General features: G+C 48.1%; 1 protein-coding gene across 1 annotated transcript; it reads left to right on the top strand.

The window, feature by feature from the left end:
- Window positions 1-15,215: 15,215 nt before the first annotated feature.
- Window positions 15,216-31,263, top strand: SUSD2 (sushi domain containing 2). The gene is made up of 14 exons (XM_072599594.1): window positions 15,216-15,390; window positions 16,791-17,004; window positions 18,098-18,249; window positions 20,811-20,978; window positions 21,249-21,423; window positions 22,169-22,370; window positions 22,716-22,801; window positions 23,139-23,407; window positions 23,796-23,939; window positions 24,379-24,540; window positions 26,879-27,133; window positions 28,812-29,069; window positions 30,088-30,264; window positions 30,544-31,263. The coding sequence occupies exons 1-14, from the start codon at window positions 15,336-15,338 to the stop codon at window positions 30,642-30,644; spliced, it is 2,418 nt and encodes an 805-aa protein (XP_072455695.1). The 5' UTR covers window positions 15,216-15,335; the 3' UTR covers window positions 30,645-31,263.
- The last annotated feature ends 30,468 nt before the right edge of the window (window positions 31,264-61,731 follow it).

Raw genomic sequence — 61,731 nt, 5'->3', positions numbered from 1 at the left:
CCTGCCCTTTGTCCCTGATCTGCCTTTGACCTTGGCCTCCTCTGTGGGTTCTCATTGAATGGGGAGTGGGAGGAGGAGAAACATTCCTACATCACCTACGTGCCATGCACTGTGCTGAGCACCTTTAAAATATGATCTCCCAACAACCCTGGGAAGCAGATGCCTTTATTATCCCTATTTTACAGATGAGAAAATGAAGACAAGCAGAGGGTCAGGGACTGGCTAGAAAGTGTCTGGGGTCAGATTTACTCCTGTATCTTCCTGATTCTAGGCGCAGTGTTCTAACCACTGCACCATCAGCTGGATGACTGAATCAGGCATTGTTTGCAGACCCATTGTGTGCCAAGCACTGGGGATACAACTGGAACCATCCTAGTGCCTACTCCCTGGGAGCTCCCATTCTTTGGGGAGTGGACAGCTCCTTTCTTTGGAATGGCACCAGTGACATCACGGTGGCATCCTGACATGTGCATGAATTGGATTGAAGGAAGGTGAGGATGTGCAGAGTCATCAGCCTCCCTCTGCTCCAGAGGCACTGGAGTACAGTGGCAGGACAGAAGTCAGGGTGACTGGCCATTGCCCAGGATGCATTGGGTGACCTTGGCATCTTCCACATCTGACCAAGCTCCCAGCACTCCACAGTGCCTGCTTCAGCCTCCTTCACGGACATTAGACAAATTGTTCTCACTCAGCCTCTCCACCAGAGGAAGGCTTCACATGCTCAGAGTAGACATCCCTCTAATTCATTGACTGGTTGAAAGTGCATTGGTCACCCTCAATCTATTGGAGCCCATCTGCTGAGATGGCATGTGGTCACCGTCCAGGCTCTAGCCTCTGAGAGCCACAGGTGAGAATTGTGTGAGTCAGGTGGGCACCAAAGTGGATGGGCGACCCTGAGTAGGACTTGGCAGTCTCTCTTCTGCTCTCAGGCAGAGGGAAAGGTCCCCTGATCCTTGGGGGTGACAGCAAAGCAGATGTTCACGCCTCTCTTTTAATGCCATTTCCACGAAGATAATGAGATCAGGTTGGTGGGGTTTTTAATGCTGAATCATTGGACAGGGCTCAGGATGTTGGTGACCAGGACTACCCCTTCTGAGTCCTCAGTAGCTGTGACTGCAGCCCCTGAAGGAGCAGTCAGTCCCCAGACTTAGCTCCAGAAGGCCTGCCTCCCAGGAGGTTGGCTCAGGACGCTGGCTGGGAGCCTAGCCCTTCCCCAGGCTCTTGGGCTCAGGGTCTGGCCTGTCTCCATCAGGGTCTGAGGGGAGATGGTAGTTGAGGTGATATGGTGGCTTGATGTGCCTGGTGAGTGCCTGACTGCTTTAAGGCTGGCTTGCCTGGCCAGGGGCTGGCAGTGGGGAGGGGGGGGCATGGCTGGCTCCCTCTCCATGCCGGTTGCTTGCTTGGCTGGTAGTGGTGGCAGTGGGGAAAGGACTGGAAACAGGGCCAGTAGCCTGGGGCTCGTCCTTTCGGAGGTGACAGTCAGTAATAAACTCTCTTTTGAGCCAGGATTTCCTCAATTTCCCTCCTCCCCTCTAGCCCCACCCCTTCTTTTCCCTCACTGTTAAAACTAACCAGCAGAGGGAGCTCCAGGTGAAGCCTCAGATGCCCACCTGCAGCTTCGGGCTGGGTGCATGCGCTGGGGCTCACCCACCTGCCACCAATAGAGCTAGGGCTTTGTGAAGGGAGACTCTCTGATCACCAAAGGGAGCCAAGTACCCAAAGTATGTAAGACTAAATAGAGCTGCCTTTTTCTCTGCTTCTCTGGCTTTTTGGCTGCTAGAGTCTTGGAGGGGGCCTGTATTAGCCCTTCTTTGTAACCCCCACGCTGGCTCACTCTTGAAGTCCTGCTGATTCCCATGGACCATGGCTGCTGATCCCTTCGTTCTCTGGGGGATTCTGAAGGGTTAGGAGCCATTACCTTTGCCCACAAGCACCCCGCAGTGGGCCGCCCCACCCTGATGAGTGAACTTTTACAAAGGGCAGCTAGGTGGTGCAGTGGATACAGCAGCTACTACTACTAGTACGATTTTTATAAGAGACAATCACTGAGGTGTGATCAAAATACTAGGCACAAAGCACCCCCTCAAACCAGAAGAGATGCCTTGCCCTTAAACAGACACCTCCCCTGGGGAGAGTGGGCTCAAGGGACAAAGGCAGAGGCTATTTCCTGACTCCTGGACTTGGAAGGCCTTTTTTCCCTTCCCAAAGTCCCAAAGAAGTTTGCCTAGGAGCAAGTCTTGGGCAGTGAATGACCTGCCCCCTTTTCTCCTCTGAGCTGGCTCCTTCTGAGTCCTGACCTCCTGGCTGATGGGGCATTCCATGCTAGGTGGGGTCAAGAAGGGCCCTTGGCTGCTTCTGTTGTTGGCTCCAAGGGCCCATGGGACACTGACACCTTTGCTTGATTTCCTCACCCTCCCCTCTCTGCCTTCCCCTCACCTAAGAGCCAGCAGGACCTGAAGCAACCCTATCCCATGCCTAAGCTGATGTGAAACATGTGGCTAGGGAGCTGCCTGGCAATATGTGGGACAGAGGGGGGCTGAGGAGCTCAGCTACACTTCCTGCCCTGGCTCTGGTCAGTTGGCTGGGTGCTGGTGAGAAGGTTCTGCAGAGGGATTCCCAGCCCCCACCTCTTCTGCCTCCCAGAATGGCCCCAAGAAGCCAGCCTTAGTCCTTGCCTTTCCATTCCAGAAGGAAGTAGAGTCTCCAACTCTGGGAATTCCCAAGGTCAGGAGAGAAAGTCCTAGGAAGCCAGAACAATGCAGGGAGAGGAATGGAGATCCCCCAGCCCAGCGGGAGGACCCCCCCAGCACACATGCTACATTTGGGCATGAACTTGGTGGCCCCAGTGTTATGTAGGAACTGAACTCTAGTTTTTGCCAGTTTCCACAGAGACCAAAGTGGTGTAGGGGTGACTGTGGGCTCAGGCTAAATGTGCTTATTCTCACTTTAAATTTCATTTAAGACCTCTTTATAAAAACCAATTGATAGGAAGTGGATAAATGGAACTTTGGATCTAGTCATAGGCCCCTAACAATGGAGGGGCCTGTGGGTGCTTAAGTCTATAGCAATGGAGAAGAGACAGCCTTCAGCGTTACTCCCTGGAACCTAGAGGGGAGGGTGAGCCAGAGCTCACAGTTACACACAAAAGAACAGAGGTGCCATGCTTTCATGAGCACATGGTACCCAGGGAGGAGACAGGAATCTGCTGCCCCATGCACAGCCTCCAGCACACCAGAAAGGTCCTGCCTTGGGGAATGTTCTTTTACTGTTGAAGGAAACTCTACTCAAAGTGGTAGCGCTGACCCTTGAATTATCTCAGCCTCTGAGATCCAGTCAGAGGGCAGGGCTCATGGGAGCCTGCCCTGAGGCCTGCCCCACCCCCTGGCCTTTCTACTTTGATACCATCTGCTTGGCTGGCTCCTACCAAGGCTTACCCAAGAAGCTCAGCCAGCAGCTCAGCTTCACCCAGTTTTCTCTCTCTTTCAAATCACTTTTACCTGCACCAAGCAGAATTTTGTTAAAGTATAAGTGAGGCTTTAAGGTAAAAAGGTGAGAAAATGAAATCCTTGGAGAAATAACAATAAAGCCCATATTCCTTCAAAGTGTAGGGAAGCGATGCATTTTATCATCACAGCTGGCCTGCAGGGAGATAAGATTTGGGGATTTTCTCCAGAAGGGTGGCATCCTGTGTGATCTCTCTGGATATGGTCACATTTTATCCTCACAACTATCCCTGAGGGAGACAAGATTATTTGGACTTTATGATCAAAAGGATAGTAAGTGCCAGAGGCCAGACTGGACCTTCAGCCTGGGCGGCTCCAGGGTCAGCTCAAGGTTCTATTTCTTTTTCTGTGCAATATGCTGATGGGACAGTGAGGGACAGGACTCTGGACTTGGAGCTACAGTGCAGTGGACTCTGAAAATTCGGCATCAGATACCTGAAGAGAACAGAAACTTGGTCTCATCTGCTGGATCCTTGTCTAGCCTCAGAGGGCAAGAGGAAGAAAACGAGGTCTTAAGGGCTGTACGAGTCTGCTTCTCCTGGTGTGGACCAAGGTGGGGCAGGAAGGAGTATTTAACTGGGCTGAGATTCTCCACTGCCTTGGAAGCTATTACTTTCCTTCCTCCTTCTCCCTTCTCTGCTCTCCTTCCCTCTGTTTTTCCCTCTTCCCTTCCCTCCCTTCCCAATTTCAACCAAATCAACAATGACAGGGCTCAAGAGCACATCAGCCCCACCACAGCCCATGCAGCCCCGCGAAGCCTCAACCTCTCCTCCTTTAGCCTGGCCCCCACAGTATCTCTGTTCTCAAGTTCAACGTTGCCCAAGGATCGGCCCTGAGCTCACCCAGTTCTGGCCACTGCCTTCGATCATCTCTTGCCCTAGCTCAGCCTAAGCTGGAGATCCAGGGCCAGCACAGGGAGCTCCTCTTGGGCCAGCGGCCCTTAGGCTAAAGTCCCAGAGATCTCAGCTCAGAGGGCCTGAGGTTGCCTACTGAGGAGAAAGGACACAGCCCAGGAGGGTTCCCAGCCTCCCAGGGTCTGGTGCCCCTGCTGCCTATGTGCATCCTCAGCTCCCAGAACATCAGTTCCTGTGGGCAGAGTCTTTGTATCCAGTGCCAGGCTCAAAGTGAGGACTTAACTTCTTGAAGCCAGGTTGGTGGGGAAGTCTTTGGCCTGACTATCCACATGGGAAAAACCAGGTGTATGAAGAAGGCCAAGAGCAGATTGCCGCCCACCAGCACTTGTGCACATGTATCTCAGACAGACAGACGAACTGCCAAGGAGGGGGAGAAGGGGCTAGGGAGCAAGGGGAGCAGCAGGGAAAAGCAGGTCTGGGGTCTTCGGGGAGGGGCATAGGCTTATCCCCAAAATAAGGTCCACCGTTTTACTCCTGGCCAGTGTGGAGCCATAGACTGGGCCTGTGGTCTGGAAAGCCTTGAAGAGTGGGATGAATTGGCCAGAGGCCAGGAAGGAGGCACAGGTTAAAGCTCAGAATTCCAGGAGGGTGGGGCATGGGAGGCAGGAGAAGGGAGGCTTGGGGATTGTCTCCTTCTCCCCTGGGGGCCTCCCACACTTTTGTTCCCAAGGTTACAGAGACTCCCGTCTAGGCCTTCCTTTTTTACACAGGAGGAGACAGGCACAGAGGGCTGTGGTCTAGCCAGGAAATGTTTAAGGTAGCATTGGAACCCAGAGCTTCCTGATTCCAGACCTCCTCTAGAATGCTATTGATATTTTGCCTTTCTAGAAGGATCAGAAGGATTCACTGGCTTCCCAGTCTCTCTAGACCACCCCCCCCCCCCCAAACCGCCCCCAGCCCCCTAGCTATCGAGTCTCCTAGAGAACCTTCAGGAGCTCCCAAGCCATTGCACACACTCCTTGTGTTCATGGAGCCCCCTCCCACCTGCCCTTCCCAGCCTTGTGGCCATTCTTGTCCTTGCCCTGCCTCTTGGAGTTCAGATTGTGGGGACCAAAGAGGGCAGGTGTGTGAGGAGCTGAGTGTGGGTGTGGAGGAATGTAAGTGAGCCACATGACACGTCTTATTTGTTTGATTGTGCAGCCGGGGTGGGGTGCTCTCTCTGGTCCTCAGGACCTCCACCTAGACCGGGAAGGCCCACTCCTGGGACTCAGATCACCTTTCTTCTTTCCTCTCTGCTGGGGGATGGCATCTATTGAGAAGCTCTGGGGCCTTCTCCCTCGTGAATAGCAGGAAGTGTTTGGCCTTTGGGGGATCATGGCTCAGGCTTCCACTTTCCTGGTCTGGGGGCTCATTTTGGAGACAGCCTCTGTTGGTTTGCAGCTTGGGATTTCCCCTGACATTTCACAAACTCCACAGGTTGCAGCTTCTGCCCAGTGGATGTCTTCATCGGGGGCTACCAGCTGCACTGCTGGCCCCAGCCCTGACAGGCCCCCAGATCAGAGGGCCAGCACTCAGTGGCCCCCGAAAGGTAACCTCCCATGACTGCTCTCAGCAAGTTCCCAGGTGTTTGTCTCAGGGTGTATTTCTGCAGCTCTCCTGGTACAGTCTGTCTGCCCTGACATGATCATACATTTTCCAGCAACCCCCACGCCTGGCTCATCCTAGGTCACCTCCCTAGGTTACTCCCATCCTTCCTACCATGTGATTCCCAGACCTGTCTGTGGGACACTAGAGGCAGGCTGGTGGGGCCAGGGACAAAGAGCCTTCACCTTCCTCCTGGATGTTTGCGGTTCCTCTGTTAGGACCCAGGCAAGGTTCATCGGCAGTCACCTTTGCAGCACTGACTCGCTGAGCAGGTGCTTGAATTCCAGGGCAAGGCCCTCCAACCTTTCATTCAGTCAGACTTCGCTCTGACAAGCCCTCCCCCTTCCCCTTCACTCCCCTAGCACATTCTTTGCACCTCTCATTTCTCCCTATTAAATTTCAACCTTCTTGCATTCAGCCCAATGCTCCGCACATTTGGTGAGCATGCCTTCCCCATCTCTCTACAGGACGCGATCCAAATGTTAGTGAGCTCAGAGGGCAGTACAGATCCCCAGGGCCTCCCCTGAAGACACCTTCCCTAGCTGACATTCAGTCATTGGCTGGGGGGGGGGGGCTCTTCGGGCCTCTCTGGTGACTGACCATGTGATGAATCTATTTGGCTTTGGTGCTCCTGGCTAGAGCATCTCTCTCCCTCCAGAAAAGGAGAATTTCTTCAGTGCTCTCCTGAAAAAGTGTCCAGTGGGGCCTGAGTCCTTTTCCCAGAAGCCTAGTCTCCCTTCTCTTTGGAGGCTCTGGATCCACTCTGGACTTTCCCCAGGAATTGAAGTCAATCTCTCTGGTTTCTACATCCTGCAGATGTTGACCTCATCCTGTTTGTGAAATGTGGGCTCACTTTCAGCCCCTGCAAAGGCTCCCTCCCCCTCCCCATCAGCCAGTCCTTCCCAGGCCTGCGGGTGTCATGGGGGGTAGAGGGAAGGGGACACAATGTCATCAAGGACAGCCTGGTGCAAGCATGAGCCGTTCTCGTCCTGTCGTCTCTAGAGCAAAGGTTACTCATTCCTCTTAGTACCAGCTAAGCTGCTCCCCTTCTCCCTGGGTTGTCAGCCAGTTGTTACTGTCTCAGCTATCCCAAGTAGGCTCTGGTCTTTGAGCCTCCATCCTCCCCCCACCCCATTTAACTTCACAAGCTTCCACTGGTAGCCTCAGCTCCTTCTGATATGGCTCTGTCCCGTTGCCTGGCCAGGTTTCCTTCTCCTGTACATGTCTTTGAAACGTCTACACTGCTTGGTGCCTCCTAGGCAAGCAGATGCCCCGCCTCCCTCCTCAGAACTATTCTCCGTTGGCTCTTTGTCATCTCATTGAGGAGAGCACATCTTCCTCTCAAAATGTTAGTGGTCTTTTTCTATCTGTCCTCCCTCTACACTGTGCCAACCCCCTCCTTCCTGGAATTGAGTGTGCTTGCCTTTCCCCTCCTCCCGGGGTGGAGCTGGCCAGCTGGGACAGGTCCCTCCCAGACTTCTCCAGACATTTCCCACATGCAGAGCCCTTGTTTCCCTTCCTCTGGTGAACTGAGGGATTGGAAAGATTACATGGTGATCCCTGGGGAACATGAGGGCAGAGAAGGCTTTCTTTCTTTTCCCCTGAGTTTTAATCCTCATGAAATGCATGTGCTCATGGTCTGGTTGGCTTTGGCAAGAGCCATCAGAGTGCAGATAATTGCTGAGGTTCCCAGTCATACTGGGATGGAAGCTTAAGCCAGTGGAGTTACACACCTCCCAGGATTCCCTACAGTAAGGTCAGGAGCTCACATGAGTCCAGTGTTCAGTGACCCACAGGCTACACCTGTAATGTGTGCCCTGTGGTCTGTCTCACAGCCCAGTGAGCGGAAATAGGTCATGAGACTGGGAAAATAAATTTCTCCTTCGGATATCTGTGTGTGTTCATCCTTCGTTGCCAAAGAAGACCATGCCATCAGAGAATGGTGACATGACTTGTACTTGATTTTGTTTTGAGTGAGGGAGGGCTATGCAGGTCACCAGCCTCACTTCTCCTCCAGAGCCATCTGAATCCAGTGACCAGGTATTCTTCAGGATGACTGGAGATGACCCAGGATGAGGCAACTGGGGTTAAGTGACTTGCCCAAGGTCATACAGCTAGTGAGTGTCAAGTGTCTGAGGTGAGATTTGAACTCAGGTCCTCCTGACTCCTGTACTGGTGCTCTATCCACTGCACCACCTAGCTGCCCCTCTCCTTTGGATAGATAAGGCTCAGACATAGGTCCAACCCACCTCTCCTCTCCTATAGCCATAACCTGGATTCAGACCCTCATTACTTTCCTCCCAATCAATCAATCAACAAGGATCTATTAAACTCGAATTATGTGGGAAGTGTTGTGCTGGGTACAAAATCGCTGCCTTCAAGACACTTCCATTTGGTCAAGGAAGGTAATGATACAGAGTTATGTATAGGACATGTAACTCTGGGCCGAAGTGGGCATGCTCAGTCACCTTGAAGGGTCCATCCAAGGTGACCAGGACTCAGGGTGGGGCCAGCTGTGTATTGTCAATGGACCATTGGATATTTCCAATGAGGCATCTCAACATGGTCCAAACAGAACTCAAGCTCTTGGCCCCTCCATCTGCCCCTTGCAAACTTCCCCATTTCTTCTCCTCCTTTCCTTCATCTCCTCCCCCTTCTTTTTCTTCTTCTCATGAATCTTTGCTGAGAGCTGTTGGCTCTTATCCCACCCCAAAGAGCATCCTTTGTGACAAAGAATTAGAAAAGATCAAACTGACCGATGTGTAAAGAATTCTCACATCCTTGCTTTCCCTGTGTGTGGGTTCCTGGGGCTCCTGACTGCACCTTAGAGAAGTCTTCCCAGGCTTTTCTTTCTTCCTTATGCCCACTGTTTCTTCCAACACAGTCCTTGGACACACCACAATGTACTAAGTAACTCCCCCACTGATGGGCACTCTCTTTCTAGTTCTTTGCTCCCACAAAAAGTGCGGCTAGAAATATTTGGGGCATCTGGAGCCTTTCTATCATTAACCTCCTTGGTGAATGATGCCACTGCTGTTGAGATCATCATCCTTCTGGGCAGCCACACTGGCAACCTCGGAGTCACCACCTCCCCTCCCCCTGCTCTTTACTCATTCTCATTCAATATGGTGAATCCATTACGAAATCTTGGTTCTACCTTCACAAAATCTCTCATGTGGGTCCCCTTCTCTCCACTCTCAGGATCACCACCTTCCCATCCGCTTTTGCCTGGGAGAAAAAGAGAAAGGGCAGGCTCTTTCTCAAGGCTCTGGCTTCCTGCTGCCAATCAGCTCCAACTGAGGGAGTAACCCTCTCAAACTCACAAGGATCTTCCTCAGGCTGAAAACATATACTCAGGATTGGTCAGGGAAAGAAACACGAGGAAAGGCGGGCAGGGGTCCAAGCTCACAAAGGCAGCATGTATTGCCATGGTTGCCTGGATGAAAAGTCTCTTCTCCCCTCCCCTCCTTCCCCTGGCAGACCACCCTCCCACCCTCATCACCAGCACTACCATTAGATCATCACTGCCCCCCAACAGCAGCAGCACCCACGCCCCCACCCCCAGCAGTAACAGCACAACCCATCCCCACCCCCCCAGCAGTGCCACCAGCACCACCCACTACTGTTGTGGTTTTATGGTGTGTTGTGGCAAAGACTTCAGTCAGACCACCTCTAATCCAAGTATTGTCATTTCCTGAGGATCCCTGCCCCTCAGAGGTGGGCTAGGTTCCAAAAGGAAGTAGCAACTTAGTAAGACAAGACAGGCAATTTTATAGTGTAATGAGGCTGATTACACAACAGAAATGCTGACTATTAAAAAGGCAGGAGGGGTTTGTTAAAGGATTAGGTAATGGGGGAGGGGTCCCTTCTATGGTTCAGTGATCAAATATCCTGGTCCTGCTGCTTTCTGATTGGCTGGCTATTGTGGTACTGTCTTGGGCTAAATGGATGGTGCGATTTTGGTTGAGTACAAGAACATCTGCTCAAGTATGTGAATTGAATCTGGGGCAGCTTTATTAGGAATATATCACCACCTCCATCACTACCACCACCATCACCACCATCACCCCTCACTCCCACCTTCACCTCCATCATCACCATCAGCCCCACCACCACCACATCTCACATAGTCCCATGCCACCCATTGCAGAGAGGAAGAAGAGGGTAGGCAGCTTTTTCTTTCTTTTTTTTTCTTTTTTTTTGCTAATAAGGAAATTGCTGCATTGCCCCAAAGCACTGAGGGTGGCTTGGGGTCTTGCAGATCACAGGGTTCACCTGTTTAACCCCATTCCATTTCTAATTGGTTTCCTTGCCTCAAGCCTCTCTCCTACTCCAGCATCTCCACAGCTGCCAAAGTGACTTTCCAAAAGAGCCGATCTAACCAGGTTGCTCATCTCTTCAATAAACTCCAATGGCAAGCATAAACTCCTCTGTATGGTTGTAATGCCCTCACAAACTCACTTCAGTCTTTCCAAACTTTGTTGTATTTTTCTATTACTGTTTCCTGAACTTTTTCAACTATCCCACTTTCTATTCCTCGCACTTGATACTCCAACATCCTTTGTAACAGCTGTCCTCCATGTCCCAAATGAGCCCCATTCTCTCCTCGGCCGCTTAGAATCCCTTGACCCTGAGACATCTTTCAAAACTTCCTTCAAAGCTCTTCTCAAGGGACACCTTTCACATGAAGCCTTTCCTGATCCTCCCTTCCAAAAATTTAACAGTATAATGACAGGCCTGACCATGGAGTCCTTAAGGTATGCCTTGATTTGCCCTTCCTGGTGGATTTTGCAGAGCATATTGCCTGCCTGGCTCCAATATTTAGGATGTGGTAAGCCTGTTTCGAGCCATGTGTAGCTAAGCAGTTTATCCTGGGTGATAATGAAATGTTTTCTAATTTGCTTTGGAGCCAGGAGGGTCAGGAGGCACTGAGTGCACACTCTTTCTTTGTGAGGCAGAGGTTGCGGGGAGCTACTCTGGATGGGGTGTCAGTGGTCTGCATCTCCTCATCTAGGCACCGTAGCTATGTGAACAAGGGAGAAAAGTATCTCAGCCCCAAGTCTAGTGAGTTTGCCCTTTGACCACACTTGATCTTTGCACGTGGTTTTCACTACCACTGTGCTTTTAAATGTGAGCACTTTTTCCAGGAATCTTTTGTGAGAGGGAGAGGAGGGAGAGTATGAGCACGTCCCTAGTTTGGGAGGAGATGATACATCAATTTAGCATCAATGTTCTTACGATACCATTTTAGTAAATACTTTTTTTACAAGCCAATTGAGGCTACTGGTTGATTATTAATGGGAAGCACACCGGTAGGAGCTTGTGAGCCACAGAAGACAGGTTCAGGAGAGTGGTCAGTTGTCCTCCAGGGAGCAGGTCCAGCTATGTGAGCAGGAGTTGGGGAAGTCACCCTGAAGGTGGGGAGCAGGGGAGTACTAGAGCTTGTGTTCATTTTGTACGTGCTAAGATACATTCATGCCAAGCTCTTTGAGAGCAGGGACTATTTTCTTTCTTTTGTATACCCCTGGCACTTAGCCCTGAGTCTGACATATGGTAGAGACTTCATCAAAGCTTGTTGATTGATGGCTGGATTGTTGGCAGGAGCTCTGGGGAGCTGATCTGGGGGCCATCTGGCCCCAGACCTGAGGGAGACTCCCAAAGCTCCCCAGGGGGCTGGCACAGGTAAGCCACTGCCTGCAGGGCTTAGAGATCTGCTCCAGGCCAAACCTTCATGGCTGGAGGTTTTCTCCCATCCCTCTGGCTCATTCCTTTGATCATGGATGTTGGCATTTTGTCTCCTCCACTAGACTGGAAGCCCTTTGAGAACAGGGACTGGCTTTGGCCTTTCATTGTATCCCCAGGGCTTGGCACAATCCCTGGTACACAGCAGGCACTTCATACTAGCTGACTGACTCTGGCCTTGTTCAGTGGTCCAGTCGAGTCTGACTCTTTGTGACCCCCATGGATCACAGCAGGCCAGACCCTTCCATTGTCCACTGTCTCCAAGGCTCCATGACCCTGTCTCTCCATCTCATCCTCTGCTGTCCCCTTCTCCTTTTGCCTTCAGTCTTTCCCAACGTCAGCGTCATTCCCAAGGAGTCTCCTCTTCTCATTATGTGGCCAAAGTGTTTCAGCATTTGACCTGCTAGTGAACCCCCTGATTTGTTGAGTATTGCCTGACTCGACCTCTTTGCTGTCCAAGGTACTCTCTAAAGCCCTGTTCAGCACCCCCATCCCAAAGTATCAGTTCTGCGACTCAGCTTTCCTCCTAGTCCTACACTCACAGCCTCGCACTGCTCCCGGAAGCACCATAGCTCTGACTAGGGACCTTTGTCAGCCAGGTGATGTGATGCCTCTCCTCTTTAGGGCGTGTCCAGGTTTGCCTTGGTTTTCCTTCCAAGGAGAAGTCGAGCTTTTAGGTCTTTTAATTCATGGCTGCAGTCACCATCTGCAGTTATCTCTGAGCCCAAGAATCGAAAATCTGCCACTGCTCCCATTTCTTCTCCCTCTGTGGACCAGGAAGTGATAGGACCAGTGGCCAGAATCTTCATTTTCTTGATATTAAGCTTTGGGTCAGCTTTTCTGCCCTCCCCTTTTCTGCTCTCTCCTTTTCCCCTCTCCTCTTTTCTATTCTCCTCTCCTTCCCTCCTAATTCCTCTCCCCTTCCGGCCAGCAGGGTGGTAGCAAGTCCAGATCAATCAATGCTGAGGTTTCTCCTGGCCAATCTCACCTAGACTATTACCAAAGCCTCAGTCCGCTGTCTCCCAGTTCAGGTTTCTCCCCTGTCCAGTGCAGCTCTAACCTGCCAGTGATTTTCCTAAAGCCCCCATCTGACCACATCACATGGCCCGCAGGGAGCCCCAGACGTTCACTATGTCCTCCAGGGTCAAAGATGAGTTGCCCCCCTCCCAGCCCTATTATTCTGACGTGCCACATCATCTGCCGACGCTCTCATCTATTCTCCAGCAGCCTCAGTTGATGGTCAGGAGCCATCAGGTGACAGCAGCTAGGTGCTGTTAGGAGGTGGCTGCTGGTTCAGGGGACAGCTCCCTGGGTCTGGAATCTGGTAGGTTTGAGTTCAAATCTAGCTGCCTGTACTCATTATCTATGTGACCCTGGACAAATCACTTAGCCTCTGCCTTAATCCTCCCCTGAGACTCCCTTTAATCTACTGGAGAAGGAAATGGCAACCCACCCCAGTATCTTTGTCAAGAAAAACCCACACCCCATCCCGGACAGTAGGGTCCACAGGGGCATGACTGAACAATTGCTGTTCCCTCTAAGGGGGTTCATCCTCAGTCTCCATGCACACAGGGCTCATCCCTGGTCCAGGGAGGTCCCTTCTTCCCACTGACCCCTCTGAAACTCCAACGGCAGTCCTAGGCCAGCCCAGAACTTCAGCTTGACTTCCCCTGCCCCCCCACCCATGCCTTTCTTTGCCATCTCAGAGGTCTTCATTTTCTTTAAGGTGAAACTCAAGCCTCACTTTGGCAAGAAGCCATCTTTCCCCCCACCCCAACCTGCTCTGATCCCGGCTCCTTTTTTATCTCCCCCTCCCTTCTCCCCTCCTCCTCCCTTCCCCCTTCCCTCCTCCCTCCCCAGTCCTCCCTCCCTCTGGGTCTACCCTGGAACTGACCTTGGTATTTCCTCTCTAGATTCGGGTTTGTTTACACTCCTGGGAGCCCTGGCCATCTCACTCATCAGGCCAATTCTTTATTACAAGATAGCATGTAGAGAGCACTTTCAGGTGCAGCTTTGCTATGCATGTTATTTCATCCTCACAACAGGAGGGGCTGTTATTATCCCCACTTTACAGCTGGGGGAACTGAGGTTGAGAGGTTAAGTGACTTCGATGAGTAAATGTCTCAGGCAGAAGTTGAACTCAGGTCTTCCAGACTCTAGACCCACTTCTCTGACTGCCTTCTAGAGAGAGTCGGGTGGCACTTCAGTGGGTTCAATGGGTCTGCAGTCAGACCTAGAGCAAATCCTGCCTCAGACATGTGCTAGCCTGGGTAACTCTGGGCATGCAATTTAACTGCTGTTTGCCTCAGTTTCCTCATCTGTAAAAGGGGAGAATAACAGCATCTGCATCCCAGGCTCCTGAAGATCCAACGAGATATTGAAATAGCCCTTTGCAAACTCTAAAACTCTACAGCAATGGCAGGAGTACAGTGGCAGGCACCCAGTAGGGATGGCACCCATTTTTGCTGCTTGATCCATAGCTTCACTCGCTTCTCGATCGGGTGAGCTTGGGAGGTCTCCCTGGCCATGATAGGCCTCATGGGAGAGGGCAGAGCCAGTCCTGCTTTGGGCTTTGCCTCTCCCCATGCCTGGCCACCACCTGGCACACTGTGGGGACTTAACCTGAGACCAAGGAAGTCTCTCTGGCTCCAAGCTCAGTCAGCCCCCAGTTAGCCCCTCCACTCTTCTGATCATTCTTCAGGGCTCTTGGTTCAGATAGACACCTGAGACTTCATCTCCTAGTGATCTCAGACACCCCAGATCTTCCTGGAGCCCGATTTGGGGATCATGTACCCCAAGGAGTGGGCTCCTGGCAAGGAGGGAGGGAGATTTTCCCCTTTAGTCTTCAGGACAGTCATTGTAAGCGTGGGGAGCCAAGGCTCTCAGGGGGCTCCAGGATGGCCACTCAGCCTGTGAGCACTTGGGAAAGCCCTCCCGTGTGCCAAGGTACGGAGCCAGGTCCCGGGAATGCAGGCAAGGATAGGCTGCCTGCCCTCATGGACCTGACGGGGCTCGCCCAGCTCGCTGGAGGATCCTCTCAGAGAGCCATCCCGTCTTCTCCTAGCCAGGCTAACTCCCTCTTGACCTCAAGAGATGGATGAGCAAAGGCAACACCTCCAGCCCCCTCCCCCTACTCCAGGATGATCCCGACTGGGGTCACAACTTTCCCCGAGTGGAGGGGGTCGCGGGGCGGGGAGGAAGGACCCTCCCCTCTCTCCCCTCCCTCCCCTCCCTTTCTCTTTTCTTCTCGCAGCCCAGACCCTACCGGGACCTAAGGCTCTTAAGGGACCACAGCCCACCCCAGCCGGACCCATTCCTTCTCCCTCCTTCACACCTCCAGTCACACAGTGCCATGGACTTGGCGGGGTGGGGTTCTGGGGCGGAGCTTGGGGCTAGGGCTCGTCTGTTCGGACTTTGGGAGGGGAGGGGCTGGAGGAGGAGGGGCGGTGCTCCAACTTGGGACCCGTCTGGGGCCAGGCTTTATGAGCCTTCACTGCAGACCTACCAAGGCCCCGAGAACTGATTCCACCTCTCTTCCTTCACCAGTCCACTGGCCCATTGCTCGGGGAGGGAACACTGAGGCCGGCCAGCTATGTGGCTTTGGTGGTTCGCGCTCCTAGCTAGTGGGGCTCTCTGGCTGCCCGCAGGTACTCGAGGACCGCCCGGTCTGGTGTGGGGCAACTGTCCTGGACCAGGGGACTGGCGAGCTTCGGAGGGCTGGAGCTCAGCCCTCACCAGCCGGGGTGGGGTGGGAGGCTGGTGCCCGAGCGCCCTCGGGTCTTTGGGTTGGAGAAGCTCATAAGTAGTGTTTGGTTTCGAATCTCGAAATGGACACCGCGCCACTTGGGTGGAGGGCTGCGCCGCCCGCCCCCTCCTCTCCTGAGGTTCCCCAGAGGTCCCAGGCCTCTCCGTTCCAGAGGGACGGTGCGCCTTTTACGAAGCGGGACCTGGCTGCTAGACCCCTCCGCCGAATCCCCTCCACCCCCACCTCCCTCGGCCCCCGCTAGCCCCGAGGCCGCCGGGGGGTTGTTTGCCCTGAGGGTTGAATTATTTCTTTGGGACAGTTGCCTAGGCCTGGGGGAGAAAGAGGGGGGCGCCCTGGAGGAGCGACTGCTGGGGAAGCCAAGGTCCCAACCCCCGCCCCGCCCCCTCAAAGGACTAGTCCCTAGCCTGAAGACAGTCGGCTTCTCCTGGCGCTGAGCTCCTGGTTAAGCGGACTCCGAGAAAAGCTTCCCCTGCTCACCCCCATCCAATCCAAGGCTCCCAAACCCAGGGCAGGCGTAGGAACCCAGGGCAGGCACCCGATCCGAAGGCAGGCGCCCAATCCGAAAGCAGGCCCCTGAACCCAGGGCAGGCGTACGATCCGAGGGCAGGCCCCCGAACCCAGAGCAGGCTCCCGATCCGAGGGCAGGCCCCCGAACCCACGGCAAGCGCCGGATCTGAGAGCCGGCACAGAGAGCCCCGCCTCAGGAGGAAACTTGGAAGGAGCAGCCTAGGTGGGAAAAGGGCGCCCAGGACTCTCGTGCAGAGTTTGGGAAACACTATGATGTTTACTAGGGGTTCTGAGCGTGCCCCATAGTCAAGAAACCTGGGAGCAAATGTTCTCGTTGCCTTTGAGGGCTATGTGACTGACCGTGGCCGTGGCTTGTGTCTGGCTCTGGATTTCCTCCGGTGTGCTGGCTGAGATGCCTGGAGGGGGAGGGGGAGGGGCCCCCTACCTTCCTAGCAGGTGAATGCCAAAGAAGATGACTGACAGGCCGCCGGCCTTTGGCCCGAAGTCATCAATTGGGAACATTCCATGACCCGGACTGTCTTGGATGTTCAGAGGTCATTCACTCATGTGCTCATCTTCCTGGGCTTTACTGCCCCAAGGAACCTGGGCTGGCCTGGGCTGCTGGGCGCCTGTGTGCGCTTGGCTCTTTCCTTCCCTCTGGGTGTAAAGAGATGCGTCCACTCTTGGAGAAGACTCACTGGGGCCCCTTGGAGTCTCCCCTGTCCCTTGGCCTGGGGGAGCCTGGGCTCAGCTCCTTGGGGTCTCTCTCCACAGAGGCCCTGGAGTCTTGTGCTGGGCACTGTGGGGATTTCAGAGGAAATTGCTCTTGCCATGTGACCTGTCCATCCCTGAACACCTGCTGTTCTGATTATCATAAGTTCTGCCTGAAGATCTCGCCTTATTCTGGCTCTATAATGGGTGGTAAAGACTTTGTGGTGCTGAATGAGCCATGGGTCTCCCCAGCCTCAGAGACCTCCATCCTCTGCAGGTGAGTAAATCCTGGAGGGGAGTAAACATGGAGGCCTGAGAGGGAGAGGTGAGGGGAGAGGGCTGCCCAGACCCCAACATGCCTGCCCTCAAGGGGCAAGGGACAAACACGTGAGGTTGCCACCCTGTCCAGGCAAGGGAGGGAAGCGAGTTCTGAGGGGGCTAGAGGGGACCCTGCTCACAGCCCTTCCCCAGCTGCCCTGAGTCTTTTCTCTCTTTGCCCAAGAAAAGCCTGGAACCCTGTAGGATGAGGCTGGTTGGAGCCTGTGAAGGCCCATGTAGGAAAGAGGAGGAGGTATGGCTGGGGAGAGTCCCTGGCCAGGTTATTCCTGTTCTCCCTGTCAGACAGGTGCCAGGTCAACAAACATTTGTTTAACACACAGTAGGTGGGCAGAGAAGCCACTGAGTGAGCGGAGACTCCTGAAGTGTCCTTTATTGACCAGATCCAAACAGGGATCCCTGTGGAGTCTGGATCCCTGTGGAATCCAGATCCCTGTGGAGTGCTCTCTCTAGCACCTGAGAGCTGGGGTGGAGGGCTTCCAGTGTCAAAGACTGTTCAGAGCTGGAAGGGGTCATAGTCACCCTTATGTCTAGCTCAGAAACCAAAAGACTCCTCACTGGAGTAGACTCAGTCACTAGACCTCCAGCCTTTTTATGGGACTTCCAAGGAGGGAAAACCGATGGCTCTGGAGGCAGCTTTTTCCACACAGAGACAGCTGACTTGTCAGCATCTAAGCTGGAAGTGCCTCTTGGTAGCTATCCCTCCTCCACCTCACTTTGATCTGTTTGTAGAATAAAGCCCCTTTCCCCCTAGGATGACCCTGCAGACAGGAGCCCAGTTCCCATGTGGTCCCTGGGCCTTCTCTTGTTTAGGCTGGCACTGGCATGCCTACCTCCTCCAGATGCTCCTCTGTGGGGGCCCTTCCCTGCCTGGTGTTGGCTGTCCACCCTCCTCTTCCCCTAGTATTATCCTCCTTCAAGCACAGTTGGTTGAGAACTGACCGCAGGGGTTGTGCCCTCCTGCCAGCCTCCCTGGGCAAGGCCTGGCTTTCTCCTGAACTGCCTTCTACACACTCTTTCCTTTTGGCCATCAGGTTTCAAGAGACCATCCAAACTCAAGGCTACATGGATGATGAGGGCAGGATCCATTGTGTATCGCCCCTCCTGTACGAAAGTGGACGGATTCCATTCAGTGTGTCCCTGGATGGTGGCAAGATGTTCCCTAGCTCTGGGACCTGGCTGGCAGGTAATAGCACCCCACTCAATGGTGTGCCCCACAGGGACATCCCCTGGGCATTTCCTCTCCTCCATCCTCCTTGGTGAGTGACCAGCATTCTTGGGATGGGTGGGCATGCAGATGGCCTTACAGAGCAGGACACTGAGGCCCAGGCAAGGCCAGGCATGAACTCCAGCTATGCTAAAGCTGGGATGCCATCCATTCCCAGACTGGGTTCTGCCCCCTTCACTTATGAGAGGCAGGCCAAAGGACATTCCTCCCTCAGTCCTTGACTCCTGAGCCTGTTCTCTACATACTGGGACCATCTTGGATCCTAAGGAGTCTCCTAGAGACTCAGAGCCACTGGCAGGGTCCTGAAAGACCATTGAGGGAGCAGGTCATACCTGAAGGCACTCAAACATAGTGAGGAGGGCCCATCCTAGAACAGAGGTCTCTGGGGCACAGCCCAACTGCCTCACAACTTCTCCTGGGCCTAATCCCCTTCTCTTAAACCCCTTCCCTGCCCCCCTCTGACTCCTCCTGCTGTGGCTCCCTTTGCCCTGGGTGGGGCACAGAATGGTGGGAGGCTTCCAGCATGGCTTCAGCAAATGTGGCTAAGGGAGGTGGGGCAGGGGCCCCAGATGCTACCCAGCTGAGCCAGGCCTCTTCCTCAGATGCCTGTTGGTGCCAGGGTCTCTGAAGGGACTGTTTCAGAGCAGAGGGCAAGCCCTAGGTACTGAACCACAGCATGTTCTAATCCTTGATAATACCTTAGTACACCACACCTTCTCTTGTCAGACCCATCCCAGGGTGGGACCATACCCAAAACAGCTCTCTTCCTGGCACCAGCTTCCCATAATGGAGCCAGAGCTGGCAGGAATCTCACAGGGAGAGGGAGGGGGTCCGACCCAACCCTGCTCTACTTTGCAAGTCTATGTGACCATGGCGCATTCTTCTCCCCCCTTCCCCCCCATCCTGCCTTAGTTTCCTTAGGCTGGATGAGCTCCAAGATCCTTTTCTGTTCTAAGTCTATGATCCTCTTTACTAAATGAGCTTTTGGCCTCAGTTTCCTGAAAAGGAACCCAAGTCCTCTGGTCACAACTCTAGGGTTCCTTCCTCTAGTAATCTTGTATGGCCAGATGAGGGGGCCTTCAGTGTGAAGCAGACATCCTTCTCCCAGAAGCCTTTTCACTTTCTGTCTCCCCATTCTCCCCCATGTGAGGTGGGAAGACCTTGAGTAAATACCTTTATAGACCTCAGCTCTCTTTTCTTATCTCAACAGTTGAATTTCCATAGAGTTGTCTCTTTGTCAGAGGCTCAGGTGCCCAACCTCAGCTTCTGTTCCCCATTACAAGCTGTTTCCGATTCCCCAGACACATCTCAATCTCACTGGCTCCCAAACTGAACTTGTTCTCTTCCCCCAAGCCCTCCCCTCCTGTTTCCATTGGGGGCAACTTCCCAGTCTTACAACTTGGAGGCCTTGGTTCCTCCCTCTCCCACATCCCTCATATCCAGATTGTTGCCAAGGCTGTCCATTTCACCTCTGCACCATCTCTGATCCATTTTGCCACTGCAGTTGGTCCATTTCGCCTTTGCAGCATCTCTAGTCGATTTCACTTCTGCTACATCTTTGGTCCATTTCACCTCTGCAGCATCTCTGATCCATTTCACCTCTGCAGCATCTCTGATCCATTTCACCTCTGCAGCATCTCTTCAGTACCCCGCTTCGTCTCCTCTGACACTACCTCCACCCTTATCACCTCACACCTGGACTATTTTAATAGCTGTTGTGGGGTGGGTTCTGCCTTGAAGGCTCTTTCCACTTCAGCCCATTCCCCAATCCCCTACTCAATTAATTCCAGTAGTTCCATATCGTCTTCAGGAGCAAGTACAAAATGTACTCTTCAAATCCTTATCCCTTTACTCAGCACATGACATCCAAGGATGCTTGTCACATATCTGTTATGGGGAGGGGGAAGGCTCAGTAGTAGGAATACAAAGATAAGTATAATCCAGGTCCTGCTCAAGTCCTACTAGGCAGAGAAGGGCAGGGATTGGGAACTGAGGGCTGTATGAGAACAGGGGATGTAGAGTCTTGGTGAAGAACAGGTGCTGAGACTAAGGCTGGCCCCCTAGGGGGTGGGCCTTGGAGGCCAGGACTGCAGGCTTCCTTTTCAGACCAGTGTGGTCACATCCATCTTCTCTCAATGAAGCATTTCTGCCCAAGGGAGGGGAAAGGCCTAGGCTAAAGTCACACACACAGAGGTTGTAGTGTAGCATCATGATTCCAAATCCAGGGCCTTTGCCCAGGGGTTTTCCTTTCCTTTGGTTGGCCTTAGAGAAAGAGCTTCTGAAGTTTCCTGGGCAGAGCAGTCACCCAGAATAAAACTTGGGCTTTGAGAAGGGCCTGTGGAAAGGGGGTAGGAGAGAGGGAGAGTCCTTGGACCATCTGCCCTTCAGGCTTTGGCCCCTTTCTGAAGCACCTGAAGGGACTGGGTCACTGAGCCAGGTCCTTTGCACTCAGGTTCCTGGGCTGTTAGCCTTTTCTCTTGCCACCTTCCTCACTCACTGGCCTATCCACTTTCCCCAAGTCCATCCCAGCAAAGTATCAGACTCGGACAAGAGTGAGCTGATCAACGACACCATGTGGCAGAATTATGGGACCCCAGGGGTTGCTGGCAACCTCACGCTTTCCTGGAAGAGCTCCCAGCTGCCTGAGTCCAGAGTCAACATTGAGCTCTGGGGTTATCAAGAGACAGGTAAGGCTAGGCTGGAAAGGGTGAGGCCCAGCATGGGCAGCTGGATATAGATGGTGTGTGGGGCAGGGAGCATAGGACTCAGCTGGGAGGGACCTTAGAAGTCATCAAGGCTAACATTTTACAGAGGGGGAAACTGAGGCTGCGAGAAGGAATAGATTCAAGGGCACCTGGGTAGATAGGAAATGACAGACAGCTTTGGTCAGAATGGTCTTTGGTGGGGAGGGGACACTGGGGGGGCCAGTCCTGGAGCTGAAATCCTTTCTTTTTCAGGCAAGCCCTACTCTGATGAATGGAAGGCTGAATGGTCATACCTCTACACCCTAGCCAGGAACATCTCCAACAGAAATACCTTCACTTTCACCCCAATGCCAGCCAAAGCCCAGTACCAGAAATGGGAGGTGGGGGCCCTGCGCATCTCTGGGAGCAGCCACACTGATGGCAAGAGGTGAGCCCTGGAGGGGTCAGCAGGGGTAGGGAGGCAGGAGCTGGCTTCCTGGGGCCCATTCTCTGTCCCTCCTGGGATGAAGTGGACCATTCAGTCGACCTCAGTTCTGGTATTCAGTAACACTGGAGTTGATTTAGACAAGACCAGTGGTGGGAGGCCCTGGAGCTGGAGGATGGGAGGCCAGAGTCTGAGAGCAGGACAGAAGGACAGGGATGGAGTCTAGAATGAGGACAGTAGAGTCACCCTGACCAGCCTTAGGCTCAAGATTAAGCTGGAAGGGAAGCAAGGCCAGAGGACCAAGGAAGGCCTGGCAGAGGTGGGGGCTGGGGGCAGAGGACAGGGAAGGCTAGGCCTGGGGAGAAGGAGGCTGAGGGCAGGCTGGGAGGAGGGCTGGGGCTGGGGTCTGCAGATAAGCCAACCAGGAGAGCTATCTCAGCTTGGGTTGTGGGCTCAAGAGGGGTTGGCTCAACCTCAATGGAGGCCTCTACTCAGAGACTGGGTGCTCATGGCAGGGCACTGAGGTGGGGGGCTTTCATGGGGGAACCGCTGTAAGGCACAGCTCAGGGACCAGCCTTTACTTGGTGCATTCATTCCCAGCCTTGCATTGGGTACACAGTAGGTGTGTTAGCTATGCCCATTGAAGGAAGCCAAGGGTCTCTGGGGTCCTGGGTGAGGCCCATGGGGTGCAGACGTGTTCTGTGCCCAGTGCTAGGTTCACAGTTTCCACTGCCTACATCTCCCACAGGGATGTGCCTGCAATCTGGAGCAGTGAACATGCCTTATCCTGGCACTTTGGGGAGGATTTCCGCCGAGATTCTGCCGCCTGGGCCACCGCCAAGTGCCTGAAGTGGGTCGAGCTGGAGAATAAGCTGCCTAACTTCCTGGCAGAGCTGGTGGATTGCCCCTGCACCCTGGCCCAGGCTCGGGCTGACACTGGGCGGTACTTTGTGAGTGCTGGCTGAGGGAGGAGGGTGGGGGAGTCAAGCCCCATTGTGCATCATCTAGGGGAGGGAGAGAGCCAGCAGAGTGGGGGAAAGGGGGTCAGAGGCCAAGAATGGTGGGTGTCAAGGATGACTTGTTCCCAGGGTGACCCTAGCCAGGTCACTGAGCCCCAGAGTTAGGACGGTTCTCCAGGTTCCATCACCCAGACTGGCTGGTCTTTGGAGCTCTTCCTGCTCTGAGAGCCAGTGGCTGAGCTAGACCAGGCTGCATTGATGCTTCTGGGAGGGGGCAGCATAGGAGGGTCAAGCTGGGTTGGGGGGCTACTTGGCTGATGCCTGTCTGTCCTGCAGACTGATTATGGCTGTGATATTGAGAAGAAAAACTCATGCACGTATCACCCAGAGGCTGTGCACTGTGTGCGGAGCATACAGGGGAGGTAAGGGTCTCCACCTTGCATGTGGCCACCAGCTTGTCCTCAGCTTGTCCAGATTCTGGAAGAGCCCCAAACCAAGAGGTGTGGAATATCCAGGACATTTACCGCAAGGGAGCTTGCTGGTTGACCTTTAGCTAAGCCCTGGGCATTCTCTGCCAAGTCATCTCCAGGGGATGACCTTGGCCAGTCACGTCCCCTCAGTTTCCCTGTCTGTCTGTGGCCCACCTTGTCTAGTCTACCCAGATCCAGAATCATACAAGTTGGGGAAGGGAGCTGAGGTGAGGGTCACTCTCATCCTGGATGTCGTGCACTGACCCCCCCCCCCCCCAATCCGCTCTAGTCCCCTCTATGCCTCAGGTCAGCAGTGCTGCTACACGGCTTCAGGGACACAGTTGCTAACAAAGGACTCAACGAGTGGGAGCACCCCAGATCGTGGCCATGACTGGGGTGTGTACCCCTACGGACACCCGCCCCGGGTGCCTGGCCTTTCCCACTGGCTCTACGATGTCATCTCCTACTACTACTGCTGCTTGTGGTCCCAGAATTGCAAGTTCTATGTAGATCTCCGCCCCTCAAGTGACTGCCGGACATACAGTCCTCCTCACCTGGGTGAGGGATCTGGGACCAAGCCAGGGAGTTTCGGGGGTGGGGAGGTGGGAGACAGGCCAGGGAGCTACCTGGGCTGGGGGGGCAGGGGGGACAAGATGAGGTGAGGAAGGGTCATGCACAGGGGAGCAGCATTGCTTGAGCCTAACCACCCCAGTTTCATTGGAGGCAGCTGGAGACATCTTTTACTTGTATTTTAGCAGAACAAGATGGAGAAGTGGGGTCTTGGCACATTCTTGGTGGGACTTGGGACTAGTCAAAAAGCCAGCATACTGGCACCTTGGTGAGGGGTCTCTGGGGAGGTGCTTGGGCAGGTGGGATTCCTCCCCCCACTATGGAGCCCTCATGGTCCCTGAACCCTATCCCTGACTCGGGGTGTTCTGTGTCCCAGCCTCGGCCTTTGGGGACCCCCACTTCCTCACATTTGATGGCGTCCACTTTACATTCAACGGCCGTGGAGAGTATGTTCTGGTGCAGTCTGACCTCACAAAGCTGATGGTGCAGGGCAGGACCCAACCACCCTTGATGTCCAGCGGTGAGTAAGGGCTGCCGTTAGCCTGTGCTTTCTGGCACCCCACCCCTCCCCCTCCACTCTCTAGAGAGAATGGTGCTCACTGTTAAGGGTTCAGAGGCACCATCTCTGCAGAGGTAGGGTGAGTGTTACACTGAGAACACTGAGACATAGGCACTGAGGCATAGGGAGCTCAGGTCACCTGCTAGAAAGTTCAGGCAGGATTTGAATGCAGGTCTTCCTGTCCCACGTTGGCTGAGCAGCAGAGGACTTCGGGAAGGGACAGGAAGGTTTGGAAGGAGGTGGTAAGAGACAGTCACCTTCAGGGCACATTGTGTCTCTTCCAAAGAGAACCCCTGAAGTCATGGGTGGGGGCAGTCCCAGGGAGAGGGCCCAGGCTCGGGCTCCAGTGACCCCAGCTGGGGGGCCGGCTGGCCAACATCCTGGCTTCTTCACCCTGTAGGCACCCAGGTCCTTGCTACTGGCATCTCAGCCGTGGTGGTGAAGGAGAATACCTCTGATGTGCTGGAGGTCCGGCTTGGGGATCTGAATGGCAGGGCCTTTGAGGTGCTGCTGAACCAGGAGATGCTGAATTTCACTGAGCAGACATGGTTAGACCTGAAAGGTGAGACTTCTGGGAAGGAAAAGGCACCGCCAGGCCCCTGGGAGGGGATTCTGAACCTGCTCCACTTGCAAGACCCTACATCCTCAGAGGCAAGGAAAGATGGGATAGGAATCAGTGGGGCCGGAGCTGCAGGCACTCCTGAGCAAGGTGCCCAGATATCAGCAGATATATTGCCTTGGCCAAGGCTGCCCAGGTCTGGCCACTGGTCCTCTGAGCCGTGACCTGGGCCAGGCCACAGTTACAGAGAATGCTGTCGCAGTCACCTCAGGGGAGGCCAGTGTTCCTTAGGATACAATGGCACTGAGTTGGGGGAGGTGATGGGGCAGGGTGAGACAGCCCCAGGCACAGGGTCCATACATACCCAACACAGCCTAAGCAGCTGAAAGCTTGCTCCTAACTGTAGGCCAATTGTTCACTCATTCAACAATGTCCCCTAAACATGGACAGTGGTCTAGGGCCTGCTTCCCTGGTATATTCCCCTTCTTGCTAGCTCCCCCAGCCCCTGCTCTGCTAATCCAATCAGTACAGCTCCCTCCCAGCTCTCCAGCCTGAGGTGACCCTTGCAGGGCTGGGGGAGTTTTCTCTTGCTCAATGTAATGCCCAGGTACATGTCTACACGCACTGTGCCTTACCTCTCTCATGTAGGCATGTTTCTGTTCCATTCTTACTTGTAGATCTTGGTCTCACTTAAATTCTCCCGGGGTCCAAGGGATAACCTGGTCATGGAGGATTGCAACCACTTCCTCCCCTCTAACTCACTATTTTAGCCCATGAGACCCCACTAATGTATTCCCATTTACACAAACCTGCTGCTCAGGATGACTCTTTACATCTTAAACAATTAATATTGCAAAAGGAGTAATCACATTGCAAGTGCTCATATATTAAAGGAGACGTGTGAATGATCAAATCTGCCCACAATCCATGGATCAGCTTTGACTATGTTCTCCCACAAATGCACTCAGTATCTGTGGGAGTTAGTGGGCACATTCTTACAGAAACCCGGCAGATAAGGAGGTAGATGGGCAAGGAAAAGCCATGTGCTCAGGACAGCTCACAGCTCTGCAGCTGTCGACTTCAGGGCGCTTTCTCTGTCCCGGATTGCTCAGAAAAGTTCCTTGAATTTGGCTTCTGGTTGAAACAAATGCTTCCTTGCTTGATCGATGCCTCCCTGGCTATCACAGTCTGGGACCTCTTGGTTCAGCTGACTTGTTCCTTCTCCACAGCAGCTGTTGTATACATCACTTCCAGCTTTAGACTTAACTGATAGAGTTCTGGGGTTTTCCCTTTCACTTCTCTCTCTTCTCTTTCTGGTTTCAGATTCTCGGTGCTTATTGCCCGTGACCCATCCTTAGCTCAAGGACAGTAATCAAGTTATAATTTTTATCTACACAGAGGTCATTTACCTCTGGGATAGCTGGGGTTATCTCAGAACTCTTGAGTCAAAGTCACTTGAGAGCTGTCTTGGAAGCCTTACACCACACAGGACAAGTGAACTATCAAGGTAGCCATAACTCAGCTACAAACAGCCCTACATGAAAGAGCCAGTGACTTACACAGACGTCCTGGAGGAATGGTCATCCAGCCTCTGCTTTGGGCTCTCTAGGAAGGAGGAGTCCGAGGGGGATCTGGGTTCAGTGCCTCTGACATTTACTTTCTGTGTGTCCTTGGGCTAGATGGTTCTAGGATCCTGGGCCTGCCAAGGCAGCCCAGTCTCCTCTGGAACAACAGCTTCCATTGGGGGATGCTCTTTGCGACCCCTAACCTCCCTTGCATTGTTTCTGGGTCTGTTCTCTGTGGCTGATCTCTCCTCCCCAGAGCAGACCTTCAGAAGCCTGGAGATGGCCAACCTGACCTCCCTAAGCCTTCTGCCTAAACAGGCCCAGTTTCTTTGGCTGGTGGTCCCCCTTGGCTGCCCCTGTGGATCCTCTCCTCCCTCCTCCTGGAGGTAGTACCCCTTCTAAGGCAAGATCTCTTCTCTTTGCTGCCAGACTGCTCTCTCCTGGGGAGCTTCAGGCCACTTGAGCCCCTGGTTCTTTTCCAGACAAGTTCCCCATCTTCAGGTTCTTTAGGGGCTCAAACTCTTTCAAGAGAGCCCTGTGGGAACCCCTCTGGCACTAATCCCAGGAAGAAGGGGCTTGGGGGGCAAGCCAGGCCTCCTTAGCTGCATCAGGTCCTCTTAGGCCTCCCGGAGGAGGCCCTGCCCGAGGAAGGACTGACCGTTGCTCCCCCCTTGGGAGGGGACACTGTTGGCATCTCCCTGTGCTGGGCAGAGGAGGATTGAGGAAGATTCCCCCATTCCCCATTCCCCCAGTCTGAGCCCCTGTTCTTTTCTCAGGCATGTTCTTGTCAGTATCTGGGAGCCAGAGTGTGTCAGTGATGCTGGACTCCGGGACTGGTGTGGAGATCAAGGCCCAAGAACACTTCTTGAGTGTGAACGTTCTTCTTCCTGACAAATTCATCAATCGCACTCAGGGCCTCCTGGGAACCCTGAACAACATCTCATCTGATGACTTCACCCTGAGGAATAAGACGGTCCTGTCCCCCCAAATCACCTCGGACCCCCACAAGCTGTTTGAATTTGGAGCTGACTGTGAGTAATACCTAGTCTGGGAGGCAGTCCAGGAGGCCTACAGGGCCATTGCCAGCCCATTTAGGAGAGCAGGGAAGCCAGAAAGGGTTCTCCAGTTCTGGGCTCGCTCCTGGCCCCGAGGATCTGGGAAGGGCTTCAGAGGAATCATCCCCTAGCACTCTCCTGACCCCCTCCACCTCACCACCCCCAGCCAAATTCATTCAATTCATTGAGCATTTATGGAGCACCTTCTGGATACCAGGCTCTGCTTGGACAGGGAGCAGGGAGATGCCCCTTTTCTGCCCCTCTCCCATCCCTCTGAGCTTTCTCTTCTCTGCTAAACATACCACACCCCTTCAGTGCAGTTCAGGAAAACACTTATTAGGTGCCTACTGTGTGCTTGGCCCTGGGGATCCAAGGGAAGACTAGAATGGAGCTGCTTACCCTGGCCTAGAAGCTTTCACACCAAAGGGCTAAAAGCCAGTCTTTGCCCTCCAGGCTCTCTCCATCTGCCTACCACACTACAAGACTTAGGCAGGGTTAGCGGGAGGGGGAGCACCAGCCGACAAGCAGGAGCCTCTCCCATTCCTAGGAGGCCTGAGGGCCACCTCCTCCCATTCAGGGCCAAGATATCCTGCCTTCCCCTCTGGGGAAAATCCCTCCCACTGGAGGTCTGAAACTAGATATCAGGCTGGAAGATAAGCAATTGAATTAGGATCAGCAAGGGCCTTAAGGTCAGCTGGGGCTCTTCGGCCACTTTGCTTGTCTGCCTTGGGGCAGGACCACAGATGATCTGGACCCTTGGGGGGGCGGGGCTGGGAGTGGCCAAAGATCCGCTGGGTTCCAGGGGATCGAGGCTGCTTTCTGAGACTTGTCTTCTCAGAAGTGGGGCAGGGGATCTCCTTTGATCGGAGCCCTGTCCTTGCAGCCTCCAAGGGGACCTTTTCTGGAGAGGAGGTATCTCCCCAAAACATCTCCTCATTTGAGATCTAGTAAGGCATGAGCCCCCACAGAACCTGAGTTTGTGCCGACCCACCTAGGGGGTCTGGAGACTGCTGACCTTGATTTCCCTTCTGCATCTTCTCCAGTTTGACCCAGAAAACCAGTCCTTAGGGCTCCCCCCTCCCCTGCCTTCCCTTTACTCAGACACAAAGCAGTTGTCAGTCAGTTCATCGGTAGGCATTCATTAAAAGCCTACAGCATGCCAGTGAGGTTGTGCCTACAGTCAGGAAGACCCAGCTTCCAATCAAGCCTCAGACACTTACTAGCTGTGTCACCCTGGGCAATTCATTTAATCCTGCTTGCCTCAGTTTCCTCATCTGTAAAGTAACTGGAGAAAGAATGGCAAACCGCCCCAGTGTCTCTGCCAAGAAAATCTCTACGGGGTCACAGAGGCAGCTATGCCTGAACAACAAGTTTGGGCGTGTGCCAGGCCCAGTCGGAGGACGTGCTGTGGCCTATATGCAGAAAGGGCCTGAGGAGAGCTAATGGGGCAGGGGCTCAGCTTCCAATTTCTGTTGCCTGGATCTTAGTGGAGTCTGATATAATCACCTCAGCTGTTCTTTTCACCTGGCAGTAGTAGATGCTGGGCCAGGACACTGGGGGCCCGAGCAGAGGCAGGGAGAAGGGTGGCAGGGGCCAACCCTTGCTGCTCTGGCTTCCCATTTCCCACAAGGATCTGTGCTGTGTGTCTCCCCAGGGGCCATTTGGAATGACTCCTCCCTGTTTACCTACGATTCCCAGTCTTTGGTGGACAACTACCTCCTCAGGCCCAAGCACGACCCCACCTTCCTGCCTGTGTTCAGCCCTGGGCCGCTGACACCCCCAGTAGCCAACCTCTGTGGGACCAATCTCTTCTGCCAGTTTGATGCTCTGGTCACTGGGAGGCTGGATATTGGCAATGCCACAAGGGTGGCCTCTGAGCAGCATAAACATCTGCAGCAGAACCTACAGCCAGGTGAGGGGGGTTACCTGTGGGCAGGTGGGGGGGAGAGAGAGAGAGAGACACACACACATGGTCCAGGTGAGGGGGATTACCTGTGGGAAGGTGGGGGGGACACATGGTCCAGGTGAGGCCCTGAGGGAGCACAGTCAGGTGAGGGGGATTACCTGTGGTCAGGTGAAGCGGACTGGTGGGCACCCTTATCCCAGGGGTCAGCGACCTAATGCTGGGAAGTTCAGTTTGGAATGAGGATTACAGTCGGTGTCAGAGTGACCAAGGAAGGGTTCAAACATCCCATGATTAGTGAGACCCTTGGGCCACCCTGAGGAAGATGCAGTGAATCCTTTTCACTGTCTGACTTGGCAAGCGCTTCCATGTGACTCTTGCCTAATCTGAAGGAAAGATGGCTGGTTAGGGCTGAGCAGCAGGAACCTGGCTATGGCCTCTGGATCAGTTTCTGTTGGCTGTGTGTCCCATCTGGGGTTGGGGGATGCCAAGGGTGGGAGGACGTCTTGCCTTGTTCATGGGAGGCCCCATCAAGTAGCTTCTGCCAGGGGGGTGGGAAGGTGAGGCAAAGAGGCAGAGTCACACCAGGTGCTTCAGGAAGCCCCTCCCCTCCTGACATCCCCTGCCCTTCAAGGTCCTTCTGGAGAGTCACGGAGTGGGGGGTGGGGGGAAACAGTCCTCTGGGAAGCTTCCTTTGGTTCCCCAACGACAAATGAGAAGGAGGGTGAAAGAAGGGGCTCATGTAAATGGTCTCTATTTTCAGTAAAATATGAGAGAAGGGAGAGGGAGCCACAGGGAACCACAGCAGCCTGAGGAGGGCTGAGGGAGTGTGAGCTGCTGGGGAGTGAGGTGGGAGGGGGCAGACATTCCTCACTAGGAGGGAAGAAGAAGGAAGACAGCTTGCTGGTCCAAGGCTGAGGCTTGGCTGGAGGCTTGCAAGGGTCCAGATGGGGAAGGGAGGAGAGTGGGAGCAGTGCGGGAGCAGGCTCAGCAGATCTGACCTCCCAGGCTTGGTCTGTCTCCTCAGTGGTGTCCTGCGGCTGGCTCTCTGCCCCAGACCACGGGAAGAAAAATGGAACCAGATACCTGGTGGGTTCCACCATCAAGTTCAGCTGTTTACCAGGCTATAAACTGAGAGGGTCCAAAGAGCAAACCTGCCAGCCTGATGGGCAGTGGTCAGGAGTCAGGCCGCAGTGCAAGAAAGGTAAGGGCTCCTTGTCCTGGGGAGGACCCAGGGAATGGCTGTGCTTGTCCAGGGTTTCCTTTTCCCTCCCTGCCCCCAGCCCTCAAGTGACCTTTTAGCTTATGTCTTTGCTGATGTCCCACAGCCTTCTGCCCAAGGTCCAGTGACCACAGCTGGTCACTCATTTCCCGGAAAAGGAGGGACGAGTCTGTCCCAAGAGGAGTCCTCCCAGGGACTGGGGTGGGGCCTGTGCCACCCCAAGCCTTCCTTCCACTTCTTTGTGTCTCCTTTAAACCGCAGATCATACTGTGCTTCTGGGAATCATCTTTGGGGTGCTATTGGCCGTGGCTGTGGCTGTCCTGGGCTATGTGATGTTGAAGAGGAGGAGAAGGAGGATGTAGGGCATCTTGTAGACACGGATTCCCTCCCACACCTGAATACTGTGCCCACCAGGGTGCTCATCCCCCACTGGGGTACTCGAGTACCCATGCGTGCCTGTGGGCTCATCCCCCCCAGGGGCCCATCCCCTTCTAGGATGCCCATCCCCACCTGGATGTCCACCCTCCCACCCCCCTTCTGTTTGTGGTGTTTATCATACCCCTCCCAACATGGATATCCATCACCACTCCTGTGTGTGTTCCTAGCCTGGCATCCATCTCCAGCCTCTCATTCACTCTTAACATGGTGGTCATCCCCGATTTGACTGTTTGGCGTCCATGTGGCATTCATCCCCAATGTGGTGGCATTGCCTGAGCCTGGGACTTGTCCCCAGGATGATGTTATTGACCAGTCCCCAAGACTGTCCCACAGGAGGGAGCTGGACTCTTTCAGGACTGAGATGATGCCCCTCCCCCCACTGGAGGGGGCGGGGCCACTCCCTCTCTCCCCTCCCCCTGCGAGCCTCTGCTACTTTGAGCTGTGCTTCCTGGGAGGACCCCCAACGTGTTGGGCTCCATTGTCTCAGTCAAGAACCATGATTCCGTTAGCTGATTTTTTAAAAATAAAGATATTCTACGGTGACCATTTCCTGAGGCTCTTCTTTCCAAAGTCAGCGTACAGAGATGGGCAGGGGTCAGAAGGAGCAGAACCTTGGACAGTGACCAACACCAAAGGAGTGGGGAGTGGGGTACAGCATGGAATGAGGGCATTTGTGGGGAGGGGAGAGAAGAAGGTTGTATTGGAAGTGATTCCTGGAACCCGAGGAAGAGTTAAGCAGAGATGAGAAGAGCTAGGGGCACAGTGGATAAAAGTGTTGGACCTGGAGTCAGGAGGACCTGAGTTCAGATCCAGTCTCAGATGCTAACTAGCTGTATGACCATGGGTAAGACATTTCCTCATCTGTAAAATGAGCTAGATCGCTACCTTGTCATGGTGGAGGGGCTTGTGTAGCTCAGTGAAACAGCCCTGCCATGCAGGTTTACCCAAGATGAACAAGTCTAGTAGAGAGTTCTGACAAAAGATGAATGGCAAACCACTCCAGCATCTTTGCCAAGAAAAACTCACAGACAGAATAAGTCTGAAGGTTCCCCATATACTGCTGGGGAAGAGCAGAGGAAAAATACAAGTAGCTCCAGTCCTAATGAATGGGCAGGGCCAAAGCTGAAAGGTGGATTGGCTATGGATACATCTAGTGACAAAAGGAAAGTCCCATGCTGCAAAGATCAATATTGCACAAGAACCTGGAATGCGAGATCTCTGAACCAAGCTAAGGAGGATGTGGTCAAATTAGGGATGGAAAGATTAGATATTGACATATTCGGTGTCAGGAAACTTAAGTGGATGGGTGAATACAATACAGGTGATCACTACATACACTGGTGTGGGCAAGAATCCCTTAGAAGGAATGGAGTTGCCCTCATGATCAATAAAAGGATGAGAAGAGGAGCACTGGAATAGGACCTCAACAATGACTGAATGATGTCTGTTGGAATCCAGGGGAAATTGTTCAGCATCACAGTGACACAAGTCTAGGCTCCAAACACTGATGCCAAAGAGGCCAAAGTAGGTCAGCTTTATGAAGACCTACAGCATTTGACACCAAAGATGTCCCATTCATCATGGGGGATTGGAAGACTAAAGGAGGAAATCAAAGGCTAATTGGAATAACAGGTAAGTATAGCCTTGGCGCACAACGTGAAGCAGGGAAGAGACTATGAGTCTTGACAAGACAACCTTCTGGTCATAGCAAGCACTCTTTTTCAACAGCCCTAAAGGTGACGCTCCACAAAGACAGTGAAATCACATGGATTATGGACTTTGCAACCAAAGGTGGAGAAACTATTCTGTCAGTTAAAAAATGACCTGGAGCAGACTGTGACTCAGATCATAACTTACGTTGATGACAAAAACTGTCAGACCATATAGATATGACCTTAAAAATATCCCTTATGAATATGGAGGTGATGAATAGATTTTAGGGATGAGATCTGGTAGAATGCCCAAAGAACTATGGACAGAGGTCTGCAATACTGTAAAACATCCCAAAGAAAGCGATCAAGCCAAATTGTATCTGATGACGCTTTGCAAATAGCAGAGGAAAGACGGAAAGAGAAAGAATGCAGAATTCTTGAGAATAGCAAGGAGAGATAAGAGGTTGTTTTCTTAAATAAGCAATGCAAAGGAATAGAGAACAACCGGATGGGAAAGACAATATCTCTTCAAGAAAATTACAGATACCAAGGGAATGTTTCATGTAAAGATAGATGTGATAAAAGACAAAAACAGTAAAAGAAGTGGAAGAGATTAAGAGGAGGTAGCAAGCTTTTCACACAAAGTCAGATCTAAACAATTGAAAAAATATTAAATGCTCATGGGGAGGCCAAGCCAATATAATGAAAATGATAATTCTACTTAATCTATTTATTCAGTGGCATGCCAATCAAATTATCAAAAATTGATTTTGTTCAGCTAGAAAAAAGCAAGAAAATTTATCTGGAGAAACAAAAGCTCAGGAATATCATAATAATCAATGGGAAAAATGCTAAAGAAGCTGGTCTAGCAGCTCCAGATTTCCAGTTGTGGTACTGGCTAAGAGATGAGTGGTGGATCAGTGGACTAGATTAGACACATGTTACATTAAAATGACCATAGTAATCTAGTGTGTGATAAACCCAAAAATCCAGGCTTTGGGGACAAAAACTGCTGGGAGAACTAGGTATAGAGCAACATGTCATGTTGTATACCGTGTTAAGGTGAAAATTTGCACATGATTTACATATAAAGGGTCATGCTATAAGTAACTTAGGAGAGCATGGAATAGTTTACTTGTCAGATCTATAGAAAAGGGAAGAATTTGGGGCCAAAGAAGCTATAGAGATCACTACAAAATGTAAAATAGATCATTTGACTATATAAAAAGGTTTTGCACAATCAAAAACCAAAGCCAAAATTAGAAGGAAAGAAGAAAACTGGGGGGAATCTGATTTTGCAGCAAGAATCTCTGATAAAGGCCTCATTTCTTAAATATGTAGAAAATGGAGTCAAATTTATAAGAATTAAAGTCATTCCCCAATTGATAAATAATCAAAGGACATGAACAGGCAGTATTCAAAGAAATTAAAGCTGTCTACAGTAATATGAAAAAATGCTCTAAATCACTATTGCTTAGAGAAACGCACATTAAAATAACTCTGAGATACCACCTCATACCTCAAGAGATGCCCATCAGTTGGGAAATGATTGAACAAGTTGTGGTATGTAACTGTAATGGAATATCACTGTGCTAAAAGAAATGATGAGCAATGGGATTTCAGAAAAACCTGGAAAGACTTACATGAATCAATGCAAAGTGAAGGGAGCAGAACCAGGATAACACTGTACACAGTAACAGTAACATTGAACAATGATCAGCCATGAATGACTTAGCTATTCTCAGCAATACAATGATCCAAGACAATTCCAAAGAACTCAAGATGAAAAAATGAGCTAGTATTGTCTGAATACAGCCTGAAGGATACTATTTTTCTTTCTTTCTCTTTTTTGTTCGAGTCTTTTTGTACAAAATCATTAATATGGAATTGTTTTACATGACTGCACGTGTATAATCTATATTGGATTGCTTACCATCTCAGCGAGGGAGGAAGGGGAAGAATTTGGAATTGAAAACTTCAAAAAAAAGCAATGTTAAAATTTTTTATAATAAAATATTTTATTTTTACATTAACATTTTACGTGTTAAAATTTTAAGAAAAAGAAGTGGTAAAAATACATCAAAGAACTATACAAGAAAGACCCTAACATCCCTGATAATCATCGTGGTGTGGTTACTGATCTAGAGTCATAGATCCTGGAGAGTGAAGTCAAGGGAGCCTTAGGAAACATTGCTAACAATACATCCAGTGGAGGTGATGGGATTCTAGCTGATCTATTAAAATCCCTAAAAGATGATGCTGCTGTTAAAGTGCTGCACTTGATATATCGGCAAATTTGGAAAACTCAATTGTGGCCTCAGGATTGGAAAAGATCCTAAAGAAGGCCAATGCCAAGGAATATTCAAATTACCAAACAATTACACTTATTTCACACACCAGCAAGGTTATGCTTAAGATTCTGCAAGCTCAGCTGATAACCAGAAGAGCAGGCTGGTTTTCAAAGAGGCAGAGGAAATAGAGACCAAATTGCCAACATTCACTGGATTATGGAGAAAGCAAGCGAGTTCTAGAAATACATCTGCTTTTGTTTCATTGGCTGCACCAAAGCCTTTGTGTGGATCACAACAAAGTGTGGTAAATTGTCAAAGAGATGGGAGTATCAGGCCATCTTACTTGTCTGAGGAGCCTGTATGTAGGTCAAGAAGCAACAGATAGAACTGAATATGGAACAACTGATTGGTTTAAGGTCAGAAAAGGAGTATGACAAGGCTCTATACTGTCACCTTATTTATTTAACTTATACGCAGAGTTCATTATGTGAAATGACAAGCTGAATCAATCCAAAGCTGGCATTAAGGTTGCTGGGAGAAATATCACCAGTGTCAGATATGCAGCTGATACCACTCTGAGTGCCGAAAAGGAAGAGGAATTAGAAGCTTCTTTGACAAAAGTGAAAGAGAGAGAGAGTGTAAAAATGGGATTGAAGCTTAACCATAAAAAACAAAGCCCTAAGATCATGACAACTGCTCCCATCACTTCTTAGCAAATAGAAGGAGAATAGAAGTGGCGTCTGATTTTATATTCATGGGCTCAGAGATCCCTGCAGATGGTGACTTCATCCATGAAATTAAAGGAAAGTTATGACAGCATACTGGACAGTAGACTGAGAAGCAGAGACATCACCTTGCTGATAAAGGTCTTTATAGTCAAAGCTCTGGTTTTTCCAGTAACTGGACTATAAGGAAAGCTGACCACTGCAGAATCAATGCCTTCTAACTGTGGAGCTGGAGAAGACTTTTAACAGTCCCTTGGACAGCAAGGAGCCCAAATCAATCAATACTTAAAGAAATTAATTCAGGCTAGTCACTAGAAGGTCAAATACTGAGGTGGAAGCTTCAATTCTTTTGCCACATAATGAGAAGATGGGGTTCATTGGAAAAGACCCGGAAGTTAGGAAAGATTGCAGGCAAAAGGAGATGGCAGAGGGTAAGATGGAAAGACAAGGTCATGGAAGCAACGAACATGAACTTACACGTTGGGAGATAGTGGAAGATAGAAGAGCCTGGTGTGCTGTGCTCCCTGGGGTCATGACAAAATGTGCCCAGTGCCGGGCTAAATGCTGGGAAGAGTCTAATGGGAGAAACAACGTGCAAACAACCCTGTACTAACAAGAAAGAGAAGGGACTGAGTGAAGAGATTCCAGAGGGGTGGGGCTACTAGGGGGTGCCACAGTGCACAGAGCACTGGGCCTGGAGTCAGGAACACTTATCTCCCTGGCTTCAAATCTGGTCTCAGACATTTCCTAGCTGTGTGAACCTGGGTAAGTCATTTAACCCTGTTTGCCTCAGTTTCCTCATCTGTAAAATGAAAAAAGAAAATGGCAAACCACTCAAGCATATTTGCCAAGTGCTGGCCTGAAAGTTTGGTTAAAAAAAGGCAAACAGGCTAAATGCTTATTGCTTATTCCCTTGAAGCTAGCAGTTACATGATCATGGAGCCAGAAAGAAACCTCTGACTGACTAGTATGAGAATGACCAAGCATAAATACACTATACCATGAGAAAGGAATTCTCTTAGTTGTATAAACTGTAAATTCAGTGAGACAAAGTCAGTTAACAAGGTAGAGAAGTTAAGATCCCAGGATGCCTGTTTTCCTCTGTCTCTGCACACCAAGATAAGAAGAATCCCACCACTGGTGGCAGGCATTCTGTCACAAACAGGTCTTTGAAGTTGCTGACACAAGAAAGCGCATTTTTAGAGCCAATCAAAGCAATCTCATTGATTAGTTCAGGCTTTCGCCCTTATTAAAAGTCCAAAAATGATATTAAAGGTTATCATAAGAAAACTCCAAAAGGGATCACAAAGAATCAGACATGCCTGAAACAGCTGAACAACGACACATCAGGAGTGGGAAGGCTCCCTCTTGTATGAAGTGGGTCAGGGAAAGGCCTCTTGAGGAAGGCAGCATTTTAGCAGGGACTGGAAGGAAGCCAGAAGGCTGAGATGAAGAACGTTCCAGGCCTGCAACACAACTAGAAAATGCCCAGGCCTTAAGAACAGTACTTGCCACACAGTGGTGCTCAATCAATGCTTATCAACCCATTGTTATGGGAAGATCAGCCAGGAGGCTGGTGCTACTGGCTCACACATCAATGCATGGATGGGCACAGGGTCTCAGAAGAATGGAAAGGGGTGTGTGACTGCATGTGCCTGTGTATGTGTGTGAGCTTTGAATCCAAACAAGGCTGATTAGCCCTTTGGAGCAGGTCCCTCCTAGCTCTGGGGTGACAGCTGTTAACCTCGTAAAGTTTGTTCTAAGAAAGAGACAAAAAGAATTAGGTTGTGTCCACATTTTTAATTTCTCTCACAAGCTAGCCACATGCATCGCACAGGAGTTATAGTCCAGAACCGGCTCAGTTTGGGGGTTGGGGGTACAGAGTTATATGTCCTTTGAAAAATAGGTGTTCCCAAGAGGTGCCAATCAACTCTGATTGGTCAACACACAGGGAGGTGGGCTATATTCAAATGAGAGTCTTGACTTGACTGACTTAGGTCACTTATCTTGTTCAAAGAGACATCAATTTCCATATCACCTCTCTTGACCAAAGGAAGGAAGCAACATTTCCCCAGACCTGTCTGGGCCACACAACAAGCAGGAATAGACCCTTTTCCATGAGATCTTAAGTTCCTGCTGAAGAAGGAACTGAACATTGAAAGAAAGGGATTGGGGGAAGTTCGGAGTCTCCAAGATAATGATTAAGAAAAGTCATTTTCATGGGGTGTGAGAAGAGGTCGGCCCCTCCCTAACCCTAAAAGCCTCTAGGGGCCAGGAAGAAGCAGGAGGGCAGCCTAGTGGTTCCCTGGGGGGCAGTGCCATAATAATGCTAGCTCTCAGTTAAGTAGCACCTTAGGTTGGCCAGTGCTGCGTGTAGGGCTGAATGCCTGACCCCAGTTCTGCCTGCTCCGCTTCCCAAGCCCAGGTTTGGCGTTGTTACACCTGATTTTGAGGGATGTGTTGGAAGAGAGCCAGGCAGAGGGGCACAGCTGGGGAAGCCTGGGGCCGAGGGTAAGAGACAGAGGTTCCTGGCCCTCCAGAGCCAAGTGAGATCTGAGACTGGCCTTGCCAGGACAGCTCCCAAAGGCCCCTTCAGCATCTGACCTGGCAGGGAGGGCAACGAGGGTTCAGTCTGTGGAGGGTGTCCCCATGCTCACGTACTGGCCTTGCCAGGCTGTCTCCCCCACCCCATCTGGTTGGGGCTGGGAGGTTGGCCAGGCTTGCTGGGAGGAGCAGAAGTGATGGAGAGGTGTCAGGTTCAACTTTTCCACCAGAATCAAGGGTCTTCCCCCTCCCCCTCCTCCCAGACACAGCGTAGCCAGGACATAGCTCCCCAGCACCCCCACCCCACCCTCATGCACAGCTCCTGGGGCTCCTCTGCCTCCCTACCTTTCCATGCCCCTATCCCTCCCTGGCAGGGGACTCACTGCTTGTGGGTGGAGCAAAATTTCCACACTGAAGAAATGGGGTCTTTGTTATGTGTGAAAGCAGGAAATGGGAACACAATAGGCTGATTTAATGGGTGACTTGTTGAATTGGCCCAAGACCTAACTAAGTAAAGAAGTGTGTAAAATTCCTTTCCCTAAGCTCAGGGGCCCTGAATGAACCGCCTGAGAAGGCAGTATGAAAACCAGACAAGACTGTACAGGCCCCATTTCTGAGCTGTAGAAACTGAGGCACTCCCTGAGGGGAAGGGCTCCTGCCCAAGGTCACCCAGGGAGTAAATGGAAGGAGATGGGAGTAGAAGGGGTTGCCCCGGGGTGCTTTCCATCACTGTTATTTATTTCTCTGGGTCTCAGGCCTAGGTCAAAGTTTCCTTAATCATCCCTGAGGTCAGGGGTCAGAAGCAGCCTGACTTGAGTCTCCTCATTGAGGATGACCCCCTTTCCCTGACCTGGGGGCTCAATGTCACCCACTCTCACAGGCCCAATACCCAGGAGAGAGACGCCAAGGTTAGAGGGTGAGGGTCAGTCTGAGACCCAAGTCAGAGGTGATAATGTTTAATATAAAATTTTGGAATAATCTCTTTGTTCTCTCTGAAGCAAACTCAGAGAATGCCTCTTCCTATGTCAACAAAAGCCAGCCAGGGCTGACTTAACATTCCTTAAGAGACCTTTAACCTAAGACATTATCTTGAATAATGGGGCGTTTTCCATATCTTAATATTTGTAGACATATATTATGTTATGGCATGTTAATGGTAAAGAAAACACAGACATCTTGGGTTGTAATTTCCATGTGAAACTTTGTCAAACTCTGTTATCTTATTGTATTTACATCCTAGGCAATTAAGAAATTCCTTTCTAATGGTCTAGTTGATCACTCATGGAGACCATAAATCTGAAGGACACAGAACACTTCTTTGTCCTAAAACAGATTTAAGGCTGCCCAATTCTTTGTATCGGTAGCCAGAACATTTCTGGCTCCATAATGCATTATGTTACCATTTTCTTTAATAGGGAATTGATCAATTAATTAATTAAATCATAAAATGTATGCATTAAGCCTGTTGCCTTTTCTCTAACCAAGTTTTCAGGTCAACAGTTATGGCGCCCAAACGTGGATTGGAACTGAGGAACAGGACCGACATTGCCTCATCTCGCCAACGCCAGGACTCCGGGGCCAATAGGAACTGTTTTTCCTAGAGTCCTGGGCCTTGGCGGGGTCGGGGTAAGTCCTTCTATTTCCCAGCTTCCAAAGAACTCTCGCTTTAAATTCCCTTTAAAGGAAACTCTGGGGACCAGAGACCAAGTCGCGTTAAATCACTCTGTATTACTTAGGTCTCCTCTGGTGATCGATCTCAGGAAACTTAGTACAGGTATTGCTAGCACTAGTGTCAATCAACTAAAGATAGCCCTAAATTATGTTGGACACCACAGGGCTCTTTTGGACCGGTCAAAGTTACTTTATCTTACAACCAAATTAAGAAAGGCCAACAAAACAACTAGCCAGCAGTGAGAATGTTTCATCCTGGGCTTGCTGACTTGGCTGAGCCAGAACAAAAGACAGGTAGCCTCTTCCCTGTAGGGCTGGGAGCTGCTTCAGCACCTAGCCGTGTCCTGGCAAAAATCCTTTCTTCTTCAAGGGCTCCAGCATGTCCTTCCCTTCACTCCCTCTGTCCTATTCCTTGCCCCCTTTCTTCCCTCCCCTTCCGCTTGAAGGCCTCTGATCTGGGGAAACTGATGGCACCTAGATGCAATCTTTCCCCCTCGCCTTCCCCTACCTTAGACCTGAGGAAGGCAGCCTCTGTTCAAGCCTCTGTTGCCTCCCTCCTCCCCATTCCCCCTCCCCATTTTCCCGTGAGGGCTCTGGTCCTGAAGAGGACAGATACAATCCACCAAGAACTAAAGGCCTGAACCTATTCCCATGGGGCCTGTTCCTTTAAGACAGTCAGAAACTTTGGGGCACCAAGGCTCCCCACCCCTCCAACGACCCCAGGGGTGCTCTGAGCAAAGGCTGCAGGATTCCTCTTTATTATCAGACCTTGGATTCTTGCAACATCCTTTCCTCAGAATAATAGCCAATTCATGATGGGGATTTCTAGCAAGCTTCTAATTGCCTTCTCTCTCTGGGTTGTTTTTTGTGAGCTACGTTTGTATTTGTCCTGTTGTCAGTTTGTCTGTTGGTGTAGGTCCCTGTCTGTATCATGTGTCCTGTGAATGCGTGTGTTATGTTGTAAGATTTAAATGCAAGCAGCTGCACTTCAAGGACTGCAGCTAGGGAAATAAACAAACAAACAAAATTTTAACACTTTTCCTTGTTGTTCGGGTCTGGCCAACCTGGAATTACAATGGAAAGTTAGATCATCTTAGGGAAAATCATTTTAGCAGATTTGTATGTTGTGAAATTAATCAGAAATATTTCGGGAACTGATCATTTGAAATAACTCCTAAGACTGTGGGTAGCCCACCTTTCTAGGTACAGCTTGGAAATGCCACGTAGGTCCTAGACATTCTGCCTACCCTGTCCCAGCACCTGCATACCACCTTAGGGGCTCAGTGAATTCTGCTGTTGTGGGGGGTTGGGGGAAAATGTGGAAGAATCAGGCTTGTAGCAAGCATTCTCTACACTCTGCCTGCGAAAGTCACCGCTGGGACACCAGCTTCTCTGCTCTCGGTAAGCTTCACTTCTCTGCTCAGTTGCAAAAAGTATTTTATCTCTGTTTGACCCATTTTCTGATTTGTAAAAATAATTATGCTTGTTGTTATGGGATCAAAATGATAAAATGATTGTAACATGCTTAACGTAATGAGTGGGATATGTGACATACAACATTATTATCTCTCTAATGTAATTGTTACCTTTGAAGTGGTTTTAACTGCTAAAAGTAATAAGATCAATAATTTCTGGAAATGCAAATTATACCATCTGCAGTTATTGTTGTGTTAACACTGTATCTCTAGGATTGTATTTCTTAATTTCTCTTAGATTGTAAAAATTGAGTGACCACTGTAATCTAGAAATGGTGTTAGACAAAGCAATTTTTAATTTGAATTTTGTTGAAACTAAAAGATGTTGGGAAAATTGTGTAACACCAGTTGTGTTACTTTATCAGTCCTGCTAACTTTGTCTTATAATGTTTTGTAATTGTCATTTAGAAAACCAGGTATTTTCTCCTTTGTTTTTTTTTTTTAAAAAGTTAAAGCTAAAGAATTTGGCTATCTTCTGTGAAGTTGTAGGATTGTTAACTAAGTTATTTGGGATTACTGTTTTAATGTTGAAACCTAAAATTGTTAAATGATTCCTATGTATGGAAAGGAGGGAATGGAGCAAAAGCTTTATTTAAATTCCTTCTGTTCATTCAGAACAGTCCTCCCATTCCTGTGGGTAAGATCATCAGTCCTAGTAAAGGAATTTGGCTGGTTAATGCAAATTCTAAACAATGAATATTACTTGCACAGAAGTTGTAATTGATAGAGAGAATTTTTAATAATGGGCTTTTACATCAGGAAAGTTTTAAATTTGAGAAGAAAAGATGTTAAATGGAATCCCTTATGTGTGTGTGTCCTGTTAAATCTTTATTGCTTATTGTAACTCCATAAGAATGGAAATAACTGTTATCTGACTCTAAGTTGTGATTAGTGAGACTTGCTGTTTAAGGAAAAAGGCATTTGGGACCATAACTCTTTTTGGTTTTGAGTTTGAATTTGGGTACAGTTGTCTGCATTAAATCAGAATCTGAGACTCATGCCACAAAGGAGTATTTCTCACCTGACTAAACACCGGAGGGACAATTCTAAACTCAATCTAGGATGGGAGCCCCCTGGCTCAGTTTCCCTATTGTGTTCCTTTAAAAAGCAATGTTTCTCACCTGTCTATTCCTGAGTCTGGTTATGAAACAGATACTGCATGATTGGAGAATTTCACTCCCATCTGAATCCAAACAGAGTAAAAGATGTTTTATCCTGTCATATTTGGTATGTCACATGTCCCTGCTTTTTCCTTCTATAACAAATTTCTGTGGTAAATAACAAGTAACCAGCAAAACATGTGAGCCTTTTGTGTAATCTTACTGGGAAATCTAATATTATTTTTATCTGAAATTAGAATATATGCAGAAGTTTATGTAAACTGCTTAAGACTCATCTTAAGATGTTCGCATTGTTTAAAAGGATTTTAAAAGCAACAGTGTTTTTCTGTGAGTCAGTCTCTTACATCTAAGAATACTGCAATAATTAAGAATTCAGTTTGTTATAAAATTTTGGAAATTCATATTACTTAAGAACATTTTTGTAACAACTCAGCTTTAATGAATTCCAGTTTTAAGCATTTTTAAAGTTTCCAACTAGTTTTCTTCACAAGAGTTTAGTGAACATCAGAGTAAATTTTAAACTGTTTTTAAAGAAGGGAAATACTTTTAGAAAAAATGTTTTGAAAAATCATGTGTGATTCTTAGAAGGCCTACTAAAGCTTCAAAATAATATACTGTTAAATTAAGCTGTTTTGATCTGAATATGTAGTCATTCTATGGCCTAAGTTAGAGTTAAAGTTTGTGTTTGAATTTATTACGTAAAAAAATTTAATTCCTGGAGTATCTCATTCTTCCAGAGTGAGTATAATTAGGGAAGAATAACAACTTGAGAAACAAAGACATAATTCCATCAAACTATAAATTTAGTCATTAACCTCTTTGCTTTGTATAAGCTGGAATGAGATTCCAGTACAGTTATGCTAGTAAAAAGTAATAACTTATGAGCTATCTTGTCTTCTGGTTAAAATGTAAAAGCAAGTGGAAGAATAGGATTGAGAGATTTGGAAAGATAAATTAGGTTCTGTTTGAAACTATGAAAGGTAGATAAGATTTGGGAATAAATATGGGTTATCCCAACCCCTCTTGCTCCTAGATAGTTGTTCTGGACACTTTTGTGTCAGTTTCAGATGGTTAAAAGAGTGAGGAAGTATTTTATCTGAGGGATACCAGCCAATATTGATTTGCTATATAAGACTGGGACTGCAATTTACTATTGTTTGAAGCTCTGATTACGGGAATACTTGTCTAAGTTATCATAAAGCCAATTGACATGTGCTGCAGGCTAATGGTGGATGCTTGGAAAGGTTTTGAAGATGATCTTGGACACGGCCTAGGTAGGATCTTCCTAACTTTATTTCCCAAATGTGCTATTTCCTTTCTGAAAAAGGAAATCTCCCACCTGATCACCTCTAAGCCCTGCTTTCAGCACCTGGTAACCTCATGATTACATGTCAGATAATGGCTTATTCCTGGAATCAACTAGAAATAAGGAGATTCTTTCCTTCTGTTAACATTGTCCCTCTTTGTCTTTTATAGCAAATCTTTATAATCAAGAAGTTCTGTAAGTACAATACTAAGTCTATCAAATAATAAATGGAAATTGGAACATCTCTGAGTTATTATAATGGGGTGCAGGAATGAATAGCTTACAACTTTAACCTACATTCCTGGCCAAATAAATAAATATAATATAGAGATAACATCGAGGAAATGATTAGATCAGGCAATAAGACAAAGATGTAATGTGATAGATGTCTAATTAAATAGAGTAGCAAATTTTGAGGAAAAACAACAGGATTAGCCTGATTTCTCTAAGAATTATACGCAAATGCGTATGATTGACTTCTACAATTTGTCATGCTTTTGATAATAAGATCTCAAATTTGTATTTTTGCATAAAATTTGTACAGGATAGTAGTAAAAGTAAGTGAAATTATTTTTTCTCCGTTAAAATATCTGTCCAATAATTAAAAAGGCAGATGAGTTCATTTTATAGTTGAACCTTCACGTTTTAAAAGATTCTTATTCCAGGTACAAGATTTAGGTAAAGATAGAAACAGTAAATAACGTGAACTGAAATTTTCTGAAATTTCAAAAGTGGAGAACAAATTTTAAGTAATTGTACTAATTTATACTGTCAGAAGTATCTGGGAACTTCTAGATTTGAACCAGAAGGGCAGAATTCTCTTTTTGAACTGTCCCAAGAATAAAACCTATTGTCAAAGAAAAGTTATCTAGGTGTCAGATAACTACATGAGAAATCTGGGATTCAAAGTTAAATGAAAATTAAGAATGGATTACTGGGATACAAGGAACTTAATGTTAATTAACTTTGAAATAATAATTGCATTGATTTGTATGGTTCATATTTAATTTTCTTGTTTATATTGGTGACATGTAAATCTCCCTTTCAAAACCAGTCTATTGTGAGCCATCTAAGTTTTAATCTGTACCTGACTTAATGTAAAAATACAATTTGTGAATTGTAAAAAAACTTCACTGTGTTGTTTGAACCTAGCCCTGCATGGCTGGGAAACTGAACTATTGCTAAGTGCCTTTAGCCATGTTAACTATGTTGTATTGTTTCATCTCAATTATCAAATCATGTTTTCTGGGAGACCCTGTCAAGTTTTCTGTATAGACTCTTGGATCCATCTATCACCTCCATTGCCCCTGATCCTGAGTGGACCGTGCCCTCCAATTTTGAAGAGGCCTGAAGAAGATGCCATCAGACGTAGACAACTTTCCCAAGAGCCTGGACCAGACTTGCATGAAGAGTAAACTCTCACACTACTGGTTATTTAGAGGTTTTTTTTTCATATCTTTGTTGGTCTACAGGCGAAGCCTTCGGCTTGCCTTTGACCAAAAGGAGGGAATGATAATGTTTAATATAAAATTTTGGAATAATCTCTTTGTTCTCTCTGAAGCAAACTCAGAGGGTGCCTCTTCCTATGTCAACAAAGCCAGCCAAGGCTGACTCTACATTCCTTAGGAGACCTTTAACCTAAGACACTATCTTGAATAATGGGACTTTCCTTTGTATCTTATTATCTATACACACATGCTATGTTATGGTATATTAATGGTAAAGAAAATATAGACATCTTAGGTCGTAATTTCTATTGAACATTGTTTACCCTTTCCTACGTCAATTATCTGTTTAGGGGAGGAAGCCTGCCACTTGCTAGTGGTGGGATTTCTTTCCTTATCACTGAGACATATGCTTACCCAGCCTGGAATCCCAAGGCCTGACTAACATTGCTTTGTTAATTGTCCTGTCTTACTGAATTTATGATTTGCTTAATTAGGAGAGTTTCTTTCTCAGGGCAAAATGTACTTAAGACAGATGATTTCTGTACTAGGTAGTCAGAGTCACCTCTGACTCCATAGCGCTATGTAACTGTTTTCTTTATGGGGAATTGATTAATTAATTAAATCATAAAATGTATGCATTTAGCCATGTTGCCTTTTCTTTAACCAAGTTTTCAGGTCAACGAGGGTTAGGGTCAATCTGAGACCCAAGTCAGAGGTCAGTGTGTGAGAATGTGTAAGATATGGTTGAATTTTGTTTCCACAGAAATTATTCAAAAACAGAAATGATAATTCGTACTGATGACTAATGTCCGGGACAAAACTGATTGTATAAGACAATGGGAGGGAAATGCTGGCTACTGGGAAATAAGCATGTCTACTACTTTTCTTTGCTCTTGAAAGGTCTCTCCCTGCTTATCAAACACAAGTGCGAGGCCAGGTCTCCTTCCTGGAGGATGAGGAAGAAGGCCATAAACCCCCTTTAACATGGAGATCCAGGAGTGGAGCCTTCTAACAGCTTTGGTCAGTTCTCTCAGCTATTGAGAACTCCTTTATCATGCTATCGGTGCTGTCCTTTGTTCTCAAAGAGCTCCAAAACGACATTATCATGATAAAGTGAAATTTCAGTGTGTCCGACTTTGGCTGATCAGACCCATAAGAGCCCGTAATGCTCTACCACTGATTGGGCACAGATAGTCCACATGAATATTTGGGGTGGATGCTCCGAGTTTGCACATCCTACCTTTACTTTGTGCTGTCTCAATTCTGCTTTGCTCAAAGAGCACAACACCCTTTCTGATGTGGGCACGGCATGCTGAGCAGTCCTGTGCCAGCGTCTCCCATGTTGCACAGTCAAATCCAAAGTTCTTGAGAGAGACCTTAAGAGTGTCCTAGTATCGCTTCTTCTGAACACCCTGTGATCACCTGCCCCATAAGAGTTCTCCATAAAATAGTCTTTTTGGCAAGTGTACATTTTGCATTTGAGCAACATGGCCAGCCCATCAGAGTTGCGCTCTCTGAAGCATAGCTTGAATACTTGGCAGTTCAGCTTGAGTAAGGACTTCAGTGTCTGGCACCTTATCCTGCCAGGTGATCCTCAGAATCTTCCTGAGACAGTTCAAATGGAAGCGATTCAGTTTACTGGCATGGAGCTGGTAGACTGCTCATGTTTCACAGGCATGCAACACTGAAGTCAGCACAACGGCTGTAGACCTTTGGTAGTTAGTCTAATACCTCTTCTCTCCTAAACTTTTCTTCAGAGCCTCCCAAACATTGAGCTAGCTCTGACAATGAGTGCATCAACTTCATTGTCAGCGTGTACATCCCTGGAAAGTACACTACCAAGGTAAGTGAACTTATCCACAGCATTCAAAACTTCTCCATTTGTTGTAACCGATGGTTCCACGTATAGATAGTGTGGTGGTGGCTGATGGTGCACCTGTGCTTTCTTGGTGTTAATTATTACACCAGAATTAGCACAGGCAGCAGAGAATTGATCCATACTTTGCTGCATCTCAGCTTCAGAGGCTGCATTGAGTGCACAATCATGCGCAAACAGAAAATCATGCACCAACACTCCCTCCACTTTGGTCTTGGCTTGTAGCCTTTCTAAATTGAAGAACTTGCCATCAGCATGGTAGTTGACCTTGATGCTGTGTTCATCCTCATTGAAAGCATTTTACAACATGACTGAAAACGTCATGCTAAAAAGCATGGGAGAAAGCACACAACCCTGTTTTACTCCATTGGTGACTGGGAAGGCATGATAGCATTGTCCATTATCCAGAACCCAGGCAAACATGCCGTCATGAAACTGATGTACAATACCGATGAACTTCTCTGGGAAACCAAATTTTAGCATAATTTTCTGTAAGCCCTCAGAATGAACAGTGTCAGAGGCCTTGGTCAGATCCACAAATGTTGTGTACAGACCTCTGTTCTGCTCCTGGCATTTCTCCTGGAGTTGTTGGGCAGCAAACACAATATCAACTGTTCCTCAATCCTTTCTGAAGCCACACTGGCTCTCAGGTATATGACCATCTTGAAGGGTCAGCCTATTAAGGAGGACTCTAATAAGAATTTTGCCAGCAATGACTAAGAGAGAGACCCCCCTGTGATTGTCACAGGACAATCCATTCCCTTTACCCTTATAGAGATAGGCAATGGAGTGGACATTGGGGTGTAGGGTGTGTTCAGGGAGGACCAGTACCTTTGGTGTGATGGCTGCCAAGCCCTTTTCAGGGCTCTTTCCCCCTTTGGTGTCCACCTGTTCTGCTTAACTCTCACCTGTGGCTCCAAGAAACTGCAGCCTGCACAGCAGCCACACCCCAGTAAACTGTTTTGGCACACAGGCCAAACCAGGTTGAGGGTAACCAAGGGTTTTCAAACCCATTGGTGAGTTAGGGGGGTGTCTACCCCAAGCATGTGAAGACTTCCTCTGGTGGAATGGGTGAATGAGAACCATTTGTTCCAATGGCCATGAAGGCAGATGAAGCAGGCAATCTGGAGCGCTTAGAGCTTGGTTAGACGCTGAAGACGCCAGGTCATCCACTGCATCACCAGCCGTCCTGACTCTGTCCTGCCACTGGACTATGATGACTCTGGAGGAGAGAGCAAGGCTGGTGACTTCGTGAAACTCTGCCTCACTTAAATCCAGTTTATGCATGAATCGAAGGACATCACCCATACATTTTACTGTTATACCTCGAAGTCCTGTGGCGACAGGCAAGGGAGGAAGCAGCAGGTGTGGATGCACTGGAAGCTGTAGCTACAACCCTGCACACAGGTGGGCCAGGCCATGGAGTTGTTTCCCGCTGGAAGCATCAGTGGGACTCAGCAGCCCCGCCCCCCCCCCCCCCCCCCCCCCCCCCCCCCCCCCCGCAGATCTGAGCAGCCTTTTAAGGATAGCACTGCTCATTTCCTGGTGTGAGGAAGGGGGCTAGCAAAGGTGCCCTAAACGTTGTTTGCTTCTCCAACCCTGGCCTGATTACCGTGGCAGGCGGGGAATCCCACTATGTGGTCAAAACACCAAAAAATGTACAAAGTGTACAAAAACATCTGCAAAGATGATTCCACTCACCTTCGTCACATGGAACATGCTCACATTCATAGACAACACAAAATCTAGTAGACCTGAAAGATGAACTGCTCTTGTTGCAAGAGAACTCAACAGGTATCGCATCCAAATAGCAGCCCTGAGGGAAACAAGGTTGGCAAATGAAGGCCAGCTTACTGGAGCTGGATACACATTCATCTGGAGTGGGCACAGTGAAGGGAAATGCCAGCAAACTAATGAGCAAGCTGGTACGGTTGCCCAAAGGAGTGGATGACAGGCTCGTAACCGTGCCATTGCCACTCGCAGGAAACCTGTGTTCCCACTATGACAAACTCTGATGAGGTCAAAGAAAAATTTTATGAAGACCTATCTGAGGTAGACAAAAGGGGAGGGGATGAAGAGTGTTCCTTTAAAGAATAAAGAGTAAAGTGAATGAGGATGTAATCAAGGAGTGGGCTTTAGTGAACCCTGGAATGCTGGCCAATGGGGTTCAAGGTACAACATTTGAATCTGGAGGAATTATAAAGACTTTTGTAACAGCTAGTGCAGGGCTGAGGCCAAGTCACTGGCTTTTCAGATATGAAATAAAAATCTCTTTTTTCTAAATTCACTCATGGCCAGATAGAATTCTTGATTATTTCCAACATTACCAAGAATTTCACCCAGTCATGAGTGAATTTAGAAAAAAAATTATTTCACGTCTCTTGATGTGACCTGACCTTTACCCCCTTGTGAGAAGGGGTCACTTAGCAAGACAGACACACTTCAAGACAATTACAAAGCCCCTTTATGATTTTTATCCCAATTCTCATTTTCTCATTGGATCCCATTGATCAAACATTGGTCAGTCCCGCCTCATGTGGATCCACACCCCTGCTTAACCTCTTTCATTTCTACATTTCAATCCCCTGCCCCCAACCTTTTCATCCTCATTTTCTTTATACTTTATTTAATAAAGGAAATGCCGATCCATAAAATGTTTTGAATCTCATCCCAGTTTGTTAGCATCATCCACAGCGTGAGAAAATAATTTTTCCAATTGCTAAGAGAATTGAAAGTGTTGAAGTTTGGGGTGCTGGGGACCCCAAAATACTGATAGGCTGAGTCCTGCTCAAATGAATTGGACACAAGCATTCTTAAAGCTTTGGACTTCAAGAGAATGCTAAGTAGTGGCTGATAGTGGGGACAATAGGATTTTGATAAGATAGGAAGTTATCCAGGCTGGAAGAAATGGAACTCAAGAGAATGCCAAATCAAATAAGGGGAATCCAAGGAACCCCCAAGGCCAGGCTTTCCATGGTCCTTCTGACAAATGGGACAAAAAACCCTCCTGGTCCAAGGGAAAAAAGGTCTTGGCTTGGGCTTGTACCTCATCAAAAGAAGCTGTGAGTTCATGATTCTGTCCAAGATATCCATGAGAAGAGACCCATTACCTAAAACACCTCACCCTTGGTAAACCATTGGAAAAAGGCCTTCTCAGAACAAAGATAAGTAGTCTGCTTTTGAACATGCTGATAACCAGGCCAAGCCCGCCACATCCCCACCACTCCCTTCTGCTGCGGAATTAGCCTTGAGCCTGACTCCTCAGGTTTGGTAAATTATGTGTTCTTGATTTCTGCGGAAACAAAACTGAGTCACCCTTCAGCAGCGTCAGGGCAGTTTGGGGCTGTTCGTGTCCCTCTTCCCCTTAATAAGTGCCTAGTTGCTCTGCACACTTAGGAACTCAGCTGAGCTTTTGGGTGTCAGCTTGGTCATCTGAAGAAGGGGATTATCGCAGACACATCCTGCCAGATTGTGTGCAGGTTCTGAACAGACCGGAATCAGCAGCTTAGGTCAGCATGGGGCACCAGGGGCTGTCAAAGACAAGCACACACTAAAATGGATGAAAAGGATCTGTGGTTCTGTTGAAGTCTGAGGGGGGCTGGGGACCCCGAAATACCGACACACTGGGTCTTGCTCCAATGAATTCGACACAAGCCTTCTTAAAGCCAAAGGAACACAAAGCTTATTAAAGATTCGCCATGCTGGGTTGACTCTTAAAGAGCCTAAGCATTTGTGACACTCCTATTGACAAGGGGGCCAGAGAGAATCTCAGTCAGATAGAGTCCGAGTTGGATTGAATCTGAGCACCTTCATGGCGGTGAGATGGAACTTAAATACAGAAGAAGACTGAGGGAAGAATCCAGGTGCTGCTAAGTAGTCTGGGGCCCCAAGGATAGTCTTGATAGGGGAGATCAACCTGGAATGTCCAGAGAATGACCAGTACCCTGGGGTGAATACAGATCGAATCTAGGGAGGATCTTAATGGGAGTGGTCAGCAGCCTGGGGAATGAGGTTTTGATAGGATCAAGGGTGAGGAGTGCAACAGAGACCTGGGCACAGGGATATTGGAAAGCCCAAGGGCTTCCGGAGACTGCCAGATCAAATGGGAAGATTCAAGGAGGTTCCCAAAGACTCTATGCCATTAGTTCCAATGAGGTACCCAGAGCTCATGGACAGGGTCAGGTTTTAGGGAGGTTCCCCTAGAAGACAAAAGCCAGGTCAGGCAGAGATCCAAGAGGATGAATATTTTACTGTGGGAGGCAGAGTTTTGTAAAGATGGTGACTAAGGAGCTCTGTATTTATAAGGACCGGTGACCAGTGAGGGGTGGGGGAGAATCCAGCAGAGGTGGGAGACTACAGGGATGGAACACTGAATACACAAATACCCATTGGACTTGACTGCTGTGTTCATTTCACTTATCTGCTTTTTTCTCTTTTATTTTTTGTCCTGGGTCTAGCCCTCTGGGCGGGGGAGGAGGGAAGGACGTATTCAGAAATGAAGGTGCTGTGAATGCAAAATTTAAAATAAGAGAAAAGAACACCGAGCCAAGCAGGCTCTCGAACTCAGAGCTAATAAAAGACCAGAAAAGGAGGAAGGCTTAAAACAAGCTCTGTTGCTGCCCACCCTGAAACCAGGGAGGTTAAGAAGTGAGGGCTAAAGCCAGGATCCAGCGTGCTCACAGGCTGGGCTCAGGGAGCCGCAATGGCTGCCTGAAGGTTTGAGGACTCAGCTTGACCCTGTGGTCCTCTTCTTTCAGCTTCTTGCTCCTGGCATGAGGCAGACATCTGGGGAGTAGTGCAGGCTTGTCCTTCTCAGCTCAGGTCCCCCTTTCTGGCCTCAGGAAGCTCTAATGTGGAAAGAAAAGAGGCCGTGGCAGATCCACCTTGGATGAGACGGGGTGGGTTAGGCCAGACTGGAGGAGCGGTGACTAAACCCTGGTGCAGGGTTCTGGTTCTTCACTGGTGCTGGGGATTCAAAGGGAGACAGGCCTTGCTCTCAGGGAGCTTCCCTGGGGATGGGAACACGAGGCTGAGCAAAACTCTCTCAAGAAGACAGCACCAATAAGGAGAGCCTGGAGAAAGAGCTGTCTGTGCTTGGAAGTGTGTGGGATGGCTCAGGTCCCTACATAAATCAATTACTCAGAGGCCTCTCAAAGTGATGACAGAAAAGAGATTTATTCGATTCTCGAGAATCTGGACAATCCCACAGCAGTTCACCTGGAGTAGGAAAGCCAAAGACAAAAATCAGGACAGTGATTTATAAACCCTAACGCAAGTCCCTCCTCCCCCCACTGACCATTATCCTCATTAGCTGAGGATATGGTCTTACATTCTAGACACGAAATCTAACCAATCCCTTTGAAATGAAGACATCGAGGAATTACGCAAGTTTTGTCCAGTCATTGAGACCCCAGTACACCACACAGTTTTATACCTTATATGGAACTATTCTATTCCAAAAACACTGCAGCCCCGAGCCTCCAGGCCCCACCTCACCCCTGGGAGAAAACCACAATCTGAGGAGTCTTCACCAAGTCTATCCCACTCAATCCCTCCTCTTATTTTATCAGACTGAAGACTTCTCAAGGATATTTCAACCAAAGTTCTGTAACATAATCTCACACTGTCTATTAATCTCCTCATCCCAATCAGGATCATTCATGTCTCTTGTCTCCACAGGTGCCCAACCTTCCTTTTTAATATCATCAGTCGAATGGCTCCTTCAGTCCTTTCTTCTACTCTAGCAAGTTTTAGTAAAGAACTTCTAACTATTTTAGTAATTAGTGAAATCAAACAAGGTAAACAAGTAGGAAGTAATATAATACCACTAATTGCTATAAGGCCAAACCACAGTAACCTCTTCCACCAGCTCCCCTCAAACCAGGACCACCAGGATGTATTGAAAGGGGAGCCCCAAGTTTGTATGGGAACATGAGCAACCTTCCTGACATTCTTGGTGATCTCTTTCACTATCCTTCCATTATTATCAATTTTTAATCTATGTTGCAGTACTGCTTCCCTAGTTTGTGTGGCTTGATCAGCCAGTAAGTCCAAAGCCTTTGCTGTTTGATTGGTTATCTGTTTAATAGATATATAGGGGTTCTATAACCCCAGCTCCCATCTTGAGCCCAAGTTGCAGGCCCATACTCTCTGATTATCCTCTCAGGAGGCCAAGTATCGCCCCACCCATTTGCATTTCCAGTCTGAGTGAGGGAGGTGTCGATGTTCCTCTTTCTTTTTGCTAGATCATCATATAGAGGGACCCCTAGATGCTGTTTCCCTGATTCAGGCAAGAAAAAGAATTTAGGTCTCACCAATCCAATGTAACAAACACCTCTCCAGTTTAGCGGAAGGTGAGTATAGGCTGTCTGTCCACATATCCAATAATGCCCTCTCAAAGCAGGATTTTCCTCTAGAAACAGTCTTACTCTATAATCCACAGCCGGAAAGTACTTCACATCATCCGGGCCTAATGGTCCCCCCCTTTCATGATTTCTGACTTACACCTCCAGAGTTGTTGTTTCCTCTTCCATATACAATGTTGGTAATTCTCCCCAGTTCTATTGATTACACTCCAGAAAGTATCAAACATCATCCTATGTGTTCCATTCTCCCACTTCCATACCCATTCTTTATATTCTGTGTTATTCTTTGTACTGTTCATATATATACAACTCCACAAATTGTCATGGTCGTGACCCCCCTTCACATGGTTTTCTGGGATCAGAGGGGTTGTAAAACTTATACCCACAACTTTCATGATATTCCCCTTTTGTTCTCTCTTCATATGAAGAGGATGGGAAAAATGAATGGGTACAGGGAGTCACACTACCATCTGAACAGGTAATACTGTTCTGATCCCATCTATCTGCATACTGGGCACAATCAATACGAGCCAGGGTTTCTGGCCTTCGTGTGAATGTCCATTTACAATTACTTTCTCCCAACCATGTCTCTTGCAACTCAGGTCCTGTTTGATTTAAACAATGTTCACCTGGAACTGATTCGGACAAAGACCATTGGTGTTTCTCTTGGCTTGTCCAGAATCTTGTTCCATCATGTACTACAGATCTATTACTTAAGATCCAGGCTGGACTCAGCGGTACTGCTACTCATGGCCATTGGCTTAACCGCTGAGGTCCCCCACAAATCCAACAGTCAGATACCTCAAAGGTGTCCGCAATGGTCTGAATTAGGGCCAGGAAACTATCTTCAAGAGGGGGGGGGTTGATAACTGGGGCCTGGTGTCCCAGGGTATTACATTTTGGTTGCATTGTTCCCACGGTTTGTCGAGTCCACACAGCCTTAATAAAAGAGTCCTGTTTAGATATTGTGGTAGTTGCCTCAGGACAATTGCTGAACAGAGAATCCTGTTAATAACAAACAATAGTAATCCTAGTATAGTTCCCCAAATAACAAAGCTTATAATGAATTTATACAGAGGCCTCATTGACTATCCCTGTTCACTTATACTTTAGACGGATCTTTAGTTCATTTGATGGGTCAGGATCTGCAGTCCACTCCTTCGGGGCATCCACGGGTCCTTTTACCCTGGTATGGTGAGTCCAACCTCGTTCCTGGGTTCTTACAGCTGTGTCTGAAGTCAGGAGAACCTGGTAGGGACCTTCCCAGCTCGGAGTCAACTTCTCCTCCTTCCACACCCGGATCAGGACCCAGTCGCCAGGGTTAAACTTGTGCACCACAAAACCTCACGGGGGAGTCTGAGCAATAAGTCCCTTAAGTCGTAATTCATGCAAATGTTTCATCAAAGCAAATACATATTCCCTTACAAATCTATCCTTGTTATCAACAATTGGATCCCAGTTTCCTTCCTGTATTCCCGGGTAGGGATGCCCATATAGAAGCTCATAAGGAGATAGGCCTACATCTCTGCGAGGTTTTGTTCTAATCCTTAAGAGAGCTAATGGTAAGCATTTAGTCCATGGTAATTGTGTTTCTAAGGCTAGTCTAGTTAGTTGTCTCTTAATTTCCTGATTCATTCTTTCTACTTTGCCTGAGGAAGGAGGATGCCAGGGAGTGTGAAACTCCCAAGTAATCTCCAGTGCTTTTATTAATGACTGCAAAACCTTGGCAGTAAAGTGAGTGCCTTGGTCCGAATCTATCCTTTCCACCATGCCATACCGTGGAATTATCTGTTCCAATAATATCTTACTAACTGAGAAGGCAGTAGCTCGTGATAAGGGAAAGGCTTCTACCCATGAGGTCAGGTGATCTACTATGACTAGCAGGTATTTGAGACTGCCCACTGATGGTAGTTCAGTGAAGTCCACCTGAATGCTTTGGAAGGGTCTGTATCCCGGGGGCCTGCCCCCTTTGGGGGGGTGACGTTGAGCAGTCTTATTCGTCCTTCGACAAATCAGACAACCCTCCACCAATTGTCTGGCCAGTGTGTATAAGCCTGGTGACACAAACTTGGTCAGTACAGCATCACACAGGTTTTGGATATCCCAATGACTACCTTGATGTAGGTATTGCAAGACTCATCTCATCCCTGCCTTGGTCAGTACCTCACGGCCATCCGGGAGAAACCAGCGCCCTCCTTCTGTCTCCTTGGCTCCCAAGTCTTGAGCCTTTTTCTTCTCTTCCTGAGTATAGGATGGGGAGGGGAGATTGGGAGGCAAAGTAGGAATTAATACCAACATTGCAGTCTGTCCAGGTTCCTTTTCCCTTACTATTTACCATTCCTCTTTCTTCCCAAATTTTTCCAAAAACATGTGCTACTCCCCAAACATACTTAGAGTCTGTATTCCCTTCTAATAATTTTAAAGCTTGATGCAAAGCATACAGTTCACAAGTTTGTGCTGACCAAGTCTTAGGTAAGCTACTAGCTTGTACTAGAGAACTTCTATCTCCATCTATTATGGCATACCCATTCTGTTTCTTTCCTTCTATCACCCAGGAGGACCCATCTATAAACCAATTCACTCCCTCAAACAAAGGGGATTCTTGTAAATCCTCCCGCACTTTTGTCTGATAATCAATTATATCCAAACAGCAGTGTTCCAAATTTACAGGCTCCTCGGGTGAGGCTGACAGAAAACTAGCTGGATTAAGGTTATGGTCTTGGGACAGTATTAAATCATCCTTTTCTAATAATATGGCCTCATACTTTAAAATTCTTGAATCTGTCAGCCATCTCCCAGCTCTCTGATTTAAGATAGATGGCACCTGATGAGGTACACTCACAATCAAACAGCCTCCAAAAGTGATTTTTCTACTTTCTTCTACTAGGAGGGCAGTGGCTGCCACAGCCTGTATGCAAGTTGGCCATCTTTTTCCAAATTCTGTGTGTTCTCACACACGCTTCAAATGGAGCTTTAATACTGACAAAGTGTGTCTCCAAGCATGAGGCTTGAGAGTTATTAACTAATAGCAATAATTATAAATGAAAGTAAACAACTTTAAAATTTTAAATGCAATAACCTTCCATAACTTTGTCTACTGGCTTCCCAATCATGCTAAACATTTTCTGAATTGGTATGGGGGAATAGATAGTTCAAGGTTCAACTTACCCATATTCCTCCCCTCCTCTTATTTTTCCTTTTTCCATACCTAAATCCAATCAATAAATACCTCTTCACATTCTTTCCCTTATGAATCCTTCCCTTCTTCTATCTTCCTTTTATATGAATATGGGAAGAAAGCAAAGTTGACTGACACATTAGCAAATTACAGGGGGGGCAGTCCCCTTGTCATAAGTACAGATACAGAGATTTAAATTAATGAACTGTCCATTTAGAGGTTCCATCTCATACAGCAGTCTGGGGAGAAATATCATCTTATGCAATTTTCTGATCTGGATGCTCCTTCAAACAGTCGTCAGCACAGCATCTCAGCATCTTCTTTTCTTTATCTTCTTGTAGAAATCCAGATGTCCACTCTCCTGCAAAACTGAACTTAATACCATCTTAGATTACCATTCCTATCACTCTTACAAAAATCAAAATTGAAACTTTGACGAATTGTCATTTTTTTAAAAAAAAAGAAAATTCACATTAAAATGCAGCTTCTACATTTCACAGTAAGTCATTATTAATTCCCTCATTAGGAAGATGAGATTTCACTAAGGAGTCAACACCAGGCTCCAGTACTTACATAAATACAATAAATAATCATTTTTAACACAGTGCACATCACATCATAGAACAATTCCAACTTCTGATCATGTGATGCTTCTTTTAAAGCATTTACAATATAGTCTACAAACCATTTTTCATTTAGCATTAACCAATTAGGACAAAATAATAACTATGCATGCTAGCCTCACAAGCCCTTAACCTAATCATCTCCACACTATTACTAAGAATTAGAGGACCCTAACTTATTGTTGTTGTTCTAAAGTCCTAAACCTGTTAGCTCAATGTTAGACTTAACCTCAGATGTTCCCCTACCAACAATCTATTATTCAACAGATCTGGTATTATTACTTATAAAACTTCTGATTTTAGGAATTTGCCACTAAGAGTAGGGACATTGCAGGGAAACATCTCCCTTACTTCATGTCAGTTCCAGGCAGGAGTAGATTGTCAACTGGCGTTCAGCCAGGCTTTAAGTCTGCCAGGTGTCAGTGGGGAAATTGAGTCAGGAAAATCCTACCTCAGCCCAGACTGAACAGTTGCTCTCCCGACCTTCCCATGAGATCCCCTTTTTGCAGTTCATACCAGCATCTCACAGGCTTATTGGCATCATGGATCAGTGGCTCAGACCACCTCTCTTGCTATCCACACCTGGAGTTAGACTCAGAAGAACAGTCAGTTAATAGTCCCACAAAAATCTTAAAATAGCAAGCTCCAATAATCAGTTTCAGACATGACTAATTTCACATTGGCCAAGGAACATCTTTGAAGCAGGTCTAAGTAGCCTACATGCCTTTCTATACGTGTTCTAGTTCCTGATTGAATAACAATCATAAGTCATTGCTCTAATAGATTTATATCTGTTTCCCAAACTACTTTATCCCTTTCTAACCCTGCTCAATCTAAAAGAATGAGCTACACATGTGATAAGTTCAAACACTAACTTGAATTTTTATGTTCATGTAATGAATTCAAATCAAATGAAATCAAATCAAAACAATCATTTAACTTTCAATGCTACCTACCTCTAAGAAAATTAGACTGAAATTCTTTCCCCAAACTGAAGATGCCTCTGATTTAGTCTCAGTAATTAATTCAGTTAATTGCTTTAATACTAATTGCTTTTACATCATTTTGTAACCTGTAAAGATCTCACTCCAAGTTGGGACCTTTGTCCATTACCCCAAAAAGTTTTAGTCCCATTTGTCTAAAGGCCCTGGAAAACTTCACCTTAAAAACTCCTTGGTTTTTTTTCCACGTGAACCGACTCTCCTAAGGCCCACTTTATCACTATACCCAAGTCTATTCTACTTCCCACTCTTAATTCTATCAGTCCAAATCTCCAGTTTACTGGCCACTCCCATCAAGACCATTCCTGGAGCTCCCAGACCACCTGGGGCCACCACCACCCCACCTTTTTTTTTGTAAGGGATTCCTTTCCTTGAATCCCCCTGTAAATAAAATACAATTACAGTTCACTTTAAATCCCAATCTTGTTCTATGGAACAATGATACAATATCTACTTATTCCCATTAGATTTAGAAAGAATGTTCCCAGAGATTTTATTTACCTCTTAGATCTTAAATTTGCCCTAAAGAGCCAATCACTGAAGATCATTTCTTGTACATTTTCAAATTCTCACCAAAGCAAGTTCTATATACAATCTCCTCAGCTGCTGGGGCTGCACTTGTTACTAGCCTGAGGACTGCTTCTTTCCCCCACATATTCACACAGTGTACCAGCTTTAGGTTTTAGCATTAGAATTACAAATGGCAAACATAATTTTGTAAGTGGTAACAAATTTTTTAGCTCTGAACCTGAACAATAAATTTCAGATGACATCAATTGTATTTTCATATCCTATTAGAGAAACTCGATTCTTCCCACTTTTGTAACTTACAAATATGAATTGGATAGGTAGGCCTTTCAAAAACCCATACGAAGGATTTTACAAAGTATTTCTTAATACAGCAAATATTTTTACGATTTATCACAATCCCCTTGAAACTAATTGACAGAAATCACAAGACCTAAACCCACAGCCTTTTCACATTTGCCCATAAACATTCTTTTACACAAAAATAACTTTAGAGTAAATGCTTGATTCATGGCAAAAACAATTTTAGCTAAAATTTCCTTTTCAACAGCAGAAATAAACTTTTAACATAATACATGCTCAGATGAAACAGGCTTGAAAATCACACCTACATATATATACCTGTACATTTTAAAAGCATTCTCATTTTCTTAATAAGAATGCTACAAGAAAACTCTTACAAAAAAACAATTCATAACAACTCTTTTTAACCAATTCACAAACTAGCTTAACAATGCAATTTCTAATACAATATTTAGATGGATTACCTAAAAATTTAAACTTATTTAAGTTTACTTAAAACTTAAAAGAAGCCATTAACCTATTCAGCTCTTTTTACAACCAAATGTAAGTTTCAAATTATCAAATTTCTATCACATCTTTTTAAAACCCCAATCTATATGTAATAAATTACAAAATTTAAAATCGTGTAACAGTTACATTAGATTAATGTTGCATCTAACAAATACCTATCCTTTTGTTAATGGATCTAACATTTTTGGCAGAAATGCTGCTGGGTGTCTCTGCCCTCCTCTTATTTGTGCCATGATTCCCAAGGCCACCCCTTTCTGGCCCTCCCACTCTGCAAAGAAAAAGAAAAACCTAAACTTATTATCTTTTTACTTTAAATACATTATCTGGCATCAAATATATTGATCTAATTAAACCTAAATCCAAAACTCTCAGCTCTAAGTTGCTTACTTGAGTTTTTTTTTACTTTCTAATCTTCTACTTACTTCCACCAAACTTTAATAAATTCTAACCTATCTGAAGCATTAAATTAAGAATGACACATTTCACCAATTCACAATTCCAAATACGACCAGAATGAATTCACTTAACTTTCTGTTATTTCCCATTACACTAAAATTTCTTCTTTGGGTGAGGCAGGAAATGGTTAAAAACAGAGACACACAGACTTTCATTCACACAGAAATACCAACACAACATATACAGACAAAACATTTAACAGAATAGAATAGGACATATAGGTTTAAATTTTTGTCACACCCAGTCCTCGGAGGAACCATATTTGGGCCAGATTGTGCCTCCTCCTCCAATGTCTTTTCACCCCATATGAAACAACAGTACTTAATCATCTTCTTCTACATTCTTTTCTCTATAATTTTGGTAATTCATGCCAATTTTGTAATCGGTTTCCCAAGGGACTATTTACCGGTATTTCTTCCTGACTCCACTCCGAAGCTCTATTCCTGGACTGCTTTTGTCTCATTTTGGTCGAGGGTTGTCGCCAACACCTCCGAGTCTGAGACTCAATGAATTGTGCTAGCTCCCTTGCTAGCTTCTCTTGCCAGCTCTCAGGTGAGGGTCGCCCGTCACCAGCAGTCACCCAGCAAACGTTTTTGGGGGGGCCCTTCACCCTGGGGTCCCGCAGTCCACTAATTTGGTTGGGAGTCGTCACCTTCTCCCCGAGTCTATCTAAGACTCAATGAATTGACCCCCAGACACCCCCCCCCACGCTTACCGCTGGGTCGTATATACGCATACAAGTTGCCTGACTGCAAACTTCAACACCAACTGGTTGGCATTTTTACACACTTCATAGCTTCGGAGTCTTTGGAGTCCTTATCTCTATTCTTTTCTGTCTTCACTGAGTTCCTCTGCTTCAGGTCGTTACCTTGCAGAGAGGGAGGCCCGGCAGCTCCTTTCAAGGACAATGGGGAAATCTCCCCACGGGTGCCCAAGTCCTTGAACTGAGCTGTCAGCCGTCTCTCAGAAAGGTCACAGATCCCGGTACGTGCCCCCAAACTGTGTGGGATGGCTCAGGTCCCTACATAAATCAATTACTCAGAGGCCTCTCAAAGTGATGACAGAAAAGAGATTTATTTGATTCTCGAGAATCTGGACAATCCCACAGCAGTTCACCTGGAGTAGGAAAGCCAAAGACAAAAATCAGGACAGTGATTTATAAACCCTAACGCAAGTCCCTCCTCCCCCCACTGACCATTATCCTCATTAGCTGAGGATATGGTCTTACATTCTAGACACGAAATCTAACCCAATCCCTTTGAAATGAAGACATAGAGGAATTACGCAAGTTTTGTCCAATCATTGAGACCCCAGTACACCACACAGTTTTATACCTTATATGGAACTATTCTATTCCAAAAACACTGCAGCCCCGAGCCTCCAGGCCCCACCTCACCCCTGGGAGAAAACCACAATCTGAGGAGTCTTCACCAAGTCTATCCCACTCAGAAGGAAGCTGGAAGGAAGTGGAAAGGGAGGGCATTTGGGGCCTAGGAGCCCATGTCCAGAGCTGTCAATGGCTTCTAGGCCAGTTGGCCTCGAGTGGACAGTGCAGGAAGGGCTAGGATGGGGAGTCAGGCTAGAAAGAGCAGGCTCTGGGTGCTGACCCTTGGTCTAACCCTAACCCCTCTGCCTGAGAGAATCAGCTCCAGGGGAGGGATGAAGGCACAGGAATGGTTTGTGGGGACCTGACCTGAGCTGCTAAGGAGACGGGGAGCCCTTGAGAAGGGGCTAGGAGCTCAAGTCTGCAGGCCAGGGTCAAGTACACACCTGCTCCGGATGGAGGTGGGGCCGATCTTGTGTGAGGCGGGACAGCACAGAGCTGTTTGGCAGGTGTCCAGAGGATGTGAAGGATGTCCAGGCTGGAGCTGGGACTGGCCTCAGGGCCAATGAGCTGCTCAGCAGATCGCACATCATGTGACTCTCCATTCTGGCAGT

Source organism: Notamacropus eugenii, chromosome 4 (genome assembly GCF_028372415.1).
Source record: "Notamacropus eugenii isolate mMacEug1 chromosome 4, mMacEug1.pri_v2, whole genome shotgun sequence".
Taxonomy (NCBI): Eukaryota; Metazoa; Chordata; class Mammalia; order Diprotodontia; family Macropodidae; genus Notamacropus; species Notamacropus eugenii.
This window is presented reverse-complemented; position numbering and strand designations above follow the sequence as displayed.

Bases quoted from the DNA above. Each gene is read 5' to 3' on its own strand.
- SUSD2 (XM_072599594.1), top strand. From the start codon at position 15,336: ATGTGGCTTTGGTGGTTCGCGCTCCTAGCTAGTGGGGCTCTCTGGCTG. The intron at 20,979-21,248 runs GTAAGGCTAGGC...TTTCTTTTTCAG, and splicing joins CTGGGGTTATCAAGAGACAG to GCAAGCCCTACTCTGATGAA. The intron at 23,940-24,378 runs GTGAGTAAGGGC...TTCACCCTGTAG, and splicing joins ACCACCCTTGATGTCCAGCG to GCACCCAGGTCCTTGCTACT.